The sequence below is a fragment of the Manis pentadactyla genome, chromosome 9, assembly GCF_030020395.1.
Source record: "Manis pentadactyla isolate mManPen7 chromosome 9, mManPen7.hap1, whole genome shotgun sequence".
NCBI classification, from domain to species: Eukaryota; Metazoa; Chordata; class Mammalia; order Pholidota; family Manidae; genus Manis; species Manis pentadactyla.
Window position 1 is genome coordinate 35,229,813 of NC_080027.1, and position 72,089 is coordinate 35,301,901.

Consider the following 72,089-nt stretch of genomic DNA (forward strand, 5'->3'; position numbering starts at 1 on the left):
TTACAATATTATTGACTGTATTCCATGTGCAGTACTTTTCATCCCTGTGACTTATTTATTTTATAATTAGAAGTTTATATTTCTTTATACCCTTCACCTCTTTCATCCATTCTCACACCCCACTCCCTATGGCACCCACCAATTTTCTATTTATGAGTCTATTTCTGTTTTGTTTATTTCTATTGTTTCTTAGATTCCATATGTATGTGAAATCATATGGTACATGTCTTTCTCTGTGTGACTTACTTCACTTATCATGATGCCCTCTAGGGTATGCTTTTAATTTATTTTTCTTGTCTGATTGCTGTGACTAGGACTTGGTGAATAAAAGTTTAATAAAATATGTTGAATGAAAGTAGTGAGATCAGGCGTCCATGTCTTGTTCCTGATCTTAGTGGAAAAGCTTCTAGCATTTTACCATTGAGTCTGATGTTAACTGTGAGTTTGTCATATTTGGCCTTTATTATGTTTATATATGCTCCCTCCATATCTACTTTGTTGAGTGTGCTTATCATGAATTTATGTTGAATTTTGTCAAATGCAGAATTTCTGCATCTACTGAGATAATCACATTGTTTTTATCCTTCCTTTTGTTAACGTGGCATATCATGTTTATTGATTTGTGGCTAGTGAGTCATCCTTTCATCCCTGGAATAAATTCTACTTGGTCTTGGTGAATATATTACTGAATTTGATTTGGTTGAATTTGAATTGTGATATTTCGTTGAGGACTTTTGCATCTATGTTCATCAGGGATATTGGACAGCAGTTTAATTTTTTTGTAGTGTCTTTGGTTTTGGTATTCAGGGTGGTGTTGACTTAATAGAATGAATTTGAAAGCATTCATTTGTCTTTTAGTTTTTGGAAGTTTGAGAAGGGTAGTTATTACCTCTTTATATATTTGGTAGAATTCACCTGTGAGGTCATCTATTCCTGGTCTTTCATTTATTGGGATTTTGGATTCCTGATTCAGTCTTGTTACTAATAATTGGTTTGTTTAGATTTTCTGTTTTTTCCTGATTCAGTCTTAGAAGATTGTATTTCTCTATGAATTTACCCATTTCTTATAGGTTGTCTCATTTGTTAGCTTACGTTTCATGTAATTGCTTTTAGTCCTTTTTATTTCTGTGGTGTTGGTTTTAACTTCTTTTTCATTTATTTTATTTTATTTATTTGAGTCCTATTTCTTTTTTCTCTTGATAAATCTGACTAAAGGTTTATCAATTTTGGTTATCTCTTCAAAGAACCAGTTTTATTTTTATTTATCTTTTCTATTTTTTTTAGCCTCTATTTCATTTATTTCTGTCCTGATCTTATTATTTCCTTCCTTCTGCTAATATTGATTGCACTTTGTTTTTCTTTTCCTAGTTTCTTTAAATATATGATTAGAGTATTTATTTGAGATTTTTTCTTGTTTCTTCAGGCTATAATTCTGTATTGCTAAAAACTCCATTAGAACTGCTTTTGTTGCATCCCAAAGATTTTGGAATGTTATGTTTGCATTTTCATTTCTCTCAAAGTATTTTTTTATTTCTTTGTTGACCCACTGGTTGTTTAGTAGCATGCTGTTTAGTCTCTACATGTTTGTGTTTTTCCAGTTTTTCCTTATAATTGATTTCATACCATTGTTGTTGGAAAATATATACTTGATATGATTTTAGCATTCTTAAATTTATTTAGGCTTGTTTTGTGGCCTAACATGTGACCTATTCTGGAGAATGTCCCATGTTCACTTGAAAAGAATGTATACTCTGCTGTTTGGGGATAGAATGATTTATATGTACCTGTTCAGTCCCTCTAGTCTAATGTGTCATTCAAAGCCACCACTGCCCTGTTGATTTTATGTCTGGATGATTTGTCTATTGATGTAAGTGGGTGTTATAGCCCCCTACTATTATTGTATTGCTGTCAGTTTCTCCCTTTGTGTCTCTTAATATTTGCTTTATATATTTAGATGCTCCTTTGCTGGCTGCATGCATAGTGACAATTATTATATCCTAGTTAGATTGACCCCTTTATCATTGTATAATCCCTTCTTTACCTCTTATTACAGTCTTTGTTTTGAAGTCTGTTTTGTCTAAATATTGCTACCATAGCTTTTTTCACTTCCATTTATGTGGAAATTTTTTTCTGTTCTTTCACTTTCAGTCTGGATGTGTCCTTAGTTCTGAAGTGAGTCTCTTGTGGTCAGCATATAGGTTTTGTTTGTTTGTTTTAGTGTCTTTTGATTGTAACGTAGACCATTTATGTTTAGAGTGGTTATTAATAGGAATGTACTTACTGCCATTTTGTTATTGTTTTCTGGTTTTTTTGTAATTCTTTGTTCCTTTCTTCCTCTTTTGCACTCTTCTCTTGTGATTTGATGACTTTCTTTAGTGTTATGCTTGATTTCCTTTCTCTTTACTTTTCGTGCATCTATCATATGTTTTTTATTTGTGGTGACTATGAGATTCATATATGACCTCGTAGGTATTAGCAGTCTGTATTAAGTTGGTGATCACTTAAAATCAAACACATCCTAAAAGCCCCACATGTTTTCTCTTTCTCTTCCACATTTTGTGTATATGATGTCATATTTTACATCTTTTTATTTTGTGATTCCATTAACTAATTTTTTAGATCAACTGATTTTACTCCTTTTATCTTTCAACTTTAATACCAGCTTTTAATTAATCTACAACCTTTACTATATGTTTTCTTTTACCAGTGAAACTTTTTCCTTCTATATTTTCCTGGCTTCTATCATGGCCTTTTATTTTCCACCTAAAGAAGTTCCTTTAACTTTTGTTTGTCTAGAAAACTTTTTATCTCTCCTTCAATTTTGAATGATAACCTTGCCAGGTAGAGTATTTTTGGTTATAGGTTTTCCTTTCAGCACTTTGAATATATCATGCCACTCCCTTTTAGCCTGTAAAATATCTGCTGAAAAATAAGATAATAGCCTTGTGAGGTTTCTTGTGAACATAGCCAATTGTAACTTGTATACATATGGAACTACTCTAGCTGCTTTTAAGGTTCTTTCTCTCTTTTACCTTAATCTTTAACGTTTTAATTATTATGTCTCTTGGTATGGACTTCCTTGGGTTCATCTTGTTTGTTTGTTTGTTTGTTTGTTTTTTGTGATTCCTGGACCAAGATATCTGTTTCCTTCTCCAAGTTAGGGAAATTTTCATCTATTATTTCTTCAAATAAATTTTCTGCCCTTTCATCTCTCTTCTTCTGGGACTCCTATAATGTACACATTAGTATCCTTGGTGTTGTCTCAGAGGTCCCTGAACTTATTCTCACTTTTTTTTTCTTCTTGCCATTCATCCTGAGTGCTTTCCATTACCCTGTCTTCCACATTGCTGGTCTGTTCTTCTGTATCCTAATAATCTGCTGTTGATTCTCTCTAGTGTATTTTTCATTTCAGTTATTGTATTTTTCAACTCTGACTCTTTTTTATATTTTCTGTCTCTGCTGAAGTTCTGAGTTAATCCATTCTTCTCTTGAGTCTGATTAGCATATTTTTAACTATTACTTTGAATTATTTATCTTATAGATTATTTGACTCTGTTTCACTTAATTCTTTTGCTGAAGTTTTGTCTTATTTTTCTGTTTGGACCTTATGTCTGTCTCTTCATTTTGTTTGACTTTCTATATTTTTTTCTATGAACTAGGTGAAACAGCTACTTCTCCCTGTCTTAAAGGAGTTGCTTATATAGAAACATTCCCTGTGTAAACTGTGTGTAACTGACAGCTTCTGCAGGCAGGCTGGAGCTCTAGTGGGTGTGGGCTGTGAGTCTCTGGGCAGCACGATGGGGCAGCACTGGTGGGATGACTGCAGATGAAGCTGACATGGGCCAAATGGTTCCAAGGCACTCCAAGCTGGAGCCACCCTGGTGGGATGGCTGGAGCCCAAGAGGGCATGGGCCAGGCGGTCCCAGAGTGCTCTGCACAGAGGGCATGGGGTGGCTGTCTTGGTGGGATTTCTGTAGCTGGTGTGAGCTAGGGGGCCATGGATCACCGAGGCAGCAGACCAGCAAGTGCACCTGGACCTCACTCCTGTCACACTATCAAGATGCAGGGGGGAACGTAAACAAAGGCACTTACCACCACCTACAACCCCAAAGTTCTAGCAGTTCCCTACCATTTGGTAGACTCTCTAGTATCTAGTATGAGTGAATAGGCTTTGTCACTTATGTGTTAGTTGCCCTTTAAGCCATGCATGTGTGCTGGGAGGGGGAGAGGTTGTGTGCCAACTTAAACAAATCTGCACATAGGTTCCTTAGTGATACCCTTCCCTACTGCAATTCCTAGTGTTGGGGCTAGGGTTCTGTTGTTACCATGTCTCCATCTCACCTGCAGTTCTCCATATGATCTCTCTATCCCAATGTAGAGAAGCTGTTCATTCAGCTTTCCATTCTTCTTTAGGAGGAACTGCTCTTATGTGTGGGTGTAGATTTGGTGTTTGCATTGGCAAAGGTGAGTTCAGACTGTTTCTATACCACCATTGTGAACAAGTCTCTGTGTGGATGCTTCTTGAAGGCAGTGAACTTGATACCAAATCTGCTTCATTGATGGTTTTCTTTCTGCTCTTCAGAGGACACCCCTGCATACCCATTGCTGTGAATTGTCAAGTGAAGTTCCCTTGACTGGGTTTCCTTAAATACATCACCATCCCAGCTCATCCATGTCCCCCGCCCTGTTCAGATGCAGGAATCTGTGAGGCCTGTAACTCCTTCCTGCTAAAGCCAGTTTACCCCGACTCACCACCCTGAACTTTGATATAACATTAAGTTACATATATATAAGATGAGCCTCTAGGAGACCAGACAATGAAAAGATAACATAAAGGGAATAACTATAGGAAAGCTGTAAGTTGAACAACTCTGCGTTTGAACCTCATTGAACACTCAGTAAATTTCAGTAAAAAGTACAGAAAGATCACACCTTAGGAAGAGAGCTTAACTATCCTTAGAGTAAAAGCTCTTGTCCTGCCCTAACAATTTTTTTGAGAGCCTCAGAAAGACCAGGCTAATCAATAAATAAATTAACTGCTTGAGAAGGTCAAAGTCAATACTCTTTAAAAGAAGAAACAAAATCTAGACATTCAAAAAGATAGTATTCATAATATCCAGCATTCGATAAGAATTACCAGACATGTAAACAAGCAAGAAAATATAACTGAGAACCAGGAGAAAATCAATAGAAAGAGATACAGAATTTGCAGATATTTTGGAATTAGGAGAGAAAGTGTGTTAAAAGCTGCTATAAATATGTTTGAAGATTTCAGGGAACATATGAATATAATGTAGAAAGAATGGTAAACTATTAAAAATGAAGGACAAATATAGCTTCCAGAGATGAAAACTATAATATCTGAAATGAAAATTTGTTAGATAGTCTTACCAACTTTAATAGAAAAGAAAAATCAATGACCTTGAAGACAAGACTATACAAACTATCCACACTAAATGACAGACAAAAATCTAGAAAATAATACAGAGCCTCAGTGATCTGTAGGACAATATGAAGTCATCTAACATGCATATAATGAAAGTCCCTGAAACCAGGAGTGCAGGTTAGAAGGGGGACAAAAAAAAAATTGTGTTCATAATGGCTTAACAATTTTTAAATTTTACATTCCCCAACAAGTGAAAATACAAAGAAACTCACACCAATGCACATGATAATGAAATTACTAAAAACATGAAAAAAAACCCCAGAGATCTTAAGAGCAATGAAATAAAATGATACGTTATGTAAGAGATACAAAGATGGAAAAGACTGCAGACTTCTCATCAGATGCAATGCAAACCCAAAGACAATGGAATAACCTCTTTAAAGTGCTAAATTAAAATAAGTTTGGAGGCAGCTCAGTTCAGATGTGGTGCTCCACAGCACCAGGCACCAAAGCTCCCTCTCTCTCACTGATCCACCATTGTTGAGGCAATACTTTCACCATTGTGCAAAATGGCTTTTCAGGTTTCAGCCATTATATACACATTCCAGCTAGCAGGAAAAAGAAAGAGAGGAAGAATGATACATTCCCTTTCTTTAAGGACACACACACACATTCTAAGTAGCACACACACACATTAAGTGGAACTTAATTAAATAACCATGCCCAGAGCAAGCTAGGCTGGGAAGTATACTCTTAATTCCAATGACCATGAACTGAGACTAGGGACAATGATAATCTTTGTCATGGTAGCCAGTAAATAAATATTAATATCTTTCTTTTGTTGATGTTACTATTAACTAGTTGTGTTTCCTTGAATAGCCAACAAATTCTCATAGATAAAATGACAGTTGGAATAGGCGATCTGCAAGAGTCCTTCCAGTTCTGTTTACTTTTGTTCCTCCCTTGCTGCAAAAGTGGACATATAGTAGGTATTCTTTTATTAAAACAAGATTCAGCAAATTGTAGTTCACAGGCCAAATCTGGCTCTTCACCTGTTTCTAGAAATAAAGTTTTACTGGAACACAATGATACCCATTCAGCCTCACCACTTTCATGCTACCACTGTGGAGTTGAGAAGTTTTGAGAAGAATTCAGGCTATTCCAGCCACCACTGTCCTCTGGCTCTTCTTTGAATTCACCATATGTTCATCCACCTCATTCCCTTTACAAATAAAGGGCCATTTCTTCTTTAAACAAATAAATTACTCCATTTCAAGCAGTTTAAGAAAATTCCACTGTCAACAAAGTATGTCTCTTTTCTTCTGTTCACTCCCCTTTTAATTTATTTTCTATAACTTAAAAATGAATACAGCATGGTCTTAATTTCTAAAGATTTCAAGGGAAACAAATGAGGGTACTCTGCCAAAGAAATAAGTGAGAGTGTTTTCTTAATTCCTAAAACACTTTCATCTGCCCTTGAAATACCAGGTTTTAAACACAGCCATCTTCCTTCCCACAAATTATACAGAAAAAAAAATCATTTTGGAACATATCCCCAAAAAGGGAGCACATAAAGCATAAAATTCTGGCAAAAATGCTGAAAATATTCTGCATTTGTAAAATATGTTCTCACATCAAGGAAAAGGATCATAACCCAGGGGAACTAAAAAAAGAAGAGTAAGCCAGGCAAGGTGTTCTGGAAAAGAAAATCACTAGCTAAAGGACTGGCCCCTGAAGCAGGTAACCAAAAGTTCAAATTTCATATACCAAAAAAAAAAAATGTAGCAAAGATGGGCCTGATTCACAGTGGTTAAAGCACAGCTGCCAGATTCCCTGTCAGCAGTGATGTCAGAAGTTCAGAAAGTAATGGCTGTCCATAATATTTAGAGAGAAGTTACTTCAGTGGTTTCACAGGTAATGATGGGCAGGGTCCATCTCACTGAACAGGATTCTGAATCGTACCTGTCAGGGTGTCTGCCTAACAAGTGGCTAGAGCATTAATTAGGAACTGTGAAAGAGTTCAGCCCGTCCTTGAGCTGACACCAAAAGCCATGTATTTGGGGTGGGCTGCATCTTAGTGGCCATACAGGAGCCCGGATTTCCCACTCAGAAGCACCCTTTACTGGAAATAACTCATTCTCTAGAGTTAGATAGATGTGGATTCAAACACCCGCTCACCCTTCCCAAGACGTGAGGTCTGGGATGATGTATGTGCCTTCTGAGCCCCAGTTTCCTCATGCACAGATTGGGGAGGTGAGCTATCCCTCATGACTGTTAGGACTACGGCAGAGTAGGTGCTCAGTAAATGTCAGGTACTGCTGTTGTCGCTCTCACCATTACCGTCGTCATCATTGATCATTGTTGTCATCATTTTGGGATCAAGATACAAGGCCTGGAGTGTCAAGCTTATTCCCCACTTTGGGCCAGACCCTGATCAGGACAAGGTAGGCAGCTAACATGGCTCAGCCAGAAGGCTGAAGATATTGGTATCTGTAGAGAAGTGGGACTGAAAAAAGGCAGAACCTAAGGTATAATAAGATTTCTGTGGTTTCTGAGCTCTTTAGAAAAACTCTGGACCTACCCTGGTCAACAGCATCCACAGAAGTGAGTGGGCTGCAAAAGCGAACAAGTGTGTGAGAGAATGTGGCTGGCAGTCCAGCATCCTGAGTTACTTTCCGCCGGCATAGGGAGAAATGCAATCACCTCTATTACTCTCACTTTTTAGATGTATGTACACAGTGTCCCAGGCTCCATATTTCCTCTCTAACTTATCTCCCACTATTCTGTCCCTCATTCAGGCTATTCCAGCCACCACTGTCCTCTGGCTCTTCTTTGAATTCACCATATGTGCATTCACCTCATGCCCTGTGCTGTTTGCTCAGATTGGATGGCTCTCTCCTTAGATGTCACCCTATCTTGCTCTCTCACTTTATTCAAGTTTCTGTTCCAGTCTCATTTTTTCAGAGAGGCCAACTGTGACCTAAAAATGAGATGCTGCTTTCTAACCTTTACCTTCTGCCACTACGTGTTTCATTTTTCTCCATAGCTCTCATCATTTCCTGATATATCATACATTTGCTTATTGTCTACCTCAGCCTGTACAGAGACCCCTGTACTCAGCACTCAGGTGTACCATGGAGTCTGAGTTCCTCCTATTCAATCCCTCGCCCAGGACAAGAATCCCAGCCACATCGTCCCAGTCAGAGGGTCAGCCAGACTCTACTGGAACATTTTCAGACTAGAAGCTCACCACCTAACCCTGTCCCCTGTTTTACTGTTGGATAGTTTTGATGGCTAAGGAATTCTTCCCTTTATCTGCTTCTTTGAATTTGTATTCAGCATCCAATTCTCTTATCTACAACCACACAGAACAGGCCTAATTTCTTTTCTATCTGACCATCTACTGGAAAACTGTGAGCACCTCTCCCCTTGGTCTTTGCAGATTCATGCATTAATCTCTAGTTGCTTCAAAGGGTGCTGAGAAATCCCAAAAGACAGGGGCAGAACTGCTAAAATTAGGTGTTTGTAGTAAAAAGAGTTCTAAACTTAGGGTCAGAATAGCTGAGATTGAATCCCAGCTGTGTGACCTTAAACTAATTCAAATTCCCTGAGCCTTTTAGTCTTCTTGTCTATAAAATGGGTATGACAATAATTATTATGATTACTATTGACAAGAGGAGATATGATACTGACAACTCCAACATTAACAATATCGGGAGACTGTGCCCTGCAGGAATTGTGAAAGGTGAGACTAGATATAGCTCTCTTTCTGTCATCTGCCCCAACACTACCACCTCCACATCCTTAGGGTGATTCTAGATGCTCTTCATGGCCAAGCAGTATTTTTTTTTTTTTTTTACTTCAGTATCTGGAAGGAGAAAACAATGCATAGCCAGTATATATGTGTATAGGATTCTTTGCCCATCTAAACAGGACAATGTTTGCAGTGTAACAGAAATGCATTTTCTTCTCACCACTGTCAGGCCATGTCAGTTTCCCATTTCACATCCTACAACTGATGCCAAACGGAAGTCACAATTATCAGGGCTGACAAAGAGGCTGCCTTCAGTCCTGCCAGTTCGGTGGTTTAACCAAGGGGAAGGGAAAAGGCTGGGAGAAGAAGCTGAAATTAAAATGTGCATGTGTTTGTGCCAACTCCTTCAAAGGAAAGCAGAATGTTACTCACATGTGTAATGAAATAGACCCGGGTTGCTTTGTTGGGATTAGTACCTTGTTTGCAAACAAAATGATTCATAAGCTTAGAGAGCTCCATTCAAGTTTCATAGAAGAAAATGTACCCTCAAGTTGCCCCATGGTCCCTAAAGGAATTCACTCATATTTTGAGAGACTCAGTCAGGCTTGAGTGGTACAGTAGGTGTTTCCCGGTACTCAGTGGCTTATGAATATTTAAAGGTAATAAATGTCAAATTAAGTGTTTAACGATCTTGTTTACATGTAAAAGTCCTTGAGAAGGGTCTGTTAAAGATGAAGCTGATACCAATTTCAAAATGTCTTTCTTTTTTTCTCTGGGGACAAGAAGATGTCCTTTAATACAATGGAGATTTTGTTGCTGCTGAGTCCTAAATTTTAATGGTGGTGTAAGTAGGAGTTTTAGGGATTTTCAAAAAAAGTATTTCCACTAACAAAGAAAGATTCAGAAGGAAATTTCCCCCTACTTTAGCACGTGCCAGTTTTCTGGAATTAATACAGCTACAAAAATGGAATCCAATCAAGATTGATGATTTGTCGCAAAGAACCCTGGGGCTTTAGCACTGGACAGAGCTGGGTTTAAACCATGTCTGTGGGGCTTATTAGCTGGGTAATCTTGGGCAATTCCTTCAACCTCTCTGAACTTCAATCTCCTTATCTGTAATCTACCTCATTGGGTAGATGGACATTCCAATGGCATAAATTCAGTGAGATAATAGGTATAAAAGGAACAGATACACTGATACTCAATATATGGTTGTTATAAAATTATAATTCCTAAACACATTCACTATGCAATATATTTTGTACATGGAAACTAAAACAGCAAATGAGGGAGTCTTCAGGCATTCAATAAAATACATTCTTTTTTCATTATATCATTATATCAATACAATGAGAATACCGGTGCAAGTTGCCAGGCTCTGCCAGTTTAGCTAGCTAGTTGGTTACCACACCAGAGTTCATCTCTATCCTAAGCTAGGAACCCACTGTTGTAGAGCAAAGAACCCTGAACTGGGAATCAGTCAACTTGATCTCAAGTTCTCTGCCATTATCTGGGTGAACTTGATGACATCGCTGCTCTCTGATCTGCAGTTTCCCTCTCTAGGCACAGGGAGTGACAGTAACACTTAGCTGTTCATGTTGACACATGCATCAAATGAGAGCCACGCATAAGCCATGAAGTGTTACTATGTTAGTGGTCTATTAATGTGCAAAAAGAAAGTTACCCCAAAGCTTACTGGCTTGAGGCCACAAAGTTTATCATCTGACAGCTTTTGTGCTTTAGCTGGGTCCTGTGGCTCAGGGTCTCTCACAGGCCACAGTACAAGGGAGGAGATACTGAGTCACATTGTGAACATACCTATTTTCCTCCATGAAAACTTAGGCTGTTTCTTCCTCACTCTTGTCTCAATTCATGTTGACCTGTAGACTGAACCACCTAATCTAAGTCTTTTTTTTTTCTTACTTCACCTTGGCCCACAAGAAGCCTTGCAGTAAGGATAGATACCGTACAATGAAAGGCTACTGTGTGATAAAATACGAAAGAGGAATTCATAAAATATATAAAGTCAAATATATAAAGAGTCAAAAATTGAGGCTGGAGAAAAAACACAAATATAAATGCTGAACAATCTGTAAGGATCCCTCAGATCTGTCTGGCTCTGAGCTTCTTTGAAGCCCAAACCACAGGGAAGACCCAGTTAGTTATGTAGTCGTAATCATCAGAGGAAGAAGTAAAGGTGTTTCTCGGGAGAAAGAAAATATTTATTTCCTAACGGTTAAGAGTTTTTTTTTAAATTCCTCATGAGGTGCACCAAATGATGATGTGAGTAATGACTTTACCAACTTCCCTGCAGAAATGCAGAAAACATTTCATAGGGCAATTTTTGTATCTCTTCTCAGTAAAAGCCTAAGGAATTGCAAAGAAAATATGATACAAATGCAAAGCTGCCTAATGGTTTAGCTTGACCCAGGAACGAGATCTAGGATGCTTGTGATGTCCAATAGGTTTATCTTCAATGCCAAACCCAGATAATTGGTTGTGAATGCCCACAGGCTAGTGAAAAGAATTGTGAGCCCTTATCTGACCTCAACAGGAAAGAGTGTGGCAATCAATTAGTGATGTCTGACACAGGCACAGGATAAGAGGGATGGCACAGACTCTCTGTATATGGACCCTGGTCTGGGGCGGAATTCTTCCAATTTCTTTTGACTAGAGTCCACTGATGTGTCGTAAGATATTGCAGCACAATCATGTCACCACTATCTTCTTCCCAGATGAAAAAGGACTCAGCAATAAAAGAGAATTAAGAAAGCAGAAATAACAACCAAAATAAGACAAAGCATTACTTAGGTAATAACAAAATAATCATAAAAATGAAGTTTAACAGTGATTCCAAATACTGTATTTTATTAAATCTAAAATTCCCCCAGACTCACCACTATTATATATACATTAATATAGGAAAACATTTCCACTTACTAGATGTGGCACAATGCTTCTTTAATATCTGCATATCTTAGAAATAAGGCATGTTGTGATTGGTAAAAGAATATCAGCAATTGAAAACTCTATGCAATTCCAGATGACATGATATGCAGTGGAGACAAAGAGCGCTGTTTCAGAAACACCCTACGGGGTCCCCTGTCCACGTGTGAGCTGTCAGTGTGTCAGAGCTGTGGGGGGAGGAGAGAAGCCCCAACCATCAATATCTCAAGATCTGTCTTGTTTATTTTTCCACTCAATCATTCAGTTAATACCTACTATGTGCATGGTCTGGTTGTAGGTACAGTCTCAAGGTGTCATAAGGAAATAGGAGATTGAACCCAGAAATTCTTATTCTTGAAGTCCTAGACTTCAAACTGCTTCCAAGAATTTCTTCTAAGACAAACTTCTAAGTTTGGTTAGTTTTGTTTCCCTAACCATATTATGTAAAAAATAGGTTTTACAGAGGCAAAGAATTTATGCATAATTGCCTCAAAAACCTGTCTTTATATAAAGGTAGAGATAAAGGTTCATTATAGATACCTAGTACATAGGAGATAAAAAAATTAGTGGAAATGTGGCTTTCGCAGTCTCTGGATTCTCTGTAACTTGTGATTAATCAAAGGCATGTGCCCTCCCCTGAGCAGGGTTAATTAGCTGGACACTTAACATGGAGGCCTCCCAGTGCAGGAGCTGCGCACCCAGTCCCCACCGTGCCTGACTCAAGCCCGCCTGGGGCGGCAGGGAAGGAGTTCTCTTGCAAGGGACAAGTCCCCACTGATCCAAACAGGACACCCTGTTCCAACAAAGTAGCCAGGATGCTGGAGCCTGCGAAGGCAGAGTGAGAGCAGCCAGCAGTGGGAACCCTGGGCGCGTCCCTAAAATGTCCTCCCGGTTAAACACTCTCCCAAGTATGTCCATTCTTTTTCCCATTATTTAAAAGTCCAAGGCAAGAAATTACATTCCCTGAAGATGACCTCCCAGAAAATGACCACCTAGAGAAGCAATCCACCTCCACCAGCTCCCTCTCAGCCCTTACCCTGTGGCAGGCACTACGGTGGGTTCTCAGGGATGCTGTGACCCAGGCCCTTCACTAAGGAAGCCTGTGGTCTGGCAGAGGAATCAGGCAGGTGACCAAGAATATGGGGGGGAAAAAGTCACTGCAATTCACAACATAAATTCACAGTAGCCATTATGGCTTTCTAAGGGGGTGAAGCCTAACGTAATTGATGTCAGGATTCCCTCATTCCTAAACTGCTCCCTCGCTCTCACTGAGATACGCAGAGGGGCATGAATGCAAATTCCAAAGTCCCTGCCAATTTTTTATTTCTCCTAAGTGATTGGCCTGGAGTAAATGACTCATTGGTTGGCAGAACATATTATTGAATCTTTGGACATGGCAAGTGGGCCTCTTGGGGTGTGGGGGTTGGGGTGGAGGGGGGAGAGGAGAGAGGGAGCTGGAAAAGCAGAAAAGCCTGAGGGGAAGAGGGCAGAGCAGCCTGGCCAAATAAACCCCTTCATTACCTCCAACCTGCAAGTTTGCTGTATGCACAGATGCCTGTGCGCAGTGGTTTAAGAGAAAATGTTCTGTTCCCATCTGCAGCAATACAGAAGCAAGACAGAATTAGCTGAATTTATTAAGCAGAAACAGAAACTTGGAGGCAGAGGCACTAAGAAAACTCTCTTCTCTCATTCTGTGGCTGTCTTTCTCACAACTCTCACTCACACACACACACACAAACACACACACACTCATCAGAGAAAGGATTGGGGTCACCCATTGCCCATGGATGAGGTTCAAGCCAACTTAAATTTAAAAGTCAAAGACTAGAGAAACTTGACTGGCATCTTGGTCATGTATAAAACCAACTAGAATGCAGGCCAGGGTGAAAGGTGCTAAAGAAGAAGGCAGGCAACATACTTTGACCTTGCTGGAACAAAATGCTTTGGACTTGATAAAAGAAACTGCCTATTCACCCTGGGCAGTCAGATGTGGATGTGTGGCCAGGAGTAGTTAATCGGGCGAGCTCCAAAATCAAATCCTGTGCCCTGGAGAAAGCTGCTTGGATTTTCTAAACCACGGTCTCTCCTTTTGCAACATATGGGTGAGTGTGGTTCTCACCATTAGATGAGATCTCAAAGTACATGGCATAGAGTTATAATCTGTAAGGGTTAGTTCTTCTGCAGTACCAGCTGACCTCCCAGGGTTAGATGGAAGAGCCATTAGCCACCTAAAATAAGTTTCTCCCTGCTGCTCCACACCTGGAAGGCAAGAACATCGAGTTGCCCTTGTGAGAAGTAGCTCTCAGAGCCTGCAGATCCAGTGTCTGCCTTTGGGCATTTTTGTTTGGCCCTGATGTTATAAACCACTGTTTGTTTTCTCTGTCCAAGGTGTCTTGAGTTGTATGGCATGCCTCTCCTCAGCAGTAGTTACATGGGACTTCCCTGGAGGTGGTGTGCGTCTCTTAGAGGGAGCCTTCAAAGGCAGCCAGGTCAAGTGCATGTCAAGTACGTGGCCTTATATTTTAAGCAAGACCATGCCAAACAAACTGGTTCAAAGACACTCAGGTATTTTAAGGTTGTAACTAGTATTTCCACAGAAAGAAAGTCAATCCTACTTTTATAGATTATTACTGGTTATTATCATCATCATCATTATCATGCGAAGTGCATTAGTTTCCAAGTTGCCATAACACAGCACTATAACCGGGTGGCTTAAAACAACAGAAATGTATTCTCTTACAGTTCTGGAAGCTGGACATCTTAAAGCAAGGCATTGGCATGGTTGGTTCTGTTTTGGAGGCTCCAGAAGGAGAATCTGTTCCATGCCTCTCTTTTAGCCTCTGGTAGTTGCCAGCAATCTTTGTGTTCCTTAGCTTGTAGGTATATCACTCCAACCTCTCCTTCCATCTTCACATAGTATTTTCTTCTCTGTATCTCTGTGTCTGAATTTCCCTCTTCTTATAAGACACCAATCATTGGAGTATTGTCCACCATAATCCTATATAACCTCATTTTAACAAGATTACACCTGAAAAGACCCTAATTCCAGATAAGATCACATTTACAGGTTCTAGAGAGATATGAATTTGAGGGACAGGAAGGGGGGGATGGTAGTCAACACAGAACACGAGGTAATGACTAGTTTGGAAGTTCCAGATTCACAGCAGACATTGGAGATGGTAGTGATAGAAAGCCACAAATCTTTGAGATCTTATGACCTGTGACAGTTACCTCTGTCTGCCCTGTCAGTTTTACAGATAAAGAAAACTAAGTTCTCAAAGTCACATTGTGAATTAATAGTTTAACTGGATGCGGGGCCCAGATCCTTGATCTCTATCCCATTTGCTTCTCCTACACCTCTATTACATCTTATAGGATTAGAATATGCATTATTATTCATGTTTCACTATGTAAATTCTGTCTTCTCATTCAGGTTAGACACTCTTACTCATAAATAGGAATAAAACAATTTGTAACTCATAGGCTTGGCATGAAGATTAAATGAGAAACTATACATAAGGCACAGCTGGGAACATAGTAAGTGTTCAATTAATGTCAGCCAATGTGATAACTGCCTATTCCATCTTCAGTCTCCTCCAGAATTCATAGCACAGAGCAAGATGTAGTCAATGATCAATGAAACTATATGATAACTCAAATTACATTACTATTCTCCCTAATGCTGCCATTACTGAGGATGCCATCTAGTGCTGTACTCAGGGTTGGGCTGCGATCAATTCAATAGCAATTTAGTGAGCTGTTCCTATGCATTGGGCACTTACCCAGGCATGGAACATTGATACAAAGTGGGAAAAGACACAGTCCTTGCCATCAAAGAACTCAGAATCTTCTGTGTGTTAATAGTGAGCTGCCATTCAAATCACAGCATGGTGAATGCTGTGGAAGAAGGCAAAGTACAGTGCTTTGATGGAACAGAAAATATGATGGATTCTTCCTGGGGTACAGAGAAGTTTTTACAGAAATGATCTTAGAATGGTTCCTCCAAGAGGAGTAGGCCATTTGCTGCATGGAATAGCATCCCAGGCAGAGAAAATAGCAAAAGCAAAGGCATTCTGACATGAAAGTCCATGGTGAATATGAGGTGTCGTAGGTACTCTAATAAAAACAGACGAATAGCGTATGTGTTGGGAGGAGATGAGGAGATCAGTGGGAGTCAGAAAGATTAAGCTGACACCATCTGCAAAGGTTCCTGCATGCTGCAGCATGACGAAGAAGAAGGACACGTCCCACCTAATTTGCACTCCCAGGCCCACCACTTAGACCAGTAGGGCTCTTCAAGCAACTTGACCTCTTTAAGTCTCTATTCCCTTCTGTAAGGTAGGGTAATAAAGCCTCCCACACAGTGTTGCTATAAAATTAAATAAGATAATGAAAATAAAGCTTTAACTCCAACACAAAAACAGTAACTACTGGTATTTTAAAAAATGAACTTTCATTTTTTGAGCAAACATTGATTTTTTTGAGCCAACATTGATCAATTGCCCAAGGTGCTGATTTTTTTTCACCAGGCAACAGGAAGTCTTTGGAGATTTCAGGCAAGAAATTAATAAGACTGGTAATAGAAGAACACCAGAGGCAGCCAGAGGTTGAGAGGAGAGGCAAGATGGTGTCAGACTAAACTAAGACACTGGCACGGAAGCTGGGGAAGCTGGGATGGATAGAATAGATAGCAACAAAATAGAACTGACGGGACTCGGTAACTGACTGGATATGAGGTACAGACCTAGAATGGCCTCTAATTTCTGAACTGGAAGACTAAGTATCATTTAGGAGAGCACAAAAGTCAAGAGGAAAAGAAAGTTCTGGAAGGGTAAGTTCACTTTTGAGTATCTTGATATTAAGGAGCCTGTGGACAGATGGATGAAGATGCCCCACAGCACAGTGTCTCTAGAGGTAGAGGCAACAGTGTCATCAGCACATGGATGGCAGCTCATGCCCTGGTCCAGGAGTGCACCCCACCATGAGTGTACAGAGAGAAAAAAGCAGGCAGAAAGCTCAGCCTGGGGAACCCTAACCCTTAAGAGACGAGACAAAGTAGTGCCAGCAGTGGACAGCACAATGACAGTCACCTCTGATGTGACCACTTAGAGCCTGCCTGCCTCTCATTGTGTATCAGAACTGAAAGGACACTCAGACATCCTCTAAGTCAACCTCTTCATGAATAGATAAGGAAACAAGAAATGTGACTCACCCAAGGTAACACAGCTCGACAGAACTTGTTGGCAGGAGTAGAACTGAAGTCCCTGGACTTCCGTCCAGGGCTCCCTCTACCGCTCTGGCTGCTGGGCCTGCCTAGAAACAGAGTTCTCTCCCAACTAGGCTGACCTTCTTCCCTACTCTGAAGCAGCCTTATTTCTCTCTGTCTGGAGGAATGACCTGGTGACAGATTCCAGTCAGCTAATGAACCAGCAGCAGTTGTCTGCCATGACTTCTTAATTTTCCCCAAATGTGAGTTCTCAACACGTGGCCACAGCTTCAGGCAAAACACATTGCACTCCCAGCAAGATGCCCAGAAACCAGGGGGAGACTGATGGGGGCTCCTGGTGTGCAATCTGTGACTCTGTACTTGAGTTGAGTCTGGAGGTTATGATTAGAAACCAGAATAAACAGGATAATCAGTATTTCCTTCTGATGCATGTAAAGCCAAGACTGTCAAAGAGCCCTGGCCCTCTGAAGACTCCTGAGGGCCCTGAGCAGCAGCAAGAGGCCAGTGTATGCCAACGGGGAATTCACAGAGACTGTGCTCTGACTGTGCATTTCTGACACTGAGGTTGGAAAGCCAAGGGAAACCTGTGTCGGGCACTTAGCTGCTAATGCAAGGCATTGTACTACGCTAAGCAAGCATTAAGGAACAAAGATGTGAGGAGACAAACCCTCTGTTGGAAGGGCACGTTGCAAGTGTTGAGTGCATGTTGGGTGGGTGCAGTACCTCTAGCCCCCGCCGTCCTGACCTACATAGCCAGTGGATGTGACTTCTCCATTCCAACATCTCAGAAGTGGGCTTGTGATTCCTATTCCCCGACCACAATCCTGCTCCTCTCGTAATCTCGCCAAATGAACAAGACCTCAGTCCAGTGGCTCAAGCCGCACCACTGGAGCTGTCCTTGGTCCCTCTCTTTCTCTCATTCCTCATCCTCTTCCTCCGTCAGCAAGTGCTGTTGATTCTCTCTTCAGCATTCACCCTGAATCTGCTCACCTCTCACCTCCTCCATCACTGCCAGCCTCCATGGAGCCACCGTCAGCTCTTATTTGTGTTGGACCAAAAGCCTCCTAGCTAGTCAGCCTGGTTCCACTCTCCCCATCGGCCCATGGTCTGCTCTCCATCTAGCTGCTAGAGTGGGGCTTCTAAAATCTAACCGGATGATGGCACTTCCTGCTTTCCATCCTTCAGAGGCTCTGCATTGTTGTGCCCTCTGCACAGAACAATCACCAGATATTTAGATAGCTTCCTCCCTCAAGTCATCCAGGTCTCTGCTCTTGCCACCTCCTCAGAGAGGCCTTCCCTGACCACCCTCTCTAAAATAAGCTCCTGACACTCTCTACCCCCTTATTCTACTTGTTTTCCCTGAGTATTTGTTTCTACCAGATTATACATTTTTCCTATTACACATTTATACTTTTTCTATTATGTATTCATCTCTGTTTCTATGATATATTCATCTACTCATCCCCCCTCATTGAAATTTAAGTTCTTCAAGGGCAGGAGCTCTTTCTGTCTCATGCACCACACTATCTCCATCAGCTAAATAAAACCTGTCACAGAGTAAATGCTCAATAAACATCTCTTGGGGGAGAGGAGCGAAGGGAGGGAGAAAGGAGGTAAACAATATGTTTATTGAGATCATTTAACCCTCACAATAGTCCTAGGAAGATGGCAGGGCAAGTTCTATTCCTCCTGTGCATCTCCTCTCAGAACCTGGGAGAATTAGGCAAGGCACACCCAGGAGGTGCTTTATAACTACCTTTGGACTGATCAACATGTAATCGCTGTTCTTCACTCTGCCAGTCATCTTTAGTTTTCAGAAAACTTTATAGAGCCAGATTCAACTCATACTATTTCAGAGAGTTACTACTGGGTACTCCTTTTTAAGCAATATTATGTTGACTGCTCATCATTATCCCTTAGTTACCTGTCTACAAACATTTAGAATTTAAGAAGTAGTTCTATATCAGTATCATATGATGTTCAAAACAACCCTGGGAGGGAAAAAGGGGAAATTTGTTTCTTCCCGTTTTTCAGTTGAAGTCATTATGGTTCAGAGAGGGTGAGTGTTTAGCAAAAAGTCTCACAGAAAGTCATTAATAAAACCTGAACTGGAGTCCAGGTGTCCTGCCCCCAGAATCACAGTTCTATTATGTCAGAAATAACTGAGTTATCACATCAGAGCGTAACATGATGTCCCCTAAGAGTGTTGTCTTCTGCCTCCAAATGCCTTTTTGTTGGGATGGTTTATTGGGGAAGGAGGCTTTAAACCAGTTTGACCTGTGATTGCTGGACGTTAGGAAACAACTGTCTCTAACAATGGTAGGACCAGAAAGTAGGCACCCATGTGTCACTTTTCAAGGACTAACTTTTTTTTAACCATTACAGAAGTCATTGCCAAGGACAATTTACTTTCTATTAGCAAAATGAAACCTGATATTATTCAAAACTGCTATTAATCATAGGATGGAGCAGTCCCCCTAATTCACCCTATCAGAAATGGGAGATGACCACTCTGAGTTAATGGTGTGCACTTCCAACTACAACCCGGGCAGAAAGACAATAAAGAAAAAATTAATTAAAATAATGAAATGCCCTGTAATTAATGGGACTGTTGTTATTTCTTTGGGAGACATTCTTTCCTCTTCTGAATCTCCAAAGAGTATTTAGCAACGGCATTTATACTAGAATCTTGAACAATGAATTTTAGGATTTTAATTGTCAGGAAGATTATCACAATCATGCTCAGATTTATGTAACTTTTTTTTTGCTAATACATATTTCTCTGATATTTTTAATAATATATAAATATACCATTGCTTTTGGAAATGTATTATTCTTATGTGGAATAGGTCTTGCCCCATGCCCTCAATCTCTTTTTTGCTATCAGATGAATTAAACTCCTGCTGTCTCGGTGTCAGAAATTTTGAGCTGGTAGAGCCCTTGGAGACCATCTAGTTGAAACTGCTTAGTTTCCAGATGTGAAAGCAACGATTCAAAGGGGTTCAGGGTTGCCTTGGTTTCCTGTTCTGTCAAAGGAAGAGTCCCCTCTCATCTCCCTTTTCAACTTCTCGGCCATGGGGTAGGGCTGCCACAACTTCAAAGGAAAAGATGATGCCGGAGGAGCCAGCAGTCATGGGCTCAAATGATCAATATTCACACACACACCCCATTGCTTTCTCTTCGTTGCTCTGACATTTCAAGGCACATTGGTGGAAATGGGAGCAAGAGGACACAAAGACAGAGGTAGCCATTTCTCTCAAGGGGGAATGTTGATGCATTAATACAGTCAAAATGGGTTTTTTTAATTAAAAAAAGGAAGGAAACCTTGGGACAAGAATCCATAAAAGGAGTGACGGAAATTATTTCAAAATATTTCCTGTGCACCAGGCACTGTTGCAAGAACCTAAGAATACAACCCCTGAGGCCAGTAGTAGTATTATTATTATTGTCTCCACCTACAGATGAGAAAACTGAGGCTAGGAAAGGTACAAGCCCTTGCCCAAGGACTCCAAGCTAGGGAGTCACAAGAGTGGGAATTGACCACATGCAGCTTTGTATTGGAGGTGGTATTTTTAAGCATGACCCTACTCCCATCTCTTGTTGGTCAGCCATGGTCCAGTCCATCCCATCTCCTGCAAGGAGCCACTGTCTCCAGCGGAAGGAGCACACTCAGAGCTTGAGAAATGCTGAATGCCCCTGAATAGCTCGTCTTCAAATTTCCTGAGGCTTGGGTCCCACTTGCTTGGGGCTTTTTCTGAACAGGACATTTGCAGTACGCAGTTTCTCCAGGTGCCCTGGGAGCCTCAGAGCTAAAGGTGGGGTACAGTAGACATCTACCTTAGAGAGATCTATAAACGTAGATATACCAATCTAGATATATAGATACAGAGAAAAGGTAGTTAGATATCTAGAGAAAAGGAGGAAATGGTCCTGCATTTTCTGAGTTTCTGACATGTTCCAGATGCCTTCCATATGCTATCTTATGTCACCCTCATCCACCAGATGAGAACCTCTGAAGCTCAGAGAAATGACTGCCCCCACCAAGGTTATGCAGCTAGCCAGTGGCCAGTCATCATTTTTTCCTGCATCTAACTGGCTCCACAGTCCTTGCTCTTAATTGCTATATTATATTGCCACTCAGGTCTTGTTTTTCACAGAGTTTATAGTCAATTATGTGTCGAGGGCATAGGACACTGTGCAGGGCACAAGAGATGCTAAAGGACCGGGTTTAAGAAGCCATACTGAGCCAGACACGGGTCAGTGGGGATCCCAGAAAGAAACTCAACCACTGTGGGTAGCCCGTAAGGCCAGCCAGCCCCCAGGGTTATTTTTGTGGCACCAAGTTCCTCCACATAGCTCTGCGCGAAGTTATAATTGTCAAGTTAAGCCTGCGTGAGGACTACACTCCTCCTGGAGTGCACCATTCTTCCCACACAACTCTCCCCACTCCTCCCGCCCTGCCATGGGGAAAATTATAATCATTAATCTCAATGAAGAGAAATATCAGACTTTGATTTCCTTCCCATGGCTCCCCATTATTCATACTTTAAATATTTGGTAGAGCTAAGATGACAAGTGTAGAGATAAGTCCCCAGGAAAAGGAAGAGCCAGGACTGATGGGTACTGTTTTCTCTTGGCTAGGAGGCCATGCTGGAAATATTACCCGCCTGTTGCTTTGCACCTTCAAGGTATAACACAGACTTGACTCTACCACTTCCCAAAATGTGAGCTGGTTCCCTGCCATAGACCTTTGGGGGGGGTGGGAGGGGGACACGCCTTTCCTGACACATCCTTCCCCCAAACCACCTTTTCCAACTGTCTCTTTCTGGTAAACTACCCCAGGTCCTTTAAGGACTAGCTCCAGATCCACTTTCTGATAACCTCCAGCCAGAGGAACACACCAAATGGACAGCCTATGTTCATAGGAGTTCTGTGAACTCCTCTGGAAGCCTGGTCTCCATGCTGGTCTCCCCCAGATGTCTGGGACTTTGATGGTAAGACCCGACTCCTCCTCATGACACCATTGGGCCCTGTCACAGCTCTCCTATCCTGATGGTAAGCCATAGGCACTTAAGGTACAACTTGCAAGATTAAAAAAAAAAATGAAGTACAAGAAAATTAAATCAAAGACATTCCTCTTGGCCTGATTTTAGGTTGAAGGCCTACCTCTCCCTGGTTAGCCACGGCATCTTGTATTTTTGGTTGGGGGACTTTGTAGAAATGTGGTACAACAGAACCATTTATGGTTATTTCACTGGACTCCACCTGGTGCAAATAAAGTGAAAGCATCCAAGCTGGCTTGGAGCATGCCTGGCAATGGCAGTAAATTCCTAAGGGATCCAGGACATTCCAAAGAGCAAGTGTGCTTGTCAAGTCAGGGGTGGTCACTCAGGGGACATAGGTTGGCCTTTCTCTGTGCCCCAGCATCCTCCTTCTTAAAATGGACATGGCGATCATGCGCATGCCCCAAAAGAGTTGACATCAAGCTTTAATAAGTAGTATGTGGGAAAAACACCTTTACGAAAGGCAAAAATGAAGCTCCAGGAAGCTCAAACTAGTATTCACCAAGCATCCCTTCTGATTCAGGCATTAGCTCAGTGTTTCTATTTATAATTAAATAGAAAATCACTCCATTTCCCAACAGACCTATAAGGTCAGTTTTGTTTCCCATCTCCCAGAAGTGGAAACTGAGGCCCACTTACAAAGCAGTGAAGCCAGGATTTTTTATCTGGGTCTTCTTTCTCCACAGAACTTATTCCCCGACACTGTAATAGTTGCAATGGGAGTACTTCCATTTTAGAGGAGTGTTTCATGGGTGACGGGAGGGACAAGAATACATCAGACCTTTGCTACCCCAGAGAAGGCAGCCCAGACAGAGAACTAGGCACACAGCGTAAGAGGCAGTAGGGGGTTCAGGTCAGTGTGCAGCTTCTAGGTGCACTTCTACCTCATACCAGCTGGGGAGCTTCTGAACAAGTAATTTAGCCAACCCAAAGTCTCCTCATCCATAATGATGATAAGAATGTCCACCTCCAGCAATACGGGGAGATTTAAGTGTGTCAATCCATTCACTTCAGCACTGAGCACATAGAGCACATAGTGAATACTAGTATCAGCCCTCCTTAAAAATATTAACTATTATTTGCTTAGAATACATGACAGCTCCCCAAAAAAGGAGTTGAGAGCTACAGTGCAAATGGGAAACAAAAGAAGGGGCAGCTGTCTCAAACCTGGACATCTATATGGTTTGTAGGGCAAAGGAGCAAACATTGAACCAATCCCTAACATGAGCAGACAGCCTATATGAGTCAGGTCTACTTCATTTGGGGCTCTGCTTCAGATTGATTTAATTGATTTATGGTATTTGGTTTGCAGAGGGCTTCTGGTCACCATCAGAAATATTTTATTCAATCAGAGTTGCTGATAGGGGTGGGCGCAACTGGAGAGTTGATGGAGTTGTCAAAGAGGAGCAATAATAGAAAAAAAATACTACTAGGAAATGATTTCAAGTTTATATTGCGCATTTACAGCCAGTCATTTGACCCTTGAAACAGTGTGTGGAGCTGGGTAAGACAGGTGACTTCATACAGTGTTTGCAAACAGGGAAATCGGTGCTCTGAGGAATGAGGGAAGTACAAAAGGAAGCTGGCAATTATTGAGCAATTACTGGGTACCGTAATTTGCCAGTGTGTGAGCAGCTAGGCACTAGAGGTAGAGAGTTAACTAAGCTACATGTCCTACCCTCAAGTAACCTGTCCTTAGTCTGATAGGGAAGCCCTGACTGAAGATGGTCATTTCAACACAAAACAGTAAGTATGTTGAAATAGGAATGCATAATATGAGTCAGGGTAAACAAGGGAGCCTCAAAGAGGAGGTGATAGATAAATTGTTATGAAACTTGTGTAAGAGTTGCCAGGTGAAGAGAGGAGGGAAGAGATTTTCCAGGCAGAGGAAACAGCACAATGAAAGCGGAGGAGGGAGTTACCGCACAATATAGAAGACCAGAGCCAGTTCTAGGTCCCTGGAGTGTAGGGCTGAGGCAGGTCAGGGAGAGGCAGACCATGTCGTAAACAGATGGAGGGAGTCATATTCAGGTCACCGAAGACCCTACAGGGCATCCTAAAGAGGTGAGAGGCTTTCCCGTAGGTGATGGGCCACCGCAGGAGAGTTTAAGCAGAGCAATGACACAATCGATTTGTGGTTTTTGAAAGATCATTCCAGCAGCTGAGTGGAGGATGAAAAAGGGGCAAGGAAAGGCATTTACGGCTGGAGGCAGAGAATCAGTATGGAGGCTCTTGCAGTGGCCCAGGGGAGAACAGAGGATAAAGCCTGAACTAGGGCGGTGGCAGTGCAGATAGACGGAAAGGGAAGAATTTTGAGAAGGTGGGGTCAGCAGGACTTGGTGACTGCCGGGGATGTAGGGAGGGGCTCAAGGCCCCTCATTCATCTCAAGCTTCCCACTGTGACTTGCTGACAATGTCACCTTGGAAGGCAGCAATTAGATGGAAGATTGAAAAGATAACGGGTGCAGATTTCACACACTAAATCTCTAAGGACTCAGAAAGTGACAGAGGTGCAAGATGCTAAATGCTGCTTATTTTTCGGATTTCAGGGTCGAAAAGACTGTTGGTGGATGCTTCAAAGCTCCATGTAAGAATATCCACTCAGAGATGTACAGGCTCCATACATTCCTAGTCAATTTCTTCAGACTTGGGGCACAATTTTTAAAATATGGGGGAAAAAACAGGTGAGGGGAGAATGACATTTTATCCCAATCATTTTAGAAACAACCTGACTTTGCTGATGGGAAAATAGACCTTGAAAAAGTGCAATTCATCAATACAGCAGAGGTCAAACTCCAGTAAATAAAAGAAAATTGCTATAATTGCTGATAAAATGCAGCTTTTGTCATTTCATTTATGCATTTCAATTGCAATTAGATTAACAAGGATTTCAAGGGGGAGAAATTTCCATTGCAAACTACTTTTCAGATTGAACAAGCAAGGAGTTTCAGAAATAGCTCAGAATCTACAATCATGGGCCCAGAGGGACAGGCAGGGCCAGGTCTTCTACTCCATAATCCTCAAGTCCCGTCTCTAGTGAAATGCCTGTATTTGCATCCCTGATTCCAGTGGCATTCAGGGAGTTGGGGGAACAGTCCAATCGGGGTATAAGCAGTAAGGGGTGCACTGTCTGTAAAGAATTAAAGATGGTCATAAAACCAAAAGTCAGACTGCTCTTTATCATCCCCATGTTCTAGCAATTATAAACAGTATCAGTGATAAAATACTCCCCCCGGAGGATCTCTCTCCTCCCATCATATTGTTTGATAAAAAACTGACAATGTCAATGAATTTTTCGTCTAACTACAGGGCTCCCACGTTTGATGCTGGACACTAGTCACTTGTTTCTTCAAGCACTCATCAAGCATGTGCATCCCACCTAACGAACATACTATTCTCTGAGGTTGGTGCTATGGATCCAGCTTCACAGTGGGAATTGTGAGGTTCAGAGAAGTAAAGAAACTTGCCCAAAGAAATCCAAATCATTGGTAAAAAAAAAAATCAGAACTGGAATCTAAGGCTGTCTTAACAAAAGGTGCAGTTTTCCTGACAATAGTTGACCCAAGGTACCATTAATCTTTTTCTGGAGGCAGATCCCTGTCTCTCAGTCAACAGGTTCCACGTTGATTCCCCTCAGGCTTCCTTCAGGAGAGGTCAGCCTTTGGGGTATTTGGAAGTTGAGGAGGAGGTGCTGTTTAATATCCCAAATGTAAGTGGGACTTATAAAATGTAAGACCTTTTTTTTAAACCTAACCGTCCCCTCAAATCAATATTTCTATCTCAATACTTATGTAATGGTAACAAAATACCTATGTGCCAATGGGAAGAAAGAAGAAGGGTAGATGAGGAGAGGAGGGATAGGAAAGTCATTTTCTAAATGTATTGAGATACACGACCTGACTCTCATTTCTAAAAACTTCCAGAAGTCAGACAAAGATAAGTCTGACAGAAAAAAACTATTCAGGGAAATACGGTAAATTCAGCTGCAACATTCCCAGAGAATCGACACCAAAGGGCTGGAAACACAGTTGTGACTGAGTCAGGCTCCAGCTTGCAGAGCTCATGTGAAGGGCTTCTCCTGCCTCTTTCACCATTAGGGATGATGTGCACATGGGTAAATCCCTTGTTCTCCAAAAAAATAACTAAATATTTATTAAAGACACCAAAAATGATGACAAAATTCTTTTTAAAAATTATCTGCAACAATCAACCTCATAATCACTGTAATAACATATACATTTAACAAAGCATCCTTAAGAATCACTCTTGTAGACGAAGGCATGCATAAGGTAGGTTATGTGCAATTGCTGGCTCACCAGCTGTTCACGGCCTCTAACTCTCATACTTGCAGACGGGTATGATGCCAGTGAGTGAGAATGTATGAGAAAGCACAATGCTCTGGGCAAATCAGTGTGGATTCTCAGAAGCTGATGGGATTGCTTCCAGTTGAAGAGCTAGGGCAGGATTCCCAGCACTTGTGCCTTCAATATGAGTCTTGATAGAATTTTGACAAGCGTAGCTAGGAGATGAAGAGCAGGGTTTCAGGTTAAAGCAATAGCTTGACTAGCAGCACAGTAGTGAGGAAAACCCAGATAGCATAAGACCCCACAGCTAGACCCGCAAGACCAAACAAATCTATAACAGAATTAGGAGTTTATTCCATATGAGTGTGGGGCCTTATTGCCAACATGCCTAGGTCATAGCAGTCTTCACGCCATAGAATCTTCTTCCACCTTAAGCCAGAGCAAACTGAAATACACCATCTGTTGAACCATGCTCATTGGCAGAATGCCATTCTCATTGAAAGGCATTTACTATTAAGTCCATATTGAAGGTATGAAAATGGGAGTTCAAAGCAGTCAAGATACAATAACTAGAAATGATGCAGCTGTAACAAGCACCCAGGTTAATCAGACTTAGAAAGCCACAGCCCTTGCATTGCACTCGATCATCTCAAAGCCTCCCTCTAAGTAGTCAGTTTTCTGGCTCCTGCCAGCCCCCCTTCACCAGGAGTGGCAGTAATGCAGCACCCAAGGCTGGCTGTGACCTTCCCTGATCAGAATCTGATGCTCTTACACAACTAAAATCAAGGTATTCAAGGATGACCTCCTCAAGTCCTCTTGTCCCTATCACTGAGGACAGCTCACTGTTTGTTTTGACCCAAGACACTTAAATGCAGATGATGAAAGTAATGCCCACCTTATAAGGTTATCATTAGGTTTGAATAACATATAAATGTACTTGACTACTGTTTCTAACACATAACAGGTGTCCAATAATTAGTTGGAATTATTCATTCATTTAACAAAATCATAAAATAGATGCTACCCAAGCAATGACATCAGCAGAAATGGTAGAGTGGGGAACTCCAAAAGCCCATCCCTCTAGCAAAGCAGTGAGTAACTCTATCCAAACTCAGGAATGTCCAGTTTTTGACAAAAATCATATCATTAAACAAACAAGAAAGCATGGCCCATCCCTGAGCCTTTGCTCACTTTAGCCTTACAGATTCTGATTACTGCCTGCCAGAGGGACATTGAACAGCTCTGCCCTAAACTGGATCTTTAGCCTGAATTGCAATAATTAAAGTTAACTGAATTACTAAAAATAAAACAAAACAAAAAAAATAATAGCCCATACTCAGAAAAAAAGTTAACGAAAACTATCCCTGAAGTAGACCACACATTGTACTTATTAAGAGAAGACTTTAAGTGAACTATTTAAATATATTCAAATTGCTAAAAGAAACCATGGAAAAGAACTAAAGAAAAACATTGTCTCACCAAGTAGAAAATACCAATAAAGAGACAAAAAGTATAAAAACTAACCAAGGAGAAATCATCACATTGTATGCCTTAAACTTAGGTGATGATGTGCATCAGTTACATCTCAATAAAGCTGGAAAGAAAAGATTCTTAACATCATTAGTCATTATGTAAATGTAAGTTAAAAGTACAATAAGATACAACTGCACACCCACTAGGATGGTTATGATCCGTACTAATGGAAAATAACAAGTGTTGGGAGGATGTCATGGAATTTGGAGCTTCATACATTTCTGGGAATGTAAAATGGTACAGCCTTTGGAAAACAAGTTGGTGGTTCATTAAAAAATTTAACATAGAATCATCATAGGATCCAGCAGTTCCCCTCCTAGGTATATGCCCAAGAGAATTGAAAACAGGTGTTCAGGCAAAAACATGCATGTAAATGTTCATGGCATTATTATTCATAATAGTCAAAAGGTGGGAACTACCCAAAGTTCCATCATCTGATAAATGGATAAACAAAAGGTGGTATGTCCATACAATGGAATAGAATTCACCCATAAAAAGGAATGAAGTGCTGCTACATGGTACAATATAGATAATCCTTGAACACATGATTCTGAGCAAAAGCCAGACACAAAAGAAAACATATCATATGACTCCACTTAAATGAGATGTTCTGAATCCATGGATCAGAAAGCAGATTAGTGATTGTCATGGGGGGCTGGGGACATGGGACAGTAAGGAATGACTGCTTAACATGGGTTTCTTTTTGTTGTGATATGATTGTTCTAGAATTAAGATAGTTGTGATTGTTGGACAACACCCTAAAGCTGATGAATTGTACACTTTAAATCGGTTAAAATGGTGAGAAAAAAAAATGGATTGGGTAAGGGAGGAGGTGAGAGATGCTGTCCTCAAGGAATAGCCAGAGTAGTTGTGTGTATATCAAAACTCACTGGGTTCTGTTCAGGGTGTGATGTGTACATAAAAATGAATAAAACACCCAAAAATTCACCAATCAAAATCAGTGAGGGAAATAAAATATCAGACTACAATATTGGAAGTGTATGAACATTTCAAAATACAAAGAACAAAATTAAAAAGCAAAGCACAGACTAGGAGAAATCAACAAACAGGACAGATGGTTGTGAGTGTGTATGTACATGTGTAATGTACTCACAAGTAAGAAACAACCATGCAGAAGGTATAAAACCATGAACAGAACAAGAAATACAAGTAACCCCTAGATTTGCAAAAAACATTCAACCTTGCTAGCAATTAAAGGCAAATTAAAATGGGAAGCCAGTTTTAGTCCATCAGACTGCTATTTCAGTAATAATACTCAATGCTGCAATAGTGTAATAAGGTAAGCATCATAATGCATTGCTTGTATAACTCTATAAACAGTTATAATCCAGAAACAAATTTATCCACAGGTATCTCAAGGCCTTAAAAATATTCAAACTCTGAGAGTATATAGCTTTTAAAAAATAAGAAATAAAGACATGGACTGAAAAACAAGGATTTTTTATTGGAATTTTAGAATTTTTAAGTAAAGTATTCATGCTCATTGAAAAACATTTCAAACAATAATAAGTATTAAAAAAAAGAGCAAAGCAATCAATGAAAATCTTGCCATCTAGTAATAACCATCATTAAAATATGACCACCTTCCAGATACATTCCCAAACCTGTATGCAGGAAGATAGATAGGTGAGGCTGGTTGGTAAATACTTGGGTAGATGGAAATAATTTTATAAAACAGTCTCATGTAATACTATTCAGAGGACAACACACCATTCTACTTTTTACTTAATTTACATAAATTAAAAGAAATTGAAGGGAAACTAGGGGATTATTAAATCTTAGCTGTTTCTTTACCACAAGAGACTTCATTTATGACACAGTACATTTAAAATATTGTGTTAGTTTCCTAGGACTGCTGTAACAAAGTACCACAGATTAGGTGGTACAGCAGAAATTAATTGTCTCAGCTCTGGAGGCAAGAAGTCTGCAATGAAAGTGCTGGCAGGGCCGTCTGTGCTCCCTCTGCAGGCACCAGGGAAGGGTTCGGTCCCGGCCTCACTCCTAGCTTCTGGTAGCCTCAGGTATGTCTTATACCTGTCTGCATGTCTCTGTGTCCAGATTTTCCCCTGTTTATAAGGACTGCAGTCATTCTGCATTAGGATCCATCCACCCTAATGACTTCATTTTAATTTGATTACCTCTGAAAAGACCCTTATCTTGGAATAAGGTCACATTCTCAGGTGCTAGGGGTTAGAACTCCCATGTATCTATTTAGGAGGACACAGCTCAACCCACAAGAAATACATAAATAAAATAATCTTTAATAAAAAGTATTCTGAAAACATCATAGGAAGGTTGAGCCTTTTTATTTTTTTAACTTCATGGCCTAATTTTAGACAGTACTGGTGGACCATTTGCAATGAAATTTGAGAAAATTAGGACTTTCATAATAATTCCTCCTCTCCTGCTTTATTTCTCCATTTTTGGATGTAATTTCATTTTGTCAACTTTTATAATATTTAAATTCTGTTATGTAACTATAATGCCTGTCGTTGTTTAGTCTTAGTTTTATTTTTGCTTTATTTAAATTGATTCAATGCTGACCTATAGCCCTTTACCAAAGCATTTCCATTCTAGAATTATGTTCATTGGTTCATCATATGAGGGCTGAATGTCATTAAGCAGATTTTTTTTTCTTTTTTTAATAGAGAATTCATGTTTATAATCTCTGAGTTCCTAAATATTTGAAAATTGAGCATTCCTCTATTGCACTTATGTCTGACATACAGTTTGACTGGATTATAACAATCATGGGTCACACTTTTCTTGCAGATATTTCTCCACCATCTTCTAGCTTAGAGGGTGGCACTATCTTTTCTGCTAGATCTTCTCTATTCATGCCACTGAGAAACCAAGTATTTTCTCAGAAAATATTCATGGATGTCAAGTCCCTATGTTTACTTTCTGAATATCTACCTTTTGCCTTTATACTTCCACAATAATTTAGTCACGTAGGATCATGTTTAGTCCACCTGTCATTCCCTCAACTCTCTAGGTATTGCTCTATTACTTGAACATCTTTGTGGAGAAATTTGAGGTCAGTTTGATTTCCTTCCTTGAAAGTGACTTGTTTTCCTCTGTTTAGATGCCAGAGGGATTATTTCTTCATTTTTCCAGGTTAGTAGTAACAAGATATGCTCACTTGCTTGTTATTCTGTTTCAGTTTTTTAAGAATATGGTATGCCCTTTCAGTCATTAGATAACAGAATGAAATGTATGTCTATCCACTCACTGGGTTCTCTTCAGCAGAGATACCAATTATCCTTATTTTTGAATCAGCTTTGTTCTTCACATGTTTTAACTTCTTTCTGCCTGCCTCCATGGCTGCCCTTTTCCTCAGCTTTCACTGTTACTGCAACACATCTTTTCTTTGTATCAGAAATACAATTTTCAGCTGTCTGATTTAGTGCTCTGGTTTATGATTTATGATTTCTGTAATATTGGAGTTCACGTCCCCAATTTTCTTGGCATTGTGAACTCTCTTTTAATCTCATTGTGTTGAGTTGTCATCTAATTTCTCATTGTTGAGGCCTCATTGCCTTGGATTCAGATTCTTGTTAAGTTCCTCTATACTGCAAAATACACAGTAGAAGTTTTCTTTTATCCTTGAGATATGTTTTCTTTCAGGTTGGGTTTTTCATTTGTCTTTTGCAAGCAACAGTCTTTCTTTTATCTGCTTGTCTTTTTTTCTTTCTTCCCAGGTGGGGTGGGAATGTTTGCTTAGTTGCTACATGGTTTCTTTTCATCTTCCTCAGGCTGTGGAGACCTTCTATTTCTTTCTGTTTCTAGGCAGTGTGGTTAGATTTCTCTAGAATGCCTTCCCATTATATCTGGTATCTGCTCTTCCTTTTGCAGCACTGCATAAATAGCTGTGGCATTACAACACTACGCAGTTTTTGGTGGTCTCAGGCAGTGCTTGCTAACATGTTTCACAGCATGAAAATAATACCCTAGAAAAATGGGCAGGCTGCCTGCATTGGCTTCAATCCTAAAATCCAGGTAATAATGAACTAGGGATATGAGGCTCTCCTCTGGACCGCATGCCCACATTCTTTGTCTGCTTCTCTACAGATGTTTCTGTGAGAAGCCCAGCATTTTGCTCAGTCACCTCTTCCTCCCCACTCTGGCTTCTCACTTGGTGGGTTTGGGCTAGAAACCACACCGGCAGGGTTGGAAGCTTTCCTTGAAGTTGATGGCATGAGGTTGGAATTTGTATTCTTCTTTGGTGCTCCTGAGGATTTGGTGGTGGTGGAGTGGGCGGCAAGGGGGTAAGGAAGCAGGTTTTCATCATCTGTTGTTCATTTCGGGAGAACCAGGGGAGAGCAGCTGTTCAACTGCCTTCATTTTGCCCCCTTTGATACAAGTTCTGTGTAAGTACTTGTGTAAATGAGAGTCTACATGTCCAATAACAGAAGGAGGATAATTAATCCTTGTAAGTAATCCAATAAATAGTCCTTATAATAAATACTAAATAGTCATTAAATGTATTTTTGAAATTATATGAGAAAATAAAATTCTCACAGTGTAATAAAAAGTAGATAAAATGATATTAAAGTATAACCCATTTATGTCTTGGTTATTCAGAGAGATAGGTAAGAAAGAAAGAATCCTAGAGAACACTTAATCATTATGCACATTCTTAGAACCTAGAAGGAAATACACTGAAGTGTGCATAGCTGTTATTCTGGGTGGCTACTTAACCTCTTGCAACTTCAGTTGCATCCACAGAAACAGAAACTGCTCCAAGTATTTGACACAAAGGGAATTTATTGTCAAGAATTGGATGCATAGGAGATGGAAAGCTGAAAAGCCAACTAGGGAAAAATGGGGCAACTCGCAGATTAGCCACAGCAAGAAACTGAAGACTCACCTCAAGGGCAAAGATTGCTGATGATGTTTCCACAGCCCAGGGCTGGGGTCTCCCTGTGGAGGCTGGAACCGTGGGAGACCTGTCTAGGGGAAGACAGTGCCACAGAGTAACACAGCCTCCACCCTCCCCCTTTAGGACAATGCTAATCCCTGGCAGAACCCAGGGGAAGCCAGCCAGTGGGGGTCAGCAACCCCTGCCAGTTGAAAGAGGAGAAAGCATTTCAAGAGATGAATCTGAGGGCAAACAGGGCCAGATCCAGCCCTGTTTTATGGAAGTTTCCTCTTCCATAAAACAGGAGTGGACAGTTGTCCATCCTATACCAGGCAGTTGTTGGAAGAGTAATGGCTGTAAAGGTAGTGTCAGGCCGAGGTCTTGCCCTGGTCAGTCCACTGCTTCAGGAATGGAAGGATACCTGGGTCCATGGGACCCAAAAAGGGAGTTACTGCACAAATATACTGGACATCTCAGTAGCACTGTCCAGCTGGAGAGCAGGTGAGCAGGGGCCAGGAGTGGGGGCACAGGCTGCAGGGTACTCAGACGGAGGGAGCCCAGATCTGGGAGGGACATTGTAGTCACTCACAAGGTGGGGGCAAGCCTGCTGACTCCCACAGGTGGGGTGTGCCGTCAGCTGCAACTTCACACCTCACCTCCACCCTACCCTTGCTCAGGAGTCGACCCCAAGAGCCAGTAGCCAGTAGCCATTGGTACCTGCCCCCACTCACATCCAGACGCATCCCGAGCAGTGGCTCTGCCAGTAATTCTGCAAATACCAGCATACCCCAAGAGCCCCCACCCTACCAGCAAATCTCAGCACCCCTCTGTGTGGTATTTCTCAGAGTTACTTGCCTCGTCCTTTTCTTTATTCTCGTTCTTTACAACAGTGGAATGAAGTGTGGGATCATAGCCACCAAACATCCTCCTTATTAGCATCAGAACTATAGTCAAAACACATTATGCTTGGCTAATACATTTATTTTTTATGTAATGGAAATGCCATCAAAGCATAGTTAATCGGAATTGAATTAAATCATAATTGGAGCTCTTGTGCACAAGAAGAGAAATTATTCTTTATTGTTGCAGACCGCAAATGCGCCAACTGTAATTTACTTTTTTTTAAGCAAATGACCATTGTTGCCCAGGGCTGTGTATCCAACCCTGGCTCTCCAGCATAGGCAGTGCTAGGACACCTTACGTCCGCAGGGCCACAGTTGTGGCAGTGATGGGGAAAATGTACCGAGCCTGCGTGACCTGCCGGCTGGGCAACCTTTATAAGCCTTTCTCCTTCTCTGTGAAAGGAAAATGCCGAGATGTGCCTCAAATAGGGGCTTTGAGAAGCAAATGAGATGATACACTCAGAGCCACTGGTCTCTGGTCAGTCCTCAGTAGAGGGAGCTCAGACCCAGGCCTGGTTTCTGTGCCATGATCTCTCCACCGTACCAGTGGCTCCTAACCTGGCTGCAAGTGGGAGTACGGAGATAGCCTTTTAAAATATAAATAGATACCTGGTTCCCACCAAGGGCCTTCTTACCAAGCCTTCTACTGGTGGGGCCTGGGGCTCTGCAGCATGTTTTGTAAACTTGCACGTTCTGATGGCAGCCAGATTTAAGAACCACTATACCAGACCTCAGTGTTCCTCCTAATAACTAGGGCCACTGTGCCTGTGGCATGTCCAATGAAGCAGGGTAAAACAGACCAAGCTTTTAGCATCTGGGAGACCTAGGGAACCTTCACATAAATGGGATAGCTCAGACCAAGCTCAAGCAAGCATTTGCACACACACACAATATACATGCACCCAGAAATGTTTCCATCACCAAACCACATGGCTTATTTGCTGCCCTACCTCAATGACTGGCAGGAAGCAGTCGTCATCCAACTCTAGGAACTCTCTCCTCCAGAGCCTGGGTTTGGGGGTATTTTTCTTCTCCTCTTTCATTGTACATGTAGAACAGGTGAGAATCTTTGTCATCACCCTGTAATGAGCATGAGAATCATGCACTAGCCTGTGAGTCTCAAAAACCCAGGGGTTCCCATCCTTGGCAATGACTCATGACCCAGGACGGCTCACATAGGTGCCCTCTCAGCCCTTCCCTCCCAGCAATGCTAGTCCCTACGTCACACACAGCAAGGGAAGGGATAGTATCTCAGGTTTCCTGAGACCTTTGTGGACTTTGAGCTTTCTCAGTGGTCTTTTCTAAGAGCAAGACCATCCAGAAGTGGCAAGGATACCATAACTTAGAATTGTCACCTCCTGAGCACCTGCGAGCCAGACAAGTTCAGGACCTACCAGCATAGATATTATTATTTCCACTTTAAAAGGTGAAAGAAATGAGGCTCGGGAAGCCAGGGAACTTGCCTGATATCATTGTATGTCTAATTGTAACAGGAATTGAATGGCATTTATGTGTTCTTGTTATTCTGCCATGTGTATTTCCCCAAAGTGTGTGTGTATCTTGATCAGAAATCAGGAAACTCAGAGAGAGGGGAGGAAGAGAAAACTTTTCAGAAAGGGACATCTTTTACCCACACACTGAATTGCAGACACCTACCAGGGGACTTTGCAAAGGCTGAACTAGTCCAATGAGAACTTTTTACCCAGGGACAGGATGGAGATGCAGGAAAGAACATGGGTTTAGAGGCAGACAGCCCTGGGCTCCTGCACATCTCAGCTCCCTCATTTCCTAGCTGTGTGTCTTTGGGTAACTCGGTTGATTTATTCTAGGCTGATTGCCCATCTGTAAAAATGGAAATGATACTTGCCTCATGGGTTACATAGGGATTAGATAAAATGTATGTGAGTACTTAGCAGAGTGCCTAGCAAGTAGTATGCATTCCCTAAGCAGTTGCTGACAGGCGGTAGTCATAGTAATAGTAGTAAAACACCTGACACATAGTAAAAAAATGTTTAATACATACTATTTCTCATGTGCCTCCTCCTAGGCTCAGACTCTCCAGGCTCAGACCAAAGAATCTGGAGCCCTGGATTCTGGTACTGGTGTGCCTGCCTCTCACAGGCTCTGCGACCTGAGGGATAGTTACATTACTTCTCTGGACTCCAGTTTCCCCTCTCTAAACTCAGCAGGTTGAGCTGAAAGGCTGCTGCTGAACTTCCCTCAGGACATAGTAGGGCGTCAGTCTCCATGCAATGAAAAGAGGGAGATCTGTGTCCCATTTCACTGGGATACAGGCAAGAATTATTTTCTGCAAACTGATGGAGTCAACAGGACCTTGGTAGGACTGCCCCTGTAGCAGGATGTCAGGCCCTAATTTTTCGCCCTTGGTCCCTAATCACTGAGGAAGAGATGACCTGACAGTGAGCCTAGTCACTGTGAAATGAATTATGAGTTTGTTACCTGCCCCCACCCCCCCAAAAAAAAAAACACTTGAGACATTATAGTTGGAAGGCAGGCAGGATGGAGACATTACATCCAAGAAATAAAAAGAAAAAGAAAAAGGGGGCGGGAACTTTTAAACACATATATTACAAGCATTTAAAGCCAGCAAATGGATTTTTTAAGACCAAAGTAATTTTTAGTGTTTGATGGTGGATGCTTAATTTCCTGGGGCTCTGTTTGCAGTGGCCTTGTTTTAAGCACAACTTTTCAGTATTACAATTAAAAAGAATTCAACACACAGGTAGAAAGCCTATTTTGTTCCACCCACATGGAAACAGTAACACCAGCCCCTCAGTGAGCCTCAGCATAACCAGCCCTCCTGACTCCCCTCTTCTCTGTGTTAACCCATCTGTTTTATTCTCAGCCCTCCCCCACCGTCTCTGCCCGAGACCCCCTCCCCTGCAGAGCCCCCCGTGTGGAGCTCCCATTTGCAGTTCCTCAGCCTAATTGCTCTGCACCACCCCCAGAAGTGTATCCACAAGTTGAGGCTGACATAAAAGGGGAGCTTTGAATGTCTTTTTGCTTTATTGAAGCTGCTAGTGTCTTTCAGTTTGTGGCTTTGCCAGGATTATTTGTCAGGATAATAAAGGAAGAGGAGGCAGGGGAGAAGGCAGGAGTGTTACGGAGGGGTGCTTGGGTGAGGAATGAGGGGTGCACAATGGCTGTGGAGAACCCAGGGTGGAGGAAAGGAGCGGGAGGGGCCCAAAGCAGAAAAAAAAATTCTGGCCTGCTTAGAATTTTAACAAACTGGCCTCATGGGCATTATGTAATTTTTTGAGTTGATTTCTAGGCTTCTTCACTTTAGAAAGGATTGGAGGACAGTTCCCAAAAAAGGGCATTCATAATAAACTTAAGAAAAAATTAAAAAGGGACAGGGGAAAAGAGGAAAAACAAGTTTAAAGGAAATAGGATAAAACAAACAGGTGCAAAACCTGGCTCAGAGCTTCCAGGCTGCCAAGGCAAAAGGAGTAACTTGATGGTTTATGTAGGGCTTTTTATGCAACAGAAGAGCCAAGAAACACCCCAAGGCAGGACGTGCTCCTCCTGTATCAAACCAGTGAGAAACTCCTGACTTGGGACACTTCATACAAGTTAGGGAGTGATGTGTAAATGCAAGAAGATAATTCAGAGGCTGCTGTCAAGGAGTCTGAGGAAAACCAAAGCCTTAGTCCTGCAGAGCAGTGGTGGGGGAGGTTTCAGGGTCCAGGGCAGCCAGGTCAAGGGGGTGCATCTGGTAGCCCTCGGATCATAGCCAAGTGTCAAACTGACCTTTCACCTGCACATGAAATGTTCTGTTTCGGGTTTCTGTGGGTTGGGAGAAGCCTGAAGATTGGGTAAAATGGAGAGAAAATATCTCCCCGAGCTGCTAGCACATATCCCAAAATCAAAAGCCAAAAGTTCTGTTTTCTGTACATTTATAGCAAAATTGTGCCATATTTATTCTGTGGCTTCTTTCACCCCCAGCAATCCCTAGCCATTTGAGAAGCACTGAATAAAATGTCTGAGTGGTCTTCTCTAAGCCTCCTTCCACCTCTCAAATTCTGGGACTCAAATTTTGGAAAATGACTCTGGAACAGAGATGGGTATGAGCTAAACAGGCAGATTGAATCCTCATCACAACTCAATCAAATTGTCCCTCTCTCTATCCCCATTTTACAGTTGGGACAGCTGAGGTTTGGAGAAAGTGAATCACTTGGGAAATAAGAGGGTTCCCATAATGAGGTCAGTACCCCAACAGCAGGTCATGCAGTCCTGATCGCAAGGCCACGTTTTCTGTGAGCTTTTCAGCAGCCAGGCTCTCAGAGGAAAAGATGTTCAACCCATGATTTATCCATAAGGTTGAAAACAAATAATTTTTTCCAGAAACATACAACAACTATTTGTGGGATACTGAAATAACAAAGGTTTCTCAAGAATCCCCCAATTGTAATAGACATGGAAATGATTGGAAAACAATAAATGATATAAAAGTCAGCTTATTTTTATTATTTATTAGGAAATAATGCTAATGCGACATGTTAGCCCCCAAATCTCAGTGATTGGACATTTTCCCCATCGCAGATCATTCTGAGCTGCCAAAGGAATTCAGCAGTCATTCGGGGACCCAGGAGTCTTCCATCTTGTGGCTCCACCCTCCTTTAAGTCCTGTAGCAGTAAGTGGCAAGATCATAAAGGGGAGGTATCTAGGAGCTGAGACTGGTGGTGGCACACATCCCATGCACCCACATTCCATAGGCAGGATTGAGTCACATGGCCACACTTAACTGCAAGGGAAGCTGGGATATTATAGAGCTTGATGCTGGTGAGCTCTCACAGTTCTGTGCCACACACACTTCTTCTTGGCCTCAAGTCTCTTTGCCCCACCCCACATATCTGAGGGTCTCTGTATATTGGGTCCCTGTATGTATCTATGTTTGGGTCCCTGATTTTCCTTCACCCACCCCCCATGCAGCCTACCACTCAGGGTTTTTGACGGAATCAGACGTGACAGTGATGCGAAAGCATTTGTGCCAAGGTCCTGCACCATGGAGGGTCTCCTTGTCCTTCAGCTCCATGTGGTTGTGTCAAATGGTCCTCTCGATTAATTGCACTTTACATTCTCTCATGAATCTTGGTGCCATGTGCTCAGATCACTTCACCATCATTAATAATACAGATACACCTCGAGGAGGCAGCCACATGTTAATGATGAGGAAATGGAGGTGCAGACAGAGGTCAAGTGTCCTCCCAAGGCAGCCTGTAAAAGCGTGTGAACCAAGGAGTGATTTTTCCAACTCTAGGGCTATAAATTCTCATTCTTGCTGAAGGAGAAAGCTAACTAGTATGCTAAGGGAGGAAATAAAACAGGATGCCAGCAGGAGTGCCAGCTATCCCTCCTATGTACACAACCCTGCATGAGTTAAAACCTAGCTCTCATGGTCTCTGGCTCTGCAACCTTGGGCAACTTACATAGCCTCTGAGAGCTTTCTAGCGTGCCTTAGTTTTCTCATCTCTGAAATGGGGAAAGTAATACCTATTTCATAGAGATTTTGTGAGGATTAAATGGGATAGTCTGTATCAAATATCTTTGTGTCTGGAATATACCGAGTGCCCCAAGGATGTTGGATGCAGTGATGATGATAATGACTCCTAGCAGCTCCAAGTACCCTGTGCATTTCCAGTGCTTCCATCTCAAAATGTGTTTAAGAGAAAAAGAATCTTCAGCTGCTCTCGTCACATCCACAGTGCCTAACACCGTCTGGGCCAATAACAGAGATCCTATAAATACTTGGTGATCTACTAAAGTTGCCCAGAAAATTTGATGACAAACTGAAGTCCACACAGCAAATTATTATGAACTGGCTTTAATTGACTCCTTTATTTCTCTTTTTTCAGACACAAATCTCTTCCAGCCATGCCAAACTCAGGATTGGCCAACTATGTACTTAGCTATGGGGCCTTGCAAAAATCACTTCCCTTTCTGCACCTTAGTTTGCTCATCTATAAAAGTGGAGTGAGAATTGTTCCTGCCTCATAGGACTGTTAGGGGGACCAAACAAAAGAATTCATATTACTTGCCTGGCACCTTCCATGTCCTTCTAGAATGGTAGCTACTTAAAGCAAGAGTAATTGCAAGTCTCCCAGCTGGTGACTCTAAGGCTTCTGCCCCACACCCAGTGAAGCTGAGAGCGTACACTCAGGGCATTCATGCCTCTAACACGATTGGAAAGGCAGGACTGATGGCAGGGGGCAGGGTCCACATTCAGAGCCATCTGTGTCCTTCCCCCCACCTGACCCCAGCAGGCAGCACAGGGCTGTGGCATTTGATCGTGGAGAAAGAAATCTGATGAATAACATGACTGAGGTGTGGTGACACATTGATAAAAGAACCAAGCATTTAATGAAATTATGCTAAGACATCTTTATGTCTGGAATATACCAAGTCGTGGCCAAAAGATAGGGGATAATAGGATGATGATGAGTCGCTCTAAACACTGCCTCTGTTTCAATACATCTTTAAGTAAAAAGGTATCCTGCACCACGCGAAGTCCCTACGAACGTAATCTCATTTATCTTCACCTTCCTAATCCTGCAATAAAGGGATCCATTTTATAGATAAGGAAACTGGAGAGCAGAGAGCTTAAACCACCTGCTGAAGGTCACCCAACCAAAGCTGGGCAGACCAAGAGCTGAATCCAGGTCTGTGGGCCTGCAAAACTCCAGCTCTTCCCCACCAAGCCGCCCTGCCCCACCAAGGCAGACTGGCTTCAGTTCTAGCAGCTGCCCAAGGAACAGGAGCCTCTGAGTCTGCGACTGTTCAAAATAACTAAGGACTGATGAATCGAGTGCCTGCTCTAAAACCTACTTTCTCTATGCCTCAGGCCAAGAGTTCAATCACCTTGTGTCTTACTTTCTTCATCTCTAAGCAAAAAACTTATCCTTACCTACACAATGGGACTGGGAAGATTAATCGGATGCTCCAGAATGCTTTTAAGATGAAAAGTATGGATTATTTACATTATTATTTTAATAGCTTTGGACTTTGGTATCCCCAGTTTACACAGAGATGGAGTGCTTGGGAGAGGGAGCTTGTGAGATTCATTTTCTCCAGCCTTGTCTTGTGAGCCAGGCAGAGAAACACAGATACCTCCCGACGTGAGGTTAGGAGTAGGTCATCCCACACCCAGCTGGGTACGCTGTGGCCCTGAGGGCTGAGGGCTGCCCACAGCCATCTGAGAAGCTGATGTCCGGTGAACCACAGAACAGCATTCTGCTGCCCTCCTCTTGACCAGAATGTGAGCATGCCAAGGACAGGGACCTTGTTTGTCTTTATCAGCATATCCCCAGCACCTAGAATAAGGTCATATACATAGTGGCGCTCAATAAATACATGTTGAATGGATGAATGATTGGAATGTGTGAGTAAGTTAATGGATGAGCAACAGAATGAACCAGGCAGTGTCAGAGTAGAGAGGACACGCAGGAGATTCTCTTGAGCAGAAAGGAGAAGCAGAGGAGATATCCCACGGTTATCCATATTATGAGCACCTACTATGTGCCAGGCGCTATGCCAGGTACCGGGATGAAAACAAAATTTGATGGTCCCTACCCTTAAGTCTGAGAGGGGGAGCATCAAGTTTACTGAGAGTTATAGCTCAGTGCATATGGGCTCTGATAGACAACCCCAGAGGGGAGCACGAGTGATTAATTTCACCCGGAAGGTCGGGGAAGTCAGAGGAAGTAGCACTTTAGCTGAGACCTCATGGAAGAGCAGGGTCCCTAAGGGACAGGGTAAGGAAGTTCCCTGCATCAAATGGAAGTTCCATGAGGGCAAGGGTATGTGTGTGTGTTGTTCACGAATGCATCCCTAGCTTTATCATAACACCAGATGCACAGCAAGATCCTGGGAGCAAGCACGTGTGTGTGTACAGGGCACAGGCATTACAGACAGGCTGGCCAGCAAAGCAAAATTGTGAACTTGTAAGGATGATGAAGACTTACTACATTTTACTGTGAGGCAGAAGCTTGTTATTTGCTGAGGAGCAACCAGAGACAGGGGTGGTCAAAGGGGGCATAAAAAGGGCCTTGAACACCACGTTCACACTTGGGAATTTGGAATGTTGCCTGAACTCTGTCCTTGCATATTTCAATTTAATCTTTCAAGCATTTTTTTTTCCTCCTAAGGCTTTCCTCTGCCAGGCCAGAGGGCATGCTCATAAAATGTAAAATCTGTTTAAATAATTAAACCTGTGGCCAAGAGCAGTGGTCAGGGTAGAGGACGCTGGCCTGTGACATCGTAAATCACTGCCATTCCTGGTACTCGGTGCAGCCCAGGAGCGTCTGGGAAGGCATGTGAACAGTCGGTGGGCCTGGCGGTGCCGGGAAGTGCCGAGTCAGCACTCTGCACAGGGTTTGGGATGAATTATGGAGAGCAGGCGGGGCACGGACTGCCATCCCTCTGACAGCCAAACAGCCCTGCTGACAGACAGAGTGAGGCTTTGATGCCTCCTCTGCTGGCTCCAACTCGGCTTCCTCTTGCCCCAGCAGAAGGACTTGCCGTGAGACTGGGGCGGGACCAGGCCCCATATGAGGGCCCCACTAGGACAAAGGCCAGGCTCATCGGGCTGGGCCCAGGCAGCTGCCACACCGGCCTTAGGGAGAGTGAAGCCCGAAAGATCTGTGGAGTGAATCAAGGAGCACATAGGTGAGGAAGGAACACAGGGCAACCCCTCTACTCTCAGGGGTGGGCCTCTGCAGTCCCTGCTTGGCCCAGGTATTCTCAGGCACTACCGGTTTAGAATTGAGCACCTACTGTATGCCAGGCTCTTTGCATACATTATTTCAAACAGTAGTTAAAAGAAGAGACCCTGGCCCTAGACAAACCAGATCCAAAACTAACTCATCCACTCAGCTGCATGAATTCAGAAAATTTATTTAACCTCCCCCTTCATCTTTGAAATGGGATAAATAATAGGATTATCATGAGGATTAAATGAGGATTACACACACATCAATCACCTTGAGTGCTGCCTGGCTCATGATAAATGATAGAAACGTTAGCTCCAATGACCACCCAACTAGCAAATACTCACTGAACGTCTGCCCATATGCCAGGCTCTGGGATACACACTTTATGCACAGTCTTGTTCATTCATTCATTTAATGAGTATTAAAAATTACCTACTACACACCAAATACCATGTGAGGTAGTTCGTCTGCATTATCCCATGGATTCATTCCAGAAGCATGCATTGAGTTTGTATTCTATGCTGGGCCAGAGCCAAGGATTTCTGTAGTACGTAACTTCCTAATCCTCCCTGGAGTAGCCTGCTGGGGCTGCCCTAGCACAGTACCACGGACTGGGTGGCTTAACAACAGGAATGTATTGCTTCACAGTTCTGGAGGCTAGACGTCCAAGACAGGTGTCTGCAGGCTTAGTTCCTGTGGAGGGCTGTGTGGGAGGATCTGTTCCCACCTCTCCCCTCACCTCTGCTGGTTTACTGGCGATCATGGACATTCCTGGGGGTGTAGATGCATCACACTGATTTCTGCCTTCCTTTTCACGTGTATTTCTCTCTGTGTCTCTGTGTCCAAATATCCTCTTTTTGAAGGGCACCAGTGTTTTTTGGATCAGGGTCCACCCTAATGACCTCGTTTTGCCTTGATTTCCTCTATAAAAGATGCTATCTCCAAATAAGGTCAGATTCTGAGATACAGGCAGGTAGGATGCCAACATTCCTTTCTGGAAGACACAGTTCAATGCACAAAACTCCCCAGCAGTAATATCCCCTGCTAAGACTACCCATGCACTGACAAGCATTCGCTGTAGTGAGAACCACACCAGTATCTCACCCATTCTCTCCTTGAGCAAGTGTTTCTTCCTTGAATGTTCTATGCTCCACTAGGGGCACTTCATAGACAGCAACTCAGCTTTCTTCTTATAATGTGCACATTTTACAGCCAAGATGCCTATGTCTTGGGACTGCAGGCCTCCCTCAAAGCCCACAGACCTCCCCAGAATCCTGCTGCCTCTGAAATTCAGGATTCTTTGCTTCTTCGGTGGCTCACATCGAGGGAAACCCACTTTTTCCTGTCCTTGGTGGGAACCCACTTTTCCCTGTCCTAGGTATCTAAGAGATGTAGTTAATATGCTGCTGGTACTCTAGAGCATCAGAACAGATAAGACAGAAACCCACCACCCAAGAATAGACAACAATCCCATTAGTCATTTGGCAGAGCTAAAAATAGCCATGTATCACCTAGCTGAGGGGACATTCGGTGTCACAAAAGGAGTAGGGAATTGCTGGCTCTGGTAGAGGCTTAGTCAGGGTAAAGGCAGGGGAAGAAAGAATAGAAAAGTTCACCCTTACTGAGAAATGACCTTCATAACTCCCTGGGTCTGCCTAGAGTTTCCTTTGTAGAATATTACATTTTTCCATATCTAATTTCAATCCATCTGTCTTACCACTAGTGCAAAAATATTAATAATGATAGTTTTGTTTAGGCCTTTTATTTATTTCAATATGTATGAGATGATTGTTTTTCCCCTTCATATTCTTCTCTCTTGTTTTATACAGTTCTCAATACTTACGTTAATCTATTTAACACCCCGTCGGGTGAGGCTAATGCCCTTCACTACCTACCGTGAGTGCCCTGGCAGGGGGACCCTCTGCTTCCCACAGATGTCCCTCTCGCCCACCAAGACTTGTGGCCACAGCCAGGACAGACCAAGCAGCTTCTTCCTATCATGCCTCGTCCTGAGCTGGCCCAGAGTTGTGGGGATTAAATGAGTTAATACAACTAAAGCACATGGAATAGTGCCTGGCACATAGTAAGTTTTGTTAGTGTCAGCTATTATGAAAACTAAGAGTTCATACTGTTTTCAAGGCAACCTTGCTAGCGATCAACTGGAGGGCTTTTGTGTCATAAATTAGCATAGTAGAGGCTCTGAGAAGTTCTGCCACAAATAAACCTGCTGAACCTCATTCAGAATTTTTCCCGTAATAATTTCCTCATGGGGTGCTCCCCTACCCCAGCTATTAAAAATCCAAAGGTCTGCTTTCTGGAGACACACCTTTGGGAACTGTCTGGGTTGGGTATTTGGAGGTGAGATGGGGCTGAAAGGAGAGCTAGGACCTCAAGATGCCGATCTCTGCAGCCCTGGGAAGTTTGTGAAAGGATGGAAGGAGGGATGTGACCCCAAGAGAGTTGTATTGGAGGGGGGCCCCCTGTCAGGCAACCTCTGTCGGCTGGGGGCAAGACCTAGACCAGCATCAGGGAGACCAATGAGAAGGCCGTAGGAATGGTCTGGCTGAGACAGCAGGTTTAAGCTGGAGGTGGTGGCTGGGGGCAAGAGGGAAAGGGGTGCATGTAAGAGGTGTTTAGAGGATAGAATGGTCAGAGAGAGAGCAAAGGGGCTGTGGCTGATGGAGGCACACCCCCAGTACCAGACTACAGAGCCCCCCACCTTGGCTCTGGTAGACCTAGCAACGAAAGGAGAACCCATGGGTTTCGCAGCTCCTGGGAGGGTTTGGGGAAGGTCCCTAGGATGAGTCTGCAGCTCCTTCTCTCAAAATTTGTCCCAGGGACACCTTTCAGGACATCATGGGGGAGGAAGGGGAGCTGACGCTGCTGACCTGAGCTCTGAGTTGCAGCGCTTTTTCACTTGCTCCCACCAGCCTTCTGACATGTCACACATGCTCCTTCATCACCTTCTTGACATTTGTACCCTATGCTCGGATTCCCAAAGGACACAGCACACAGGAAGCTCTGGCCTAATTGTAAGAAAGATCTCAGATCTGGTAGGGCAAAACCTTGAGCTCAAGGCCCATCTCCAACCCTTCCCAGCTTCACACCCTTAGGAACTCAGTTCATCTCTCTGGGCTGTTTCCTCATCTGACAAATGGGGCTGATAATGCCTTGTGTGGCTGTTGTGAGGATTAGCTAGGATGCATGTCAAGTGCTGGCAGATGGCCTGGCAATGGAAGTTCCAGATGCTTACTGAGAACATCCTGCGTGCCAGGCACAGTGAAAAGCCCCTTCCATTCTTGCTCTCCTTTGGATTCCCAATGTGGAGGTGCTCCTCTTACCCCCACTAGACAAAACTGGGACTGAAGATGGTGGGTAACTTGTCCTAGATCACATGCCAGTGAGAGACTGGGGGAAAACCCAGGCATCCTGGCTGCTCCCTTCACCACTCTGCCAACAGGGAGAGCTCCTTGAGAGCTTCCTGCAGAGCCACCTTAAGGGTTGGGGCATTTCACCCTTCTGAGACCCGTGGTGCTAGGTGTTGCCAGTGAGTTAAACACCCAGCTCAAGTGTCCACCCAGGCACCAAGAACCGTGGCCCTCCCAGGCATGCTCTGGCTTCCAGCAGAGCATGGCCACCATTATTGGCAGTGCCTGGATCCCCCACTGCAGAGGGAGAGGGAACACAGAGAACTGGGGCTGTGAGTCGCAGACAGGCCTCTTGGAGCCCAGCCCTCGGGCTGACTGCCTTTCCACTTGGCATTTTCTCCAGGCACCTCTGTGGCCAGGCACTAAAAATAGCCTCCAGTGGTTCTGCAGCCAGCCCCTCTCCCCACGGAGGACAGGATCCTCGTGCTTTCTGGGCAGCGATCATCTGCTTCCTTCTGGCCACCGTTGGCCACTAAAGCACTATGTTATCTCGGCAGAGGCTGTTCCAGATCCTTGGCTGGGCCTGCAAAGCTGGAAGGAGGTCATTGATCTAGCCTCCCAGCAGAGTGGTCTCCAAGCCCAGCTGTGCAGTCAGGGCTGGCCAGGATCCTGGGGTGGAGAAGGAGGTAGTACGGAGGGAGATGGGAAGTGGGGGAGTTGGGTGGCGAAACCAGGTCACAAGAAGGAGAGCAGCTGGAGAAAGAAGAAAGAAAAGGCTGAGGTGCTTTCTTCAAAATTTGAAACAGATTTTGGAGCCAGAGCAAAGGGGACAAGTCAGAGGCAGAAGGACACTAATTAGCACAGGTCTAACGGCTGCCCATTATTGATGGCCGCATCCTACGGATGAACCAGTTGTGTGCTGCACAAAGGTCCCAGGCCAGGGTGGTGAGTGGGGCTGCATCCCTTATGGGCTGTGGTGCCCAAAGGAAGGGGCACCTTTCTTTAAGGCCTAATTCACAAAAGGCACTCTATGGATTAGCCGTGGCCATGCTCCTGGACATCTAAGTATGCCCAGGGGAGTACTAACAAGATTCTGTTCTCTCATCTGATCCTCTAAGCCCTGCCGAATAGATCTTATTTCCCCATTTTACTGCGAGCCAGAGAAGTTTAGTTACATGCCCAGATACCCAGAGCTAGTAGTAAGTAATGGAAGTAGATCTTGACCCCTGATCCCTCTGAGCAGAAAGCTAATGCTATTTAAACTATGCTGCTGGAATTGGTTATAACAACAACCATCAATCCATTGATTGTTATGCCAGGCATTGTGCTAAATATTTTACATACTTTCAGTCTTCAAAATAACCCTCTAAGGTAGGAGAAGTCATCTTCAAGTGGTAAATGCAGAAAGCTGAGATGCAGGCAGGTTAAGTAAATTGTCCAAGGTCACCCGTTAAGTGGCCCAACTGGGATTCAAACCCTGATTTCCCTACTTGGGACCCCTTGCTCCTAACTGCTGTAACCCAGAGGGTGTCTGAGGTTCCCTGGGCCTTTGAAAATTATGTAAAAGCAGACCTGTACACCCCTAATTACACCTGAGCCCCCGCCAGATGTCTGCAGATTCCCTGGAACTTGGGTCTTCACTGCACAGCAGCTTCTAATTTCCTGTTTCCATCAGGGGCTCTCATTCCCCCTGCTGCCCAAAGACAACCGGGGTGGTTGGCCATCCCTCAGTAAGCACGCTGGGGACCTTTCCTACCCAGGCACGCTCCTTTCTAGCCCAGTCTGGGGCACCACCCGCCAGCTTTGGTTTCCCCAAGGTGTGCTGCAGTTTTTATAAAGGTCTGCAGGATGGAAAGGGTTTATATCGCAGCAAAGCAAATTCTGTAAATATCTGCCTTCCGAGCCTTTGAAGGCGCATAGCCATCCCACCCCCAGCCCTCCCTGCTGGCCACCATTCCCCATGGCACTGGTGCTCCGCCAGGTCTCACAGGCTCGTCTCTCTCTCCAACCTCTTCTCCTCTGCTGTCACCCACAATTTCCTATTATAATCTTATACAAAACAGTAGAACTTCATGTCCTTCTAGATTGTCCCTCATCTTCCTCTGCACCCCCAAAGGAAGTGGCCTCCTGTTGTATTTTCTTGAATTCAATTCTCCCCCTACAGTTAACTCTACTTAAAATAGAGTAATAGCTGCTAGAATGCATTTTTCACACTTCGTCCCTTTGACATACTACCACAGATGGAACAGGCTGTTTTTAGAGGTGGTGTGTTCCCCACCACTAGAGGTAATCGAGCAGAAGCGGCATAGACAGATACCAATAGTATCATTCAAGAGTGTAGACTCTGATGTCAGACTGTCTAGATATAATGTTGACTCTACCACTTAGTGTTACGCTTCGGTATCCTCATCTGGAAAATGGGAAGAATAATAATGTCTTCATCGTGTATTGGTACTATATACCAGTAACCACCAGACATTGAAAGGATTGGAAAAGATGATGTATTTTAAAGTGCTGATCATAGTGCCTAGAAGCTGATCAGAAAGATTAGCTATTGTCTTATTAGTTATTTATTACACTTGTTATTGTAATAATAAACTTCTTATTGTAGTCCAGGCTGCTACCACAAAGTACCATACACCGGGAGGCTTAGAAACAATGGAAATTTCTCACAGCTCTGAAGGCTGGGATGTCTAAGGTCAAGGTGCTGGCAGATTCCATCCCTGATGAGAGCCCACTTTCTGGTTCATGGACGTCCACCTTCTTGCTGTGTCCTTACAGGGCTGAAAGGAGAAGGGTGCCCTCTGTGGTCTTCGTTATAAGCACCCTAATAATCCCATTCAGGAGGGCTCCACCATCAAGACCTGTCACCTCCCGAGAGCCCTATCTCCAAATATCATCACACTGGGGTTTAGGATTTCAACACATGAATTTTGGGGGGACAAACATACAGTCTATTGTAGCTCTCATTGTTTTTTACTTATATATTCTTATTTTCTCCCAACCCTAAGACTCTAATTCTGTTCTCTGTTGCATTACCACAGTCTATCTCAGAAACTGAAACCTAGTAGGTATTTCATAAATATTTTTAGAACAAATGAATGGAAGAATAGGTAAAAAATGAATTAATAAATAGTAAGAGGATAGTCCTATGTACCAGAAGGACATTGTGAATCATTCTTAGTGCTCAGTGGTTTGATTTCAATTTCTTACTAATCACTGTGTGTGGTTTCTTGTTTGTGTGGTATTGCAGACAGAAGAAAGTACAGTCCGTTCTGCTGTAATGCCACATATGTGTTCTAAAAATCACTGTGCTGTGCAAAATTAGGCACCAAACCCACAGGGTTATGGCAAAAAATGGAGTGAGGGGCACAATACTCAAAATCTTTACCAACAATTTTTTTTTAATAAAAAAGGATGAAAATTTAGTAAGAATGGTACCACAGTTTTAAACAGATTAAATGGTTAAATGCATAAACTGCAGGAAATATGACACTGTATTTTCAAAAAAACCAGCAGTTTGCTTGTGGAAGTAAGCTTTGGAACCATGATTACCTAAAGGATGATCATCTAAAATTGGATGGAGAACTGGAACCCAGATCTGAATGGGTATGGTTCATACCACAGGCAGCGATGGATGTTTGATGTGTACGTGTGTGTGCATTTTGTGTATTGTCTTACATGGCTCCACTCAGATGGGTTTTTGGCATTCCCCTAATGCTTTTCACTGGGGAAAGTTGTGTTATCCTCACATTGTTCTCTCCTATAAATTGCATTGGAACAAATTCCTATTTTCAAAACAAGCATTTCAACAGAACTGACTGCACATTGTTTTGATGTTTGTATTTTACTGCTTATTAGTCCTCTTCATGTTTCTGCTTCCTACCAAAAGGGAGCTAAATAATTGGTGCCCCTGCCCTCCAATCATCCGTGCTTTCAACATGTGCCTAATGAGCACCTACTATGTGCAAGCACTGGAAACACAGGGATAAAAATACAGATGGTTCCTGATTTCACAGAGCTTATGACTATAAGGACAACTGCAAAAAAATAAACGAAGTATTTGTGTAGTACTGCAAATGATACATTCTGTTCCTTGGCAGGGGCATTGCTAAACTTGGTAATACTGAGGTCACCTTCACGTCGCAGGTCAGCCCGCATGTAATAAATCACACCCAGAGTTACATGCCCACGGCCCACAGTTTACAGTGGGGCAGCTGCCTCCTGTAGAATGGTGGTGCCAGGCTGGCAGAGGGGAATAAAACCCTGCTTCCTAATGAAAACATGTTCCAATAACCCAGTAGAACACAGGATGGCTAATTTGGAGGCAGGGCTGGTCTTGACCGAGTATTAGTTTTCCCCCATGTCCCAAGGAAGGGTTTTCATCCTGCTGAGAACTTTAGACAATACAGTGGCAACTCATATCTCCCTCTGTTTAAAATCCTTCAAGAGCTTCCTGTTGCTTTCGGTCAAATTCCAAACCCCATGCAGTGGCCCAAAAGGCCTGGTATGATCTGACTCAGGCCTATGTCTTCAACCTCATTTCACTAAGATTTGGCCACAGTGGCCTTGCCTTTGTTCTTAACCACATTGCCTCCTCTGGGCCTTTGCACCTGCTGTTCCCTCTGCCTGGAATGTTCCTCCTTGTCTAACTCTTTCTTCTCCTCAGAGTCCTTCCCCAGTGGTTATCACATCAAACTGTATCTTTCATTCATAGCTTCACTCATACACTCATATGTAATTTCTTTGTATATTAGTTTCCTATTGCTGCAAACACATTACCACAATTTTAGTGGCTTAAGCAACATAGATGTATTCTCTTATAGTTCTGGACGTCAGAGTTCTAAAAGGGGTCAGCAGGACTGCATTCCTTCTGGAGGCTTTAGGGAGAGTCTGCTTTCTTGTCTCTTCCATCTTCTAGAGGCCACCCTCATGCCTGTTGGTGGCCCTTGCCTCCAGCTTCAGTCTCATCAGTGCAGCCTCTGCTCCTGTCATCACCCCTTCCTCTCTGACCCTACAGCCTACCTCTTCTAAGGACTCTTCTTACAGTGAGCCCTCCCAGATAACCCAGGTTAATCCTCCCTCTCACAGTTCTTAATCTCATCTTCAAATCTTAATCTTATCTTCAAAGCCCCTTTTGTCATGTCAACTAGCCTGTACAGATTTGGGAGAGCAGGATATGGATGTCTTTGGAGGGGTCATTATTCAGCCCCCCAATATTTTGTTTATTTATTTGATTACTTGTTTACTATCTCCCTATTCAATTCTAAGTCCCATGAAGAAAGAAACTTGTCATATTTGATGCTGTTTCCCCAGAACCCAGCATAATTCCTGGCACATAATATGTGCTCAATAAATATTTACAGACTATAGGAATTGATGGGTGGGAGTTTGAATAACACTATATTGAATTCCAATTTTTTTAAATGGTATATGAATACTCCCTATTCTAGTTAGATAACAGGAACACTAAATATTCTCTAAACCTTGGAACTAGCTACCTGTGTGAGTTTGGGAAAATATTATCATTGCTCTGAGGCCCTATCTGTAAAAGTGAATACTAGAAAAATACTGACCTCAGAGATATTGTAGGTATTAAATAATATTATAACTAGGAAAAGTACTTGGAGACTGTAAAGCTTTAGTGGTGATAATTACTATTACATAGATTATAGATGAGCAAGGCTGAGTCTAACGGGGAAATTACATACATAAATAATGCAAGGCGCACATATACTTTACTAGGGTTACCACGTGCTGAGGGAGATCAAAGAGTATAGAAGGAAAGGGTATTTCCAATTGGGGGACAAGAGAAGATACAGTTATGGATATTATAGAGTGACCCAAATGTTGGCAGGGAATGACAGAGAACAGGAAGGTATAAGATTGTTACCAGGAACCAAGTATAAATAATTCCCCGAGAGCAGAAGAGGCAGAAAAGGGAGATGTTAGAGGACCCATTTGCAATGACCATCTGGCTTGTTAAAATTGATTAAAGGTAAAAAGAGAAAATAGAGATCTATGTCTGCAGCATTAAATTACTCCTCTGATGAGCAGGTCTGCAAATTGCAGGCTTCTCTTGCTTCAATCTCCGAAATATCCAACGACATGATTTCAATTTATAAAGAAAATTCATTTTAAAACTCCACTAAAAGCAGGCTTCATTGAGAGCTGTTCAACATTGCTCCATTACCTTATTAAATCCCTTTTTTAATATGTAAGGCAGTATGGTGTTCTGCAAAAATAAAACCAGCTTTGTTTAATGTCCTAACTGGGGAATAGGGACAAGGGTGTGCATTGTATTCATCTTAAAACCTTTTTAAAGTTTTAAACATTGTTGTAATAAACCTAGAAGGAAAAAAGGTAGGCTTTGGAGTGAGAGGGACCTCAACACAGGTGTCGGTTCTATGGCCTCCTGGCCGTGAGATCTGGAGCTGGTTATTAACATGGCTAAGCCCCAGTTTTGTCTGCTGTCAAAGGGCAGTAGTCATGACCACTTCACAGGTGGTTGTGAGAAGGGGAGGTAGAACAGGCAGCATTCCCTGCTTGTGTCACAGAGCCTGCCACACAGCAAGAAGTCAGTAAATGCCGCTTCCTTGATGTACAAGGCATAAGAAAATCACTCAGAGAAGCATATCCTGGTGGAACTGCAGCTGTTTTTTTACCAGTAATGTCAAGAAGTCACTCCCTTCTCTGCACCTGTCTCCTTTTCTAGAAAACACAGATTTTCACCTAAGATTTTGGAATAGCCACAAATGCCCTCTTGCCTACCAGTCTCAGCCATAGCCACCTAGATACTTGGTTGCAAAGGATTCTGAAGGTATATTCAGGTGTGTTGGGGCAGATTGATTAGCAATGCCTGCCACGGGCAGGGTTGTGGGAGTGGTGACATTAAAACTTTGTATTTGCTCTCTGGAGTTTCTAACTCAGAAAAACATTAACAAAGATACTTCATGAGAGCCTCCTCTTCTAAGGGTTATATCACTCACACACACACACACACACACACACACACACACACACACACACCATACATACACATCACCATTACCTAGCTCTCACTCACACACACACACACACACACACACACACACCATACATACACATCACCATTACCTAGCTCTCACTCACACACACACACACACACACAGACACACACCATACATATACATCACCATTACCTAGCTCTCACTCACACACACACACACACACACACACACAGACACACACCATACATATACATCACCATTACCTAGCTCTCACTCACACACACACACACACACACACACACACACACACCATACATACACATCACCATTACCTAGCTCTCACTCACACACACACACACACACACACACACACACACCATACATATACATCACCATTACCTAGCTCTCACTCACACACGCACACACACACACACACACACACACACACACACACACACACAGACATACACATCACCATTACCTAGCTCTCTGAGCAAAATTAATACCTACCTCTTCTATATTTTCAGAGCTTTGGGTAATTATCTCCATTATCTCACTACTGCCTTGGTTTGAAGTAGGTATTTGTTTGTGTGCCTGTCTGTTCCATTAGGCCCTAATTCCTTGAAAAGAGAGGCCAAGTCTTAATCATTTTTGTAAAACCAAAGAGGAAGCAGTATATTGTAATAGAATGAGCGTCTGCTTTGGTTCACCTTCTGCCTCTACCACTGCAAGAACCCTCAGACCTCAGATAAGTCATTTTATTTCCTGGACCTCCGTTTCCTTCTCTGTAAAGTGGAATGATAGCTCCTTATACAGTACGTATGGGAACCAAAGTGGGGTTGGGGTTAAGAGACAAAGTAGAAGTCTACCCTAGGATTCAGAGAAGAGAGAGAACGGCCTAGAGAGAAGCAAGAATGTATAAGGCACCCCAGCAGGAACAAGCATCAGGCCAGATCCAGCCTGAGGCTAGACGAGCTGGCGCCACTCCAGGAAGGGAACCTAGCCAAACTCTCTGCGGAAAGCACCTCCCTCCAGCCTTTTTCCTGCGCCCCCTTGAAAACTTCCCATCAATATTCAAGAGTTATGGGTCTGACCGGGGCTGGAGGATTGGTGAGAACACTGACTTAGGTTGGAACAAGGTTGCGATGACTGGTTTTAATCACAAAGCAGCTACCAAGTGGGCCACAGGGGAGAGATGACTGAGGCTGTCCCCTGAGAGGCGCTTGCGGTCAGTGGTCTCAGAGGTGCAAGGACGGAATAATCTGCAGGTCAGAGGAACCTCAGTTCCCCACATGGGTGATTGCCTGCTTCCTAGATTTTAAGACCTCCTGGAAGTTCAGTGAGGTGGGCCTGGCCACGGCCCGCCACAAGGGGGAGCCCAAGGGGCTGAGGCCCAGCGTGACCAAAGCCAAGGTTAGGGGGGAGCTGAAGGGGCAAGGAAGGCCTCAGAAGGAGGCTCACGTGTCCTGGGGCCCACCTGGATACCCTTAGCAGTTGCTCTGTCTCAGGAACGAAGGTCCGTGCTGAGCTTCCGCAACAGTGGGCAGATGCAGGAAGGGGGGAGGATGCAAGGAGCAAGCTGGGGAAAGGGAGCCTGGCCTCTGTAGGGCCAACTCTGAGCTTTTCCAGCCTCATTTGCAGAAGAGGGTCATCCAGGCTTTAAAGAGCGGCATAGGAAAGAAGCAGGGGGCTTGGTAAAGGCCTCTGAGACAGTAATATTTATTTCCCACAAGTACACCTTAAATTCATGCACAAGGGAGAAACATGATTTCATTCCACTTAGAGCTTATTCTTCTTAACGCTGAGGAATTGTAAGATGAGCATTTGTGGGACATAAAAATTATGATCATGATAACAACAATAATAAAAAGCATTTAAGTTTGTAGAGCACTTTATACTTTACAAAATGCTTTCTCACTCATTGGCTCATGTGAGCCTCCTAAGAGCTCCCCGAAGAAGGCAGGATGATGGTCATTATCCCGTTTTATGGGGGAGGGACCAGCAACTCAGGCAGGTGCAGGGACTGGCCTGAGACCCCATACCCAGTGGACGCCAGAGATGTTTTCCCCACGTCCCGGGCTCTTTGTTCAGCCTTCAGAGAGGCCCGTCGTCCTTGGACCTCTTCCTTGTTCACTGCCCTGCAACCGTCCCCCAGAGGACAGCCTGGACCATACCCTGGCGAGCCCTGTGGATGGGCCATTTGAACCCCCAGGGCAGCTTCCCTCAGCCCCCTGCTGACAAGGGAAGAGTTGGCCCATTAGATGTGAAACACATTGCTGGGCACATTCTCCACCAGGATGCTCAGAAAAGAAGCAAAGCTAACTGCAGAAGTTCCAGAACTCCACCTCCCTCTGTAAACATTTGGGGACCCCATTGACTTCAGCGTCAAAGAAGGGAAGGGAGAGAATAGAGAGAGCGAGATTTGGAGGAGAATGGGAAAGAAAATGGGGAAACAACGGAGAGAGGGTGAGAGAAGAGAGAAAAGGCCCGTTTGAGAGGAAAAGGAGTGGGCGGCTTCGGGGTGCGGGGCCCACAGTAGTCGGGAGGGGGTGGAAAAACACCTGCTTTGAAAGCAGCGAGATGGAAAGCATTTATTTTTAAGAGAGCAGGTTAAATATCTTATTCTCCAGTCCCCAGAATGTAAATTTTCCTTTTCCTCACGAGCTGATCAAGCTTAAACCAATTATAAGTGCTGAAGAGCTTGGCTTAACTGCAACAAAGAATGTGTCCAGTGAAGCTGACCGCTGTCCAGTGGATATGTAGCAGCGACAGAGGACAGGAAATTAAGGAGGCTGTCCTCACTCAGGCAAAGCCAGCCAGTCCTACACAAAAGCAGCCGAGCACTCGCTCCCCAGGGGGGACAGACAGCTGCGCCCGAACGAGAAGGAAGGGTCCCTAACACTCCTGCAGTTTGTGGCAAAGGCGGCCAGCAAAATGACTGCGGGCGGCAGCTCCACCTCTTCTGCCCCGCAAACATGGGGAGGGGGCGTGGCGAGGCATATAGACTGGATTGTCATTGGCTGAGAGGCTGGTGGGTGGGGCAGAAACCTTGTGCGGGGTGAGATTCTGGCAGCTGGTGAGCAAGCTACAGCCACTTGGGTGGGCAAACCCCAACGGACATAGTTAATAATTCTAGCAATTGCCCTAATAAATACTGTTAGATCCTCTTATCCAGTCTTTGTGATGTACTAGCACTTTATTAGAATCCCGTTCCAATATCTATGGCAGTGTAACAAATAGCCCCAAAGTGCTCAGCTTTCTGTAGGTCAAGTGGGCATAGCTTGTTTCTATGGTCACAGTGTCTGGGGCCTCAGCTGTGAAGGCTCAGAGGCTGGAACATTTAGAAGCATCTTCACCTCATATCAGGGTAGCTGAAGGCTGTTGGGGGGAGCCGCAGCTGGACCACTGGCAGGACACTTACCCGTGGCCTGTACTTCCTCACTTCTTATGTGATAGCCCCAGGGCTCCAAAGGCAAGTGACATCTAACAGGGTGGAAGCCACAGGGCATTTTATGGTCTAGCCCAAGATGTCACCCAGCATCACAGCTACTACATTCTAATGATTACAAGAAGCAATGCTCAAGCAGAGATTCAAGGAGAGAAAAAATTAGGGGTGGGGTGGGTGCAGGGCAGATGGCAAGATTCTAGAAGATCATGTCACATGAGAAATATTGTAGCCATCTTTGGTAAATACAATCTGCCACAACTTTGAAAAGCCTTTTTTTTTCTTAAATAGCTACAACAATCCTATAAGGAAGCATTATCCCGCATTTCTAGAGTGAGAAATCTGATCTTAGAAATATTAAGTAATTTTACCAAGATACCTTAGCTAGCAAGTAGCAGAGCAGGATTTGACCCAGTGCAGATTCCAAAGCTGTTGCTCTCTGTAACCACATTTTACTGATTTGATTTCCTGAAACAAGAATAAAAATAACAACTTTCATGCAGTCCTTACACCCTTTTCTATATGCCAAACATTGTCTCAAGCAGTATTTGTTCTTTATCTCATTGAAACAAAACAAGTTGCTACCATTTATTGAGATTACTATATGCAAAGTATTGTGTTAAGTACTGCATATCTCCAGTCCTCAGAACAACAGCCATAAGAGGCAACTATTATGCCTATTTTATAAAAGAGGAAACTGAAAAGAGATATGATGTAACTTGGTCAAGGTCACAAAGCAAGCAGTGCTATACTGGGAAACTGCCCTGCATTATTGGCAACCAGAGCAGGTAGGCAGGCAGTGGACACTGAGTAGGGACCATTGATTCTGCACCAGACCACAAGAGTAGAGAAGAGATTGCTGTGGGGTTGGCCAAGAAGCTATAGAAGCCTTTGGAAAACTGGACATGGCCACCTTACATCTGACTTCTAAGTAATTTCAGGGTTTTAAGAGACCAGAAGATGAACTTCCCTTCTCTGAGCTTCTCAGTACATGGGGTAAGGAAGGAAAGGTAATCCCTGCCTCAAGGGCTATCAGTCCAGAAGGGAATATGAGTATGCAATGAACACATTGAGAATAGCTAAATGCATGGGACAGAGGGTGAGAATAGTGGGCTAGAACCTGAGAAAAAGGATTACTTACTGAAGCAGCAAGAAGAGAGCAGTCTCTCTCACAAGAGAGATCAAGGAATACTTTCTGGAAAAAGTGACAATGTGGGTGGGACCTTGAAAGATAACACAGAGGTGAGAGAACAGAGCATTACTTTCTCACGTCCCATCTCTATCTCTTTGCAGAGTCTTACCCTCAAAGAGCTATACCTTCAAAGAGGATTAAAACATACTAGTGTGTGAATGACTGATTGCCTCCTGAGATATTTTACCAAGAAACTCAGAGGAAGCAAAGGGTCTTTTTTTGCAGAAGGGACATATGCCCTCCTGGGGAAATTGTTGACGGAGACCTTGTAATCTCTAATCAAATTCCAAAAGGTTGTGACTTAGAGCCCATCCTATTCTTACCCCAAAAAGTAAGATTACATAACATAGGACTACTCTTCAAGGATGGAAATTGCTGGGGACACATAGACACATAGTCTATCTCAGAAGAGCAGTCAGTGCTCCAAATGGAAGCCATTCATCTCCTTCCCCAGCAGTGGCCCTCAAATCTCACCAAGCCCAACTTCACACTTGCAGCTGCCAGCTTGTGTTGTCATGGTTGCTGTGTGATCTGAAACAAGTCAGACCTTGATAAGCCTCAGTTAACACAGCTGTAAAATAAGACCAAATTAAAATTAAGTATTAAGGTTTTGTGACCCCTGTGGGATCCCAGTCTTTCTACGAGCCAGAAATTACTTGAGAACTCCACCATAAGGCATCACATGTAATTTCTGTGTACTTTTAAAACACTTGTTAAAGACCAATAGGTAACCACATCCCAACATCTGGCTTTTAGTTTTACTGTAACATGGGTTTATAAGAAGCCCTAGGAATTTTGAAAATACCATGAAAATATAAGTACCCAGGAGATTTGCATACATTTTTTAATTTGAAAAGGAAAAAGAAATTTTCCCTGTAGATAACTCAGGAAAGGTAAAGCAAAATAAAACATAAGTGAAAAAAAACCTTTTGTATAGATAATTTAAAAGCATTTAAAACAAATCTATCTTACCTTCAAATTATTCTGGGGAAAATTATATAAGCATAAATTAAGAAACTATAAAGTCAGCTGATGCAACAAACTTTGTAGTCCAGGAATACCAGGGACCTAATATTTATGGGACGTAGGGCAGAATTTCCAGCTCTGGGCAAGTTTCAAAACCACCCCAACCCCCAGTCTCTGTCTATGTAAAATGAAGATGTGAGAATGAAACAATGAAATCATGCAAACGCTCTTCAGGATATGGTCCTTGCTGGGCAAATTTAGACCCCTCACATTCTTTTTATGGAATAAGGAATGATTTAAGTCAAACTATAAATAACGTATTTATAATTGTTTTAATTAGTCCACAGGGGACATGAGTTAAACTGCTCGGCACACAGGACTGGGAAAGTGCTGGAAGCTGGGCATGGGCTAAGAAATGAGCCTCTTCCAGGAGGTCGTGAAATCTGTTTTGCCTAGAGATTTTGGAGAAAGGGTGAGCCTGCTGTCCTGGCTTGGCAGGGCTACAGCGGGGAGAGGTGCAGGTCCCGGGTGGCTATTGGGATCGTGCGAACTCCTAGGCATCTCTTCACCCCTCTGTCCTTTGTATGCCATAGGAGAGCTGCTTCCCTGCACTGGCCACCACCCTTCCACTCCCCAGCCCCACCTGCACCACACACACACACACACACACACAAACACCCCTCACACACACCTCCAAGCCCTGCAACTAGGGCTCTCAACCAGTCACAGTGTCCTCAGAACAGACAAGCACAGCAGATGCAGGGCTGTCTAGGCAATAAGCCTTCATCTCTTACTTCCGTTGCGTACTACAGCTGGAGTGGGAGAGAAAGAGGACGGCAGCCCTCAGGAAACCAACTATTCAATGTGCATTTAAGGGCCAGTGGACAGCACTTAGAAGTTCGGTAGGTAAGCAGTTTCAAAATTTTGAGGTAACATCTTAATATCATGATATATCACATTTAAATATCCAAATCCTTGGGTTTTGTTGCACAAATGAGAAAATCTGACAACTCTGGGTACCTGCATTCCCCCAACGGGTGCCAACAGCACGAGTTGAATCTGATAAGCAGCCACCGCATTGAAATGGGGCGAGAGGTCTGCAATTCACCACAGTCAGACCTGCCCACCTGCGGCATCATCTGAATAACCCATCTGGCCTCTGTGTGCTGGCAGATTGAAATCTGGGACCAGGGTTGCAAACTCTGAAATCCATAGATGTGGGTTTTAATCCTGTTTCTATCATGTATTGCCCTTGGGGCTTTCAGCAAATGCCTTAATCTCTTTTAACTTCCGTTTCCTCATCTTAAAATAGACATAAATGAGTTCCTACCCTATAGGTTATAGTGGGGATTGATACAATGTATTTAGTATGTGTATAACACATAGCAGTCACTCAATAAATGCTGTCATCATTGTGATTACAGCCACTATCACAGCTATTGTCACTCCTGCCCTCCCTGGGGGTTTTCCGTTCATGTCACTGGAAAGGGTTGAACCCTACGGTGGCTGGTTTCCTGCAGTCCACTCAGGTACCAGGCATGGTGCCCTCATCACTCCAAGTTAAAAGGCACAGGCCAAACCAGCACTTGGCAGGAAGGCTAGAAAGGGGGCTGCTGCTTTGGATGGAGAGACAGATGGACCTTCAGTTTCCTCCCACCATGAGAATTGGGGTATTCAGTGGCATAGCTGGCCTTTTTTACATCTCATATCATCAAATCCTCACAACAGCCCTTGGAAATAGATTATCATCATCTTCATTGCACAAATGAGAAAATAGACTCAGAGAGGTCAAGCAACTTGCTAAAGGCTCCTGAGGGGTGGAGTCAGAACTGGAAGCCAGGACCTCTTTCTGTCCCTTCTCAGGAGACAGATTTCTTGATGACTGAGGAAACTTCTAGAACTTAGAATTCCCAAAGTGGGGTTAAAACATGGCTGCACACAGTGACAGCTGATTGTTAAACAAGCAGAATGTATGCTTCCCAAATGGATATCGCCCTATTCTTGGGCACCAGGGCATGGTCCTGAACTAAACTGGACTGGACTGGATTATTTCCTGGAGCCCAAGGTATTCGTCTTTATCTCCCTGGTGACTGTCTCAGCAACCTAGGGAAGGATTCCTCTGAGCCTCAGCTCCCTCATCTGCAGAAGGGAGAAAAAAACGGTGCCTACCTCCTGCAGTATTCGAGGATTACCCGAGTGTCCATGTGTAAAGCTCTTAGAACGGTGCCGCCACATGGTAAGAGCTGCATCTTTACTGGCTGTTACTATTACTCTGAGAGTGTTATCCTTAACTCCACACTCTTCCCACTATCCTGTCCTGCCTCCTATTTTGGAGTGTTGATTGCCTTAATATAAAACTTCGTATCAATGTAAAGGAAGGAAGGGAGAGAGGCAGGGAGGGACAGGGAAAGGGAAGCAGTCGGACTGCAAGGGGGAGGACGAGGTTCAGGTCAGGGCGCCCCCAGGCACATCCGCTGCTATGAGACCACCCAAACAGGCAGGAAATGAAGGGATGGAGTACAGAGTGCAGAGTACTCACTCATGCCCGGGGCCAAGCTGCTCGGCCTCCTCTGATGAAGGGTGTGGCTTCAGCCTGGCACACCAGAGTGGAAGGAGCATGTGCTGGGCATCGGCGGTCCTGGTTTCCAGGCCCTGCCCGTCACTGACGCTGTACCTTGGGAAACACACTGGTCTCTCCCAGCCTGTTTCCTCTCTTTCACTTAAAGAAAGGGTCTGTTTTGTTTTCCTGGAAGTTCCCTTCCAGTCCTGTGGCAGGGGAAAGCAGGGTGAGGGAAAGGCTGCGACCTCTGTCACCAAATGGACCGGACTCAAACCTGGGCCTGCCTCTTACTAGCCTGGGGCCTTGATCTAGTCACAGCTCTCCGGCCTCAATCGTTCCAAGGCTTGGGCTCCACAACATCAGGGCCTCCTCTTGTCCCTCCATCACGGTGATTCCCCAACTTCTCCAACTAACGGCCCATGCCCACTGTGCCTCAGAGAGCGCCCTTGTCCCTGGAGAAGGCAGTGAGCCCACTTTTATTTTCCTCCAAATATGTCAGCCCTTCCATCCTTGGCTTACTGGAGAAGGCAGTGGGGACCGCTTTCTCCTCAGACGCTGCTGCTGGGACAGCTTGTGAAGGACAAGTGCTCTCAAGGCCTGCCCGACGTCCCCAGGGTCTGGCCAGGAAAGCTCCCCTTCCCTACATGGCCAAGCCCGTCACCATCTGGTTAGCTGCGTGATACTCAGACCTTTGAGACACCTTCAGCTAAGGGAAAGCAAGGGCGGTCAAACTAGAGACTTGACGCAAAGAGCAGAAGAGTTCCTAAGCTACAGACATTGCTTGGAAGAAAACTAAGAAAACCCAGATTACTGCTGGGGACCCTAAGGGAGTACACAGAGGATCCAGTAGGGAGCCCTCTGAGAGCCTGGAGACGGAGAAGGGCTGCCTCCTGAGCCTTGGAAGGCACAGTCATGACATGGTGTTGTCTGAGCAGGATGCCTGTTGGGTAAGCCAACAGCAGCTTTGTTCAGCCTGTTCTCTGGGGTTGGAGTTATCTTTCCCATGAGATGAAATCCGAGTTCACCTGGGTATCAAAAAGGCCTCCAGTCACTTCTGTCACCAGAAAAGGTTCAGTTCGGTCATTAAAGTATTTCATTTTCTAAAGAATGTGTGTATCAAACCTAATGTTACTATCATCAGTGTTGGACAGTATGTCCATGGGCATTGTTTGTTTGTTTCTTTTCCAATGGGTGCTTGTTAGTTTATTCTCTGTAGTTCTGGAATTTCTTGAAAGAAAGTTCATATCAAGCATAGAGAAGAGAGAAAAAAAGGAGAAAAGGAGCACGAGGGAACTAAAAAGAGTATGGAAACTAAGTTTCCATTCTGTTCATTCACTTATTTATGTAACATTTATTGAGCATCTACTATAAGCACTGTGTTGGGTACTAGGGATCCAGTGATGAAATATCCTGGGACCCTACCCTCAGGGAGCATGGGGGCTCATGGGGGCCTTTACATGGCAATACTTTTAATACTATGGCATCCCAGGGCACGTGCATTTAACTTAAGCAATGTGGTCAGCAAAAAAGGGTCCCCAAAGATGTCCACATCCTAATACCCAAACCTGTGAACACGTTACCTTACACAGCAAAAGAGAGATTGCAGATGTGATGAGGTTAAGGATCTTAAGATGGAAGCATTCTTCTGGATGGTCCAGGCAGGCCTGATGGAAGCACAGGTGAAAGAAGGAGACAGGTAGGAAAGTCAGGGAAGGAGATGGGAGGCCTGAGTGACGTGACTGGCTTTGAACATGGAAGCGGCCACAAGCCAAGGAATGTGGGAAGTGTCTAGAAGCAGAAAAACACATGGAAATGGACTCTCTCCTGCAGCTTCCCGGTATCACACAGCCCTGCCAACATCTTGATTGTGGCTCAGTGAGACCCATTTCAGTTTTCTGATCTCCAAAACCATGAGATAAGTTTGTGTTGTGTTAAGTCACTGAGTTTGTGGTAATTTGTTACAGCAGCAATTTCAACTAAAATCATGCAGGAAAGAAAAGGAGGAGGAAAAAAAGAAAGGGGCAAGGAAAAATAGTATAAAATATGAAGGTTTTAAATAGGGCTGTAATTCTGCCCACCCTTCTGCTGACAAGGTACGCCCAGAGCTGACCTGATGTACATGCATGAAGCTTTTTTTATATTTGGTCTCAGTTGTAGTGTGAGCATCTTGTCATCATCATGGCTTTCGGGGACATGCAGGGACAATGATAACTCCATACAGGTTTCCACATTATTTCTTGATTTTAGAACTTAAGCCCTACTCCAGTGACATTATTCTATTGAAACTGAGGCAGTTGAGTCTAGTGGTTAAGGGCTTGGATGGTGGAGTCAAACAGACCTGAGTTGAGTCCCTCCTCTGGCCCTTACCAGCTGTGTAACCTCAGACAAGCTACTGAACCTACCCAAACCTCAGTTTCCTCACCTGTAAAATGGAAAAATAATGGCACCTTCCTCTTACTTTGTGGTAAGAGTTAAATCAGATAATGTATATAGAATGTCACACTTATAGTAAATTCCTGACAAATGGTAGCAGTTAGTACAAATGGAATTATAATTGGGATTATCTCTGCTCCTGGGACAGAGTTGCTTTCCGAAGGGGGTAATTTGCATCCAAGATAATTTGCCTGTCTCTTGTACCCCTTGTGCAAGCTCATTATGAATAAGCTTCCCAATCTTGTTTGTTTAGTAATCAGTCTTGCAAAATGTAGGGTCCTATGGGGAAAATAATGACAAGAGGGTCCTTGGTAGTGAAAAGGTTGGGTATAAAGGACCTCATTATTTCACAAATGTAATTAAACTGACATATAAAAAGGGAAACACAGTTGATAAACCCACCACAGGAGGGCAGACACAGGACTAGAACTTTCTGGCTTCCCAGCCTGCTTCTAGGTTCTTATCCAGCATGACACATACATACAGACCATGTCTAATTACAAGGCTGCTTCAAAACTAAAAGATCAGACTAAATATCACTGATGACCCTGTTTCAAACTAGGGTAAACATGAGCATTCCTTGCTCTGTCCCCTAATGTGTGTATCTTCAGTCGCCCACATCTGATTCCTGAGATGCAAACATCAAACTTCCAATGTCAAGTATCAAAGAGTGGGTCTTCTCTGTGTGTCCAGCCTGCCAACATCCTTCACTGCCATTACCTTTCCTCCTTGCAGAAATTTATTATAAGATTAAACAGACAAAATAAAAGATGCATAGAAAAATTAGCTTTTGTGAATAGGCAAAGGGCTAAAGGGGGGCCGCTTTTAGCCAGAGTTAAGGAGAGCTTCCTTCTAGAAAGTATGCCTTTCTGTCCCTCCCTCCCCGAGCTGTCAGTGAAACAACATGGGTTCTCAGTTTCTCAAAGAAAAGAAGTCTTTGGCCTTTTCTACTGAAATGTGGAAATAATCTTTAATTATTTGGGGCTAAAACTGATGAACTTACTGAATGGCCAAGCAGGAGACCATGAATTCTCCTTGAGGTTGTGATGGAAGAAGAGAAGCAGACCTGAAGTTTCCTGCAACAGTCTTAGAAATGAGCCCACAAAGGCTATACCCCAAGAGGAAAGAAACCCCAGCATTTTGAGCAATGGTAAAATATTTGGAGTTTGTCTTTAACTTGGAGGAGAATTACAAAAGTAGTGTCTGCATTTGCTGAACACAGTACATGATGGGGGTCTGCTGATTATTTTAGATAAATTTATAATTGTCATAGCTATCCTTTCAAGCAGATATTATTATTATTATTAATTATTATTATTTTCCTTTCATAGATGAGGAAACTGAAGTTGAGAGAGAATGCATAACTCATTCAGGGTCATACAGTTAGGAAGAGGAGAAGGCAGGACTCGAACCCATATCTCAAGGGGTCCAAAGTTCAGAGCTCTTCATGGCATGCCATTCTGCATGTGAAATTTCTATAAAACCATAGCCAGCAGAACACTTTGAAAAAGAGAAGGAATAGAATGCCTTAAAACCTTATGGTCATGTTTTGGTATCTCTAGTTGTCTGGTACATTCATTTATTCAACAAATTAACTGAGTACCTACTCTGCTGTGAACAGAGTGATTAGCTTGAAGTATTGTAAGTTGAGCAAAGTGAACCCAGTCTCTGGACTAGGAGTCAAATCAGGAATATGAACATCAAACATTGAAATATTTAAAGGAGAAGAGCAGCATGATCCCCAGTTTTCATTTAGGAAAGATCTCTCACTACACAGGACTTAGCTCGGGCTTCCATCACATGCCAGGATCAAATGAGAAACGACGACTTGTAAGGCTGATTCCTCCTTCCTCCTCTAAGCTGCCCAGCATTCTGTTTTTCCCTTTTTTTATATATATATAAAACTAAGTGGTCTTTGTCTGATTTCTAGGCTTGTTTTCACTATTAAACTGTGAGCACCTTGAAATCAGAGTTTGTCCGATTTTGTTTCCCTAGTATCAAGCAGATTGCCTGGCACATGGTCAGTTCCACTACTTTTGCTAAATGAGTGACTTCTTGTTCCCATAATGTTGAATTATATTCATTGCCATTTAATAGGAGGAAACAAATCTAGTCCAGAAAAAGCTTTGCATAATGGGAAAAAAAAAGATTATTTACATCCTCTAACTAACAGTCCAGAGCACAATTGCTTTTCATATCCAGGCCTTAGTGAAATATTGCTATTGTTTGCTATGTAGTCACTAATGTCAGTCAGATGAAAAGGCCCATCAGTGACCCACCGTTTAGGAGATGGATCTGTGTTGATCCTGCTTTTCATCATTCCATGTTTGAGCACTTCATTAATGGTGGTTGATTTCTTTTTAAAGTTGAGTAAAAATTGTATCATTTAAATGTAGTAAAGTGGAAAATTGTGGTTGTGATTATTATTTTACTTGCAAGGCTAATTCTCAGGATTTCTTGCCTTTTAAAAAGCCCCTTTAATGTGTCAAGAGTCATAATGAGGAAACATAAATTAATCAAAAAGTATGGTAAGAACTGAAATGTCAACACAGACACAGCTTCTCATTTGCTTATTGTTGATCTTAATTAAATACTACATATGTTCATATTTTTAAATTACATATATATTTTAATCTATTCCCTTCCCAGTTTAGAATGATTTTTATTCTGGGAACTTCTTATCTTGTATTCATTTCTTTGGGAGACAGCTTAGTCCCAGACCTTGTAATAGTAATTTCCTGGCCACCAGGACAGTCTCCTGTATGGGAATAAATGGGAACCCATTCATTCGTTCATCCATTCAGGAGCACACCTGAGCCCTTTGTTTTTTCCAGGTGCTAGATTAGTCTCTGGGGATGACTGGGTAACTGAAAAATCACAGTCCTTAGTAGGGAGCCGATAATCTGCCAAAGAGAACAGACCAACCCTATTCATGCTTTGTTATCACTATATAGGACGCTTTTTAAAGGAGAAAATTCACACTGGAGAAACTCAAGTCGTGCCTGGTAGTTCAAAATGCCAAAGACAGTGACATTTGGTAAACACCGTACTTTCCCCTTTGTGATGACATTGCCAAAGAATGCCAGAGAAGTTCTAATCCTAGACTTCCTCTCTGGAATTGAGGATACACTACATCACGGGCATGAAATGCTTTAAAACCTATATAGTGCTGTTCCATAAGAAAGAACCATTTCAGCACCAATACTTGAGGCATTTCAGAGCTTATGCAGGTTTGTAAGGTCCTTTACCTCACAGAGTAGGCTGGGCTTGGAAATGACATCCCCGTTCTACAGGTACAAAGAAGGACAGGTGACCAAGTGGTTTGCCCATAATGCCTGGTTTACGGTGGCTATAATTCACAATAATTCTGGTTGTTACTGTCTCCCTGATTTAATCAGATGGAGTATTTTTAAGCCTTCAGCTTAGCTGCTGGTGCATGGCAGGTGTGCAGTGAATGTTCCTTGTCACTGGTTTTCACTAGCAGTTCTAAATATCACTCTACAACCCCCACCCTCTCTCCAAGTGGTGGGTCTCTTTCTGGGAACACCATGGAATAGAAGAATAAAGGAGGAAGGATGTTTGACCTCCTGCCAAAAAAACAGTGATTGTCCACTATTTACAATAGCATGCCATGCTCTGTAGTAAAATGTATGCTTAAGTAAATTTTACTAATAATCATTCATAATACTATCTGATGTTTGCTAATGATTTACTTTTTAAATTTAGAGTATATTCAAGGTTATTCCTTTAACTAATGTCACACTCTCTCTCTAGTGTTCAAATGTGCATTTTTGGAGGAAGAAAAGGGATGAAGGTATAGCCAGGCTGCAGTGGGAATTGTCTCTTCATTCATCCACTTAGTGTCATCTGCCGGTCCTGGTTTTAGAGACCAGTATTCAAAGGCAGTGGTGTTCCACACCAAGAGCTCTGGCCTGGGCTAGGCTATTCTCTCCTCACCCACCAGCCAACACCCTAAGTCATGGGGTGAAGAAAGAGGCCTGGGCAACGTAGAATAGGGACCAGGGGAGACCTGTCTGTAAAGGGTAATCCTGAGAAGTGGAAGAGTCCAGTCCAGGGTGCTTTGGCCAAAGGGTATCAAATGGATGGGTGGTTCTTGGAAAGCAGGTGAATGAGCCTGTGGAAATGAATGAGCCACCAGGAATAACTTCCAGTCCCCAGTCCTTCCCTGGGAAAAAGATTGTCAACAGCTGGGCTAGAGAACAGAGGAGGGCTGAAAGAATGTGGCCACGTAGGTGCAGGCTCACCTACACAACTATTTCCAGGATCTTTGGCAGCAAAGGTAACTCTGGACTCGTCAGCCGGTGGACAGAAAGCTGTTCCACCTCCCTGGCCCAGCGGGGCTGAGAGCCGGATGCAGACTCCCTCCTGCAGCCTCTGACCTTCTCTAACCTGGACTGTCATCCTCCATGCCTGGTGCACTGCTGCCCCCCACCTGGGATCACCCTCTCCTCTCTTCTGGGGGAGTCCCTCTTCCCAGTTTCGTATTTTTTTCTTTTTCCTGGTTTGCTTCCTTGTTTCGGGGGGAAGACATTCTCCAGTAGCTTCCACAGACAGGGTACATGGAAGGAAAATGTTCTGAATCTCTGAATATATAAAACTGTCTTTATCCTACCCTCATACCTAGAATTTTGAGTTGGAAGGAATTCCTTCAGAATTAGGAAGGCATTTCTCCACTGTCTTCCAGTTTCCAGTGTTGCCATGGAGCAAGCCACAAACTTCCACGTTCCTCATCCCTTCTCTGGGTCTTACTACTCTCTGGAAATCTGTAAGGTCCCTTTGTCCCCAGTGTTGGGATTTTTCACAATGATGTGTCTGGGACGAGTATACTTTTATCCATTGTTCAAGGTACTTGGTGGGTGCTTAGGTCTCAAAACTCAGAGCCTGCAATTCTGGGAAACATTCTTGCAATGTTTTGTTGATGATTTCCATATTCACGTTCTGTGTCTTCTTTTCATGGAATTACTATTATTGAGACACGGAATCTCCTAAATTTGTCTTCCTTCCACTTATCTTTTTTCTCCTCTTTGCCATTTCCTTGGGGAATTGTTTGTTTTGCTTTGGTTTTTGCTGAACCTCCCAGGAGATCTCAATTTTCTCTTCCAGCCCTCCTCACGGGTGTAGTTTCCCAAAAGTTTCTCTTTTTTTGTGGTTTCTACTCCTAGTATGGAGTCCATCTCCTCCACATCCCTTTTCTCTGTCTGTTTTGTTCTCCATCTTTCACACTAGCGGCCCCCCTCAGAGGCTGGTCAGTATGTAAGAACTGAAGATGAAACGCTGGTTGGGTGCGCGAGCGAGGCTGGTCTGGGTGAGGGCCACTGTGTGTGTGCTGGCTGAGCCCTGTGGTGGGAACTGCTATTGTAGGTCCCTCTGGCTCTTTATTCTTGGAACTAGTTGGATTCTTCAGAGAAAATCCTTCCATTGCCTTGAGCAGTAGGCATATTCACGGTCCCCCAAAGATGTCTCTGTGCTAATCCTTAGAATCTGTGAATATACTACTCATATATGAAATGGGACTACTATGTAGATGCCATTAAGTCAAGGATCTTGAGATGGGACATTAATTTAGCTTATCCACTGGACCTACTATAATCATAATGGTCCTTATTAGAAGGAGGCAGAAAGTTGTGACTATGGAAACAGAGGTCAGAGTAGGAGGAGCCATGAGCCAAGAAGTTCAGGCACCCACCAGAAGCTACAAAAGGCAGGGAGGAAAACAGAGTGTCTCCTAGGTCCTCCAGAAGAAACCCAACCCTACCAACACCTTAATTTTAGCCCACCCCTACCTACACCTTGATTTTAGTTTAGTCTGAAGCTGATTTCCAACTTCGGACCCACAGCCTGGCCCTGGGAGCTGGCAGTGGGGAGGACCTTGGTGGTCGGTGTGCCCTTATGCACTTGGCATCTGTGTGCTCAGACTGGTGCCCTGCCTCAGCTGCACCTGGTGTCCTTCAGTCTAGAGAAACTCCATTGCACACTCTCCCTCTCTAGAAAATACATCTCCAGTTTCTTCCCTGGGGTGGGGGGTTACGAGGAGGGTGGGAGGGAGGGCTAGCTCCCAGAAATGTGAAGCAAAGAGGGAGTCTAGGGATCTAACTGCTCCCCTCCCCACAAGTGCCTGGAGCTGCCAATCCCTGAGCCATTTGCAGATTCTGCAAATGGAAACCAGGCTGACTTGCAGCTCTACCCACCACTGACTGGGGTCAGCCTTTCTCCCATCTATTGTCACTTGCTTTCCAGCTGCTCAAATGCTCACATTATCTTCTCTCCCATTCTCCCTGTTTTCATCAGCTTACGCCTTAATAAACAAAAACAATCAGCTCTTCCTGTAGTATCAGTGGAGTGTCCAAGAAAATAAAACTGGACCTGTGCTCCATCTGCCACCTTTGCCCAGAAGTCTTCCTTATACTTACTGCACACTCGAAGCCTGAGCCCTGGCAGGTGAGGAGGGGACAGTGCTTACACCTTACACACCCCTCCCTCCCACAGTGCCACTCTGGGTCTCTGACTGCTTGGAATGCCTCTTCTGACCAATAATCTGGGTCTTCCCATCTAAGCCTTTCCTCCTGATTTATGCCATTATCAGCTTCTGGGCAGATTGTGGGGTATACCCCAGCATGGTTGCAGTAGTTGTGAAAATATTCAAGTCCTTCCCTATGGGGTCCTGGAGTTTTAGGACTACTACATATGAATTGGAGGGGGCACAGTTCAGCCCCTAATGCCAGCCCTCCCCTGATGTTGGCCCAGGATTCCGACTGCGCTGTGCCCCTGCTGTAACTCTGGTCACATATCCGGAAGAGCAGCCCTGACCTGCCACACTTTTCCTCTCCCCCTGCCCCCCTGGGCCAGGACACCTGTCCCGCCCATCAGGACAGCCACACACCTGGGCTCCCTCCCTCAGTGCATGATGGGAAACCATGAAGCCCTCTGTGTTTGGTGTCAGATTTTTATGTCCCCACTGCTAAAACTATTTTAAAATAAAAATTGAAAATAATTTAAACTGTATACATGTATATGACCCTTAAAAAATTTCATTTCTTCTCTTGAAGGTTTGGCCTACTTCTGTTCACATTTCAAGATTCAGTTAGAAAAGATAGCAAGAAATCTTTGGACAATGGTGTTCAAAGCCCAATTAGATGGGCCTTAAGAAAATGTCCACAGAAGGTGGCAACCTTTGTGTTATGGTGGATAAAAGCAGAGGTTCAGGAATCAGATGGACCTGTATTTAAATTCTACTTCTACCACTCATTAATTGTGTGACCTTGAGCAAATTGCTAAACCTGTTTCCTCATTTGTAATGATCCCTACGTGGCTCACGAGGCCACTGTAAGAAACAAGTGGTAAGGTGCCTGCAGGGTCTACACAAGGTCTGGACAGGAGAGTGGGTTGCTAAGGAAATGGAGGCTCCCTCCCTTCCCGCTCAGAACCCAGACCTTCCCAGACAGATGCAGCACCCCGCCCAGCAGAGCCCACCCCAGCTCTGTTCTTAATAAAATCCTCCATCCCCTTTCACCCAAAGGAGAGAGTTTGTGCAAATCGTATGTTAATAGATTCCTCTGGCCAATCCACTTGGCATGTAGATGGTTTTACATTTGAAAGGATATTTGACAGTTGCTCTCAGTCTTTCTCTGGGGCCCTAGGGAAACTGTAGGAAACTCTTGGGATTAACTTCTGGCTCTCAGCCCCTCAGACCAGCTCCTGTGCTTGCTAATGATGCTCTCCAACTTTTCCTGTTTTTTCCCTCCTCCCTGCTTCCCCCCAGAGAAGGTAAACATAAACTTACTGACCAGGTTTGGAAAGAAATTTAAAGGAGAAAGAGGAAGAAAATGAATATTTCCTGAGCACTTTTTTTTTTTTAATCTGTGCGGTTTTTGACATCAGTTGTTTCATTTAGTCTTCCCAGCCACCTGGTGAGGCAGACATACTTCCTTCCCACTTTAGAGGTAAGAAAACTGAGATACAGAGAGTTGAATTAACTAGAGCAAAGCTACACTAAGTTGCAGAGCAAGATTCATGGCCATGTCAGGCTGAATCCAAGTCCAGTTTCGAAGTTTCAAGCTGCTCTTCCAACCCCAGGGCCTTCAGATCTCCCTATAATCTCTTTCCTCAGCTCTCTCTTTTAGCATCCATCACTTTATTCTTCATGCTTTGGTTCCTTGCAGTCGTGTCCTTGCTTCTTGACTCTTTGAAACCTAGAGGAGTGTCTGATTCTTTTTTCTTTCACATGTCCTATGGTGCCGAGCACGTAGTGGGCACTTAGGATGTGTGTTAAATGGATGAGGAGTTAAATGAATGAGTACAAAAGTAAATGGACATAGAAAGTAATAGGCAATACATCTGTAAATAAATTAATTTGGAAATGAGTGGATGGATGTTGGAACAAACATGTAA